The sequence below is a fragment of the Triticum urartu genome, chromosome 5A, assembly GCF_056163025.1.
Source record: "Triticum urartu cultivar PI428250 chromosome 5A, HENAU_Tu73, whole genome shotgun sequence".
Taxonomy (NCBI): Eukaryota; Viridiplantae; Streptophyta; class Magnoliopsida; order Poales; family Poaceae; genus Triticum; species Triticum urartu.
Window position 1 is genome coordinate 577,927,328 of NC_141877.1, and position 72,089 is coordinate 577,999,416.

At 46.7% G+C, this 72,089-nt stretch overlaps 3 protein-coding genes across 7 annotated transcripts; 2 read left to right on the plus strand and 1 right to left on the minus strand.

The window, feature by feature from the left end:
* The first annotated feature begins 5,031 nt into the window (after positions 1–5,031).
* On the plus strand, positions 5,032–6,636 carry LOC125510707 (Carbohydrate-binding protein). The gene has a single exon (XM_048675959.2). It carries the CDS (start codon positions 5,193–5,195, stop codon positions 6,321–6,323), a length of 1,131 nt encoding a protein of 376 aa, XP_048531916.1. The 5' UTR covers positions 5,032–5,192; the 3' UTR covers positions 6,324–6,636.
* A 3,144-nt stretch (positions 6,637–9,780) lies between these two features.
* LOC125507375 (putative E3 ubiquitin ligase SUD1) lies at positions 9,781–14,338 on the plus strand. 5 transcript variants are annotated; one of them, XR_015602723.1, is made up of 5 exons: positions 9,781–10,605; positions 11,288–11,800; positions 11,899–12,080; positions 12,170–12,406; positions 13,109–13,268. XR_015602723.1 is itself a non-coding variant. In XM_087521820.1 (4 exons), the coding sequence occupies exons 2-4, from the start codon at positions 13,170–13,172 to the stop codon at positions 14,065–14,067; spliced, it is 723 nt and encodes a 240-aa protein (XP_087377946.1). In that variant the 5' UTR covers positions 12,267–12,406; positions 13,109–13,169; the 3' UTR covers positions 14,068–14,338. The 5 variants fall into 5 exon arrangements, 2 of the variants coding, with proteins under 2 accessions (XP_087377946.1, XP_087377945.1); XR_015602724.1 differs by having other exon boundaries at positions 12,550–13,171; XR_015602725.1 differs by having other exon boundaries at positions 12,903–13,170.
* A 7,366-nt stretch (positions 14,339–21,704) lies between these two features.
* Positions 21,705–22,647, minus strand: LOC125506012 (uncharacterized). Its single transcript, XM_048670895.2, has one exon. It carries the CDS (start codon positions 22,525–22,527, stop codon positions 21,976–21,978), a length of 552 nt encoding a protein of 183 aa, XP_048526852.1. The 5' UTR covers positions 22,528–22,647; the 3' UTR covers positions 21,705–21,975.
* Positions 22,648–72,089: the final 49,442 nt, after the last annotated feature.

Genomic DNA, 72,089 nt, shown 5'->3' on the forward strand with positions numbered 1-72,089 from the left:
TGATAAAGACCTCATCCCAGCACTTCTACCTGCAACGGTCATCTGGCCTAATCCTCTCATATCTTTGTTTTTCATTGCTATTCCTGTCGGGTTTATGCTTCTTGAGGTTATATAATTTAGTTGGTAAATGGTGTCCATACACATGTTGGTTAGTCAAAGAAAATGTTTTTCTACTCCTTCTCTCATGACTATAACACTAGTTCGTTGGTTATATTTTTTGGTATAAATTCTGTTCTTAAATTAGGAATAGATAGATGCATTGCAATACAAATTTGCGGAAGGTAGATAGAAGCATTGCAAATTTCCAAAAGGTAGATAAAAGCATTCTAATGCAAAGTTGTTGCTACATATTTTAACCTTATGGGAGAATTATTTTAGCCTTGATAGAAACATCACTAAAACACTGAGTTCTTGGCAATTGTTCCATACACATGTGGTATTTGCAATTCTTTTTACAGGTCATAGTTCATTTCAAGAGAATGCGAGCGGTTTTGTGATGAAACTCTTGTTAAATATGCAATTCTTCTTGCCAGTTAGTTCATTTGATGGTCTTGTTACTAATTAGTTAGTGGAATTATCCATTAGCAAATAAAATATAAAATATGCTTGATTGTGTCTAACACATGATGCGCAACAGGGAAAGAAAGAAGACAATCAAGGTATTGATGAAACATTTCCTAAACCGGTGAAATACCAAGTTCGGAGGAAAAGGGAGGGGGAGGAGGGAGAGAGAGGGTACTTTAGACTTTTCATTACAATCTCCTTCGAGCCTTGATTGTTAGCCAAATACATTTTTATAGCTCCAGAGTGATGGGGTCGAGTTTGTGGTGAAGTGAAACTCTTGCAAACATACACTTGAATCCCATATTACACGAATAATTCACCCTCATACCGATTTTCAGATGGTTGTCTCCATCAGTAAAAGTTAGAGCTCATCTTGCATAGGCAAAATGATGAAAAAAAATCAAAGGAGAAGAAGAAAAGCTAATAGAAAATAGAACAAAATAAGAACACATAAAAATACTTGTTGAGAAATCACCGGATTGTTAACTCATTCAACTAGGTGACACCCCGCACGTTGTTGTGGGAATTTGTGGAGATATATTGTTGGAATATCAATGTTTTGATTAATAATATGATAATTGAATCTGGAAATAGATATTATTTCTTGTATTAATTACTGTACATTTTCTTTCAAAGATTGTTAGATTACAAGTTCTCTGGAAATGCAACTAAGATAAATCAACATCAATGGCATGGAAAGCTTGCAACAAGATAAAATGAGACAACTAGCAAACAATGCACACAATATGAAAGGTTTGAGAACAAGATAAGTACCGAGGTAGAGACGAAGATATGGATCCCTTGAATGCTTCTCATTAGATCAAAGTGCAAAGCCACATCATACCAAAACAATGACAATAGAGAATTTATGTCATTTGTGTTATGACATGCAATACATAACCCCATGAGAAAACATTCAAACACTGCACAATTAAAAATATTAGGAAAAATAACTACTCACAACCTTAGCATCACATGCAAGGCAAAAATTTGATGAATCGACTCTCGTTAGTTCATTGCGCATAATTAGGTGGTAGTGGTACCCCTACTGCCTGGTTATTGCAACAACACCTCTTGGATTTGCACAACTAAACCCGAGCATGGACAACCCGGCCTGATGACCTGACCCGAAAAAAGGGCTTCGGGCAGGGCTCAGGCCTCATTTTGCAGCCCGGAAGGTACTTCGGGCCGGGTTCAGGCTTCTTTTTCCAGAATTTCAAGCCGGTCTTACACGTGCGAACACTAGAAAATAACATTCCGGACGGGCTTGACTTTGGGCCGGGCTCGGGCTTGATAAAAGAGTGCATTTCGGGCTTCAGGCAGGGCTCGAGCTTGAGAAAAGAAGGTCGGGCTTTTACAAGCCTGACCCGGCCCGGCATATGCCTGGGTTTATGCACAACCTCTCATAAGATTGGCATACCTTCTCTTCCCCACCAAGTGCCCCCATGTATTTATTTCCATCCAATAATTACTATTGTTTTCATTCATTCCATCTCTGCCAAATAAGACATTGTGGTTGACCTTGCTTCCAACCTAGTCAATCTTTATCAGGTGGAGAACCCTTCATTTTCTTGACCTGTTATATGTGTATTTGTGTGTGTATAATTGTCTTCTTTCTTTGCGTCGCGGAAATATGTTTTTGTTAAATCCACCGATGCACCTGTCTACTAAATGGCATTTCCGGACTGATGTGCACTATATGGAGGATATCCCAATTTGCAAAGCATTTTTGGTGACACCAAGACAAGCAATTATTTTTGTCAGATTTGACGTGCTAAGGGTAAAAGAGGGTTTGATTTGTTGTCCCATTTGATGCGTAGGTTGAAGGGAATATTACTCTCAACTATGTCATTATGCTCTATGCAAGGCTCTGCTTTAGTTACATAATCCAAGTGTATACAAGGGTTTCGATCACTTTGAGTGGAGTATTAGCCATTAGATACAATGGATGTTTTTTTGGATTTACGGACATACTGTCTACTAGTAGAAGGGACGTGCTATGCACATGTTCTTCACTCATCTTGTATATGAAAAAATTGCTTATCCCACGTTGTTAGTTTTGTTGTATGCATGATTTTGAGTGTTAAATTCGATCAGAAGGATCGTCAAATTGCTGCGTTCGAAAGTTCGGTGGAAACAAATTTTCAGTGCTTTGATTTGTAAAGGTAGTTGTTTACCCGCTGTTTTTTCTTGAATCTTCCAGGGCTCCGGTTGTTAAGCATTGAACTTTTGGACCAACATGTGTGTGGGCCCATTTGGAGCCGAGAGGATTCCAGAAAGATAGTGGAGTCACTTTGGCGCCTCTCTGTACACAGCGAATCTAAGAAATGTCAACCGTTTGACTAGGTATTGATAAATGGTGGATATTCATCTCCTAGAGCAAATCGATGGCTCATAATTGCTCCTGAGTCTTGGCGGATAGGTAATCAAAATTCAAATTTTTATGTACTATAGTAGCAGAGATATAACATGACCCAACCTATGTAATATCCTTTTTATGTTTCGTTGATTGGTCAAATTCACATGCCTATGCTTATTATTTCACGTCACTGCTTTCATGGGAAAAATGCTATATCAAACCTATGAATCCCAACCGGATTTTTCCCATAAGAAAATCCTAAGATCTCAATTCCTTGCATTTATATTCTTGGTCATTATTAATTATAGAAATATGAAACATATCATTACTCATTAACACGTGATGCATGCAAAACAAAGAAAGAGAGAAGAAAATCAAATAATCAATAAAACGGTTCCTGAACCGATGCATTACCAGGTTCCGAGGAAAAAGGACAGAGGTGGAAGGGTACTTTAGAGTTTTCACTATAATCTACGTTGAAAACTTGAATTAATTTGGAGCTTGGTCGTTAGACAAATCTATTTTACAACTCTACAGTTTAGTGGTGGAGTGGAGTTTAAGGTGAAGTAAAACTCTTACAAACACACCCTTATAGCCCACCATATGTAGAAAAAATTGCACAACTCACCCTCGCGTTGATTTCTAGTGTGGATCTCCCACTATACAAGTTAGAGACCATCTTACTTAGTAAAAAAATTGATGTGAAAATTTAAAGCACAAGAAGGAAAATAAACAAAAACAGAAAAAATGAACATGAAAAACATTTTGGGAAATGAATGGCTATCTACTCATTCAACTAGATGATATCCCATGCATTATTGTAGGATTTTTTGCAATATATTTAAATGTGATTGGAGCATGATAATTTAATTAATAATACAAGAATTGAAATTAAATTAGATATGATATATGATATTATATTTTTTATGTAATAATTTTTTTTATTAATATGAGTAGTACAATAGTTTTTCATGCATGATTGCATATTGAGGTGGTTCTTTTCATGCATTGTGTTGACGGTTGAATTGTGTTTCTTTCAATGCATAACTGCATGTGGTGAGAAGTAGGTTAGCAAGGATCACCAATTTAGTTATATATACTCCCTCTTTTCAATAATTATGGTCATGGTTCTAGTCCAAATTTGAACTAAACTCTATGGAACGGAGGGAGAAGAAGTGAAGAACTTATTGGTGTGATGTTCCTTTTAGGGGGAAAATAGTAGTATGGGGTTGACGTTACAAAGCTGAATGCCATTTGCCGTAGAGGCAGATTCTTTTTTATCACATCAATGCCATAGAAGCTGATGCTGAACGAAGTTTTTTTAGGGGATGATTTATTTTATTTTATTTTTGCGGTAGGGAATGATGTTTTACAAAGCTTTTTTTTAGTCTAAACACACTTTATTATTCAAATAAGTTCATAGGGATACAATGAATGTCTGGTGGGTTTATAAGCCACAAATGGCGCCCAAGATCTAGACCGAAAGCGTGCTTAGCGAGACTATGCGCCTCAATATTGGTGGATCTACCTTCGAAGATGAAGGTACATTGATGAAAGTCTCTTGACGTTTCACTAATCTCTTTGACGATGCTAGCATACGTCCCTCCCGTACCATTCTTGATGTCGTCTGTTACTCCCTGGCAGTCAGTAGCCACAATGAAATCGGACAGGGCCAAGTCTGAAGCTAGTGCTAGCGCCTCCCGGCAAGCCAGTGCTTCGAGAGTTGCGGGCTCCGCGACCCCCTGTATTTTGATTGCTGATGCACCCAAAAACTGGCCATAGGAGTCTCTGCAGATTGCGCTGAACGAGAGAGTAGAGACAGAGTAATTTTTTTGAAGAGAAGCCACAGAGGCAATCGCCCGGCGTTATCTTTGGTTTTTTTTTTGGCCGAACAGAACTGCACGTCTCTTTTTCGGCCCAAAGTATGTATAGTCCATAATGCGGCTCACGAAGCCCAGGCCATTCCAGCCCCAAAATCCACAGGCTTCAGATAGATATTCCGTGTGATTCCACAGTGAGTGGAATTCGTCACGCTGGAAAAAGGAAAAAAAAAGGAGTTTCTAAACAAAAGAGTGGAATTCGTGAGGAGCACAAAGCTGGGAAGTAGTCGGCCGTGGGCCCACCGGAACCCATCATCTTTATCGGCGACTCCGCCGCGTAACAACCAACCCATCACGGCAGTCCTCCACGCTACGCTCATCCGCGCCACCGCCCCCGACGTGCCTCCCCCATCCGAACCCTAGCCCCGTTGACCAGCGCGGCGACCGCCATGGACGGCCTCGTCGCCTTCTCCCGCCGCCGCCGCCGCTGGCTCCTCCTCGCCGCGCTGGGGACGGCGTCGGCCTACGGCGCGTACAAGATCTACCACCTCCCGGCCGTCGCCGCCCGCCGCCGCCGCCTCGTCCGCCTCGCCGCGGCCCTCGCGGCCTTCCTCGACGCCGCCGCGTCCTCCGCCGACGCGGCCGCCCTCGTCTCCTCCGACCTCGCCGACTTCGTCCGCTCCGACTCCGACGAGCTCCCCCGCAGCGTCGCGCAGCTCGCCAAGCTCGCCGCCTCCCCCGAGGTCTCCGCCACCGTCTCCGCGCTCTCCCAGGCCGTCGCGGCCGGGGTGCTCCGCGGCGTCGGCTCCACCCCCGGGGCCGGCTCCGGCGGCAAGGTGGCCCTCACGGACCGCCTCGTCGACAAGCTCTTCTCCGACTCCGGGGAGCGCCTCGCGTCCGCTGTCGCCGGGAGCTTCGCGCGCCACCTCGTAATGGCCTTCTACTCCGCCCCGTCTCCTCCCGGGCAGACCTCCTCATCGCCCGATTGGGTCAACGTGGTTGCAACGGGAAAGGGGCACAAGGCGATTAGCAGCTGGGTTGAGGTCCTCGTCGGCACCGCCGTGGGGGTGTTCATTGACAAGACCATACACATCAATACCTACGAGCAGCTCTTCGAAGGGCTCACCAATCCAAGCCATGACGCCAAGGTCAAGGAATTGCTTGTTTCAGTATGCAACGGGGCAGTGGAGACTTTGGTGAAGACCTCTCACCAAGTTATCTCCAAGGCCAATAGTAAATTGGATAATAATGGCAATGGCAACAACAATGGAAGTGGCACTGGCAGTAGCAGAGCTGGGGAAGGGTGGGTGGAGACAGTCTCTAGCACATTGGCAGTGCCAAGCAACAGGAATTTTGTGCTTGATGTTACTGGGAGGGTGACATTTGAGACGGTGAGGTCATTTCTTGAGTTTGTGCTGTGGAAGCTGCACGATGGGGCGAGAAAGAGTGGGGACACCGCGTTCGACAGCGGACTGCGAGCCATGAGGTATATGAGTGATAAGTCTATGGTTGTCGCCACAATCTGCATAACACTGTGCCTGCATGTGTTAAATGGAACTCGATTCCTGGTTACCGCTTGAACATGCAGCCAACAGGGTGGGGGCTTTTGGCTTGTATAATTTGCACATTGTTTATGTACAAATTGTAGCTAAAATTGTACTGAAAAACTGTAAATTCAACTAAAAAAAGAGCTGAAATGGGGTAATTTGGTTGCAAGGCTTTATTGTGGCTTATGGTTGGGGTTGTTATTCATGGCTGTAATCGAAGTGATTGATTTGTTGTGCCCTTGAGAAAGTGTGTTTGAGGCATTATTTGGTATGGAGATGTGTTGTACGTTTGAAGGAATTTGTATCACTGACATCTTCATCATTATAACATTGCTGATATCATCAATATCGAAAGTTTTTCTGGTCGGTTTCCTAATTGTCTTGTTTTCTATCCATGTCGTTATCTATTATATGTTCGTAAATTGTTTTTCAACTATCTTTTGTTCTCTATGATGTCAAACATAGCTTAACCTCCTCATTTCACAATTGGATTTGTGAATGCTTTGTTTGGATTCGAAGTTTTAGTAAGCTCAATATTAATTCTATGTAGATTTGTGATGACGACTTATTATTCATCCTGTGTAGTGTACTAGAGGTTCCTAAGAATTCATATATGAAGCAGTAGGTATCACATATTGAATGGGATCTTACAAACATTACTCTAGTGATGTCGATGCATTGTCCGATGAAAGTTCCCCCCAAAGGTAAAATACTAACGGACTGGATTTCTGTTCCTCCGTCTTAGCTTACATGATACAGGTGCAGAAACAGTTTTTGACGTACTGGTGTTAGATTTGGTTGCTTGTTAATTGCATATTGTTTCTCTAACTTCTGTTTTAAACTGTTCCTTTTGGACATGGCTTCATGGTAATATGAAGAAAAGAAACTGCAGTATCCACAGTGTTTCACACACAAGAATTATAAACTTTACATCAGTATTTTGTTTGATTGTTTTACTAACTATGACACTTTGTATAGTTAGGGAAAGAGATATGGCGAATTGTGAGAGGCGTGGGGAAGTTAGTAGACAAGGATGTAGTTGCTTTGATAATCTCTTTGAGGAAAACATGTTTGTTTTAAGTTACCATAAATTTAACTGTCTTGTTGGCGTTTTCCACTGAATCTGGTCAATTTATAATTTTTAATGCTCGCTGGATGGCTTTCCCTTAAAAAATGTTAATGGAAGTGCGTTTAGTCTGATGGTAAACATGCAAATGCCCATTGTCATTTCAAAATATCCAGATTTACTCAAATTGGAGTTCTGCAGAGTATTTCTGTGATTGTGATCAATCATTGATGAGCCATGCGCTGTATGAAATTGATGCTATTTTCCTTTAATAATAGCCACAGTTGTATGTATTTTATATTGATTTGGAATTTTGAATAGAACTTCAGTTCATTTTACAAGTCAAAAATAACTTATGTACTAGCAGTCTCTTGTAGATTTGAAAAAGATGCTTGTTCATAGAAGGGATTCTAAGCTAGCAACCAAGGCAAACATTCATTTCTAGAGAAGTGCACTATCCTGGTGTCCTTCTTTCAGGCTTTGTTCGGTTGAGGTGGATTTGAAGGGGATTGGCAGGGATTGAGGGAGATTAAATCCCCTACAAGCCAAAATCACCTCCAATCACCTCCAATCCTTTTGAGAAGTAGATTAACCGAACAAGGCCTCAGGGAATCAGGATTTCATCACCTTTTCTTTACATATTTTCTATGTGCTCTGGACTACCTTTTTTGGTCTATTTGCGTTGCTCTGTTCTGTTCTGTTCAATCATATCTAGAATGAATTTGCTATATGGACTGAAATGGGTCGGGTTTTACCATTCTATCAGCCTAGAAAAAGTACTCAAGTGATTGTTTTTCCACTCTATAGCTGAAACATATTACACTATAGATGGCGATACTGTGTTTGCGTATGAAAATAGCACCTCATGGGGTCGATACTTGCGCCCCTGGCAACTAGTTGAGTTTCTGAAAAACTCAGCACTTCAACATTACAATTCTACTGGAATAGCTGCAGTGTTTTGTCAGTCAAGAGCTCGATGATGTTGTTTGCTCTATGGTTTCCTGTATGTAAACTTGCTGTATTTATTCTGTAAAAGGTGTAAAGTACGCACACCGAAAGAAATCTGAAGACAGACCAGGTAACCATGTCAAATTGCTACAGTAGTGGTTGTACTGACACAGAACATTGCTGCTAGCACTTGTTGCAGCGTTCATGTGTTTGCATGATAATGTTATGTGCATAGAGTGTGTTAGATTCCCAGTAATGTGCAGTCACGGCTTGCTGGCATCTACTTCCTCCATTCCTAAATATTCGTCTTTCTAGAGATTTCAAATGGTCACCACATACAGATGTATATAGACATATTTTAGAGTGTAGATTCACTCATTTTGCTTCATATGTAGTCACCATTTGAAACCTCTAAAAAGACAAATATTTAGGAACGGAGGGAATATGAGAATGAGGAACACACATATGTGAAGCCTGCGGCACCTCTCAAGAATGAAAACTGACTCCGGATTTTCGTTTCGGGGGTGCAGATTGGAGCCCGTGGAGCATGATAACTTTATGATGACCTTGTTGGGCACATGTGGCAGCTCCATGGGCAATGAACTTCATGCTTAATTTATATTATTTGATGCATTTTGTATTATGCTTGAATTTGAATTTTTGAATTTAAAATCTAAAATTTGTGGAGAAATGATGTTGAATTGTGTGTGGTTGAAACATAATGATCTGAATTAGTGACGAGAAAATAGACTTTGTGATAGTGCTTACATGCAAGTGTAGAGAGATATAGAATAGATTGAATTATTGGATTCTCAAAAGCACCTACTCCCTTCGTCCAGGTGTTCTGGATCAAAATCCTGAAAGTATTACTCCCTCCGTTTGAAATTACTTGTCGCAGAAATGGATGTATCTAGACATGTTTTAATTTTAAATACATTCATTTTCAAGACAAGTAATTCCGAACGGATGAAGTATTAAGCGTAGCAGCTCCAATATGGTAGAGTGATGGATTATCGGGGCTCTGTCGGAGATCTAATAATAACAGCTGAAATGTGGAAAAGCTTCAGCCAGCTTGACTGGCGTTGGATCTCCATCCAACGGTCGACACAAACCCTTCACGGCCCTGCACAAAAACCTCACCGCGCCACGGAAGTTGTGTGCCGAAGAGAAGCTTCCCGAAGGAAAGCCTGATGGCCGGGGCCGCGGCCGCCACCGCCGCCGCTCCGCCGGAGACGGCACTCCCAGCGGCGGATGGCCCCGGATACGACGGCGAAGACTAGAGGGGGAGGAGTGCCGCATATGCCGCCTCCCCGCCGAGGCGGACCGCCCTCTGCGTCGCCCCTGCGCCTGCCGCGGCAGCATCAGGTTCGTCCACGACGATTGCCAGCTCCGGTGGCTCGCCGCCCGCCAACAAAACCGCTGCGAGGTATCATCTCTTGCCCCCCCCCCCCCCCCCCCACCCCGCTAGGGTTTCCAGGCGCGTGCTTCTGCCCCTCCCCCCTGGGTCTCGGCATCATGTCCGCCATGATTGATCCCCTCATGTTGTTGGTCTGGTATGGGGCGCTTAGTTCTTATTCTATTTTTGATATCGTCTAGATTAATCTGGTTCAGTACCGACCTTCACCCCATTTACTATTAGAACTATGTCATGGTTGGCGTTGGTATGATTGCCAGGGGGAATATCCCCTTCTGCAGTGTAAGATTGTCAGGGAAAATATCCCCTTCCGCAATGTAAGATTGCCAGGGAAAATATCCCCTTCTGCAATGTAATACGTTGTTATTGTCATATTATTGCTGTGGTTATGTTGAACTCATTTTCAGTTCCATTTCAATGTGATACCAATGTTGAAGTGTCTGATCTTTTTCTTATCATTGCAGGTGTGCAACCGCGACATCTCCACCCGTCCTCTCTACGCCGCAGATGCCCCTGCGAGGCTGCATGTTTCTGAGCTCATGGCGGGTTTGCCCAGGAAACTCATGGGTCTGCTGCTCCCCCTATTCTTCGCCTTCTGTGTCGTTTGGGAGTTTGTCATTCCGCTCACCACCCTCTGGACATGGCGTCTTGCGCTCGCCACGACCTTTGCTCAAGTGCACCATCTACTCTCCCTACGCCTATCTGTGACCTGCATCCCTGCTTCAATTGCGCTCTGGGCTACATTTGTACGCTGGGTTGCACCATTTTCTGTAGCTCCATATGTGCGCTGGGTTCAACGCCTGGTTACTTGGAGTGAGAGCCAGGAGTTTTGGTTACTTGATGCCTTCCAGGTCCTAGCGATATTGGCTGTTGAAGTTTCCTTGGCGGTATGATCATTGCTTCTCAACTAATATCCTACGTGTGCTACTTATATTTGTTTATTACGATGCTACGGTATTCGTTGAACGATAATATCCTTCTCGTATCGTAGTAAAGCACCTGTTAATGCAGTTCTGTCCTGAACTGGAGCATTTAGCACATCTTGCCAAGGTTTTCCTGATTGTTTATTTACATTTCGTCACAGTGGCACAGCACAATATGGCGCTAGTTCGAAGTGTATTATCCTGGATGTGTACAGGTTATTGTAAGAAATGTAAGCAAGACTTGAATGATGGTCACATGGAAGAAACTGTTATAAGTTGTTCTATAAAATATGACGATGTTAAACTCTTTGCTTCTTTCACTACCTTGAAATTGTGCCTTCCATTGGCCGGGATGGATACACTAGTGGGAGGACTACTCCCAAATATAGATTTTGGACTTCTTCTGGTTATTATTTCAATTGCACCGCCAAAACTGTCTAAGCTTGTTCTTTTGGTGTTTTAGTTGCTATGCTAACGTAGTATGTTATTATTACCTTCTTAAGGTAATTCTACCCTTTTTTATCTACAAGGTTGTGGGTTTGTAGCTTACTTGCGTCCTCCTGGAGGATGAGAGCCTGAAATATCTCCTGCTTGCTTTTTTATTACTTATTTCTAGAAAGATCTAACAATATACTTGTCTAATCAGGTGGTAATAGTTGACATGGCCCTTGCTTGTATATTTTGTTTTGTCCCATTTTCATTGGGAAGGATAATTCTATGGTCAACATCATGTCTCAGCTTTGGCAATGTGGATGAAGTCAATTCTTACACTTCAACAACTTCTACCCTTCTAATTGGATATGAACTTATCTTTAAGGTGGGTGCAAGTTTTGCTGTGGTGCATACTTATCCGTACTTGAGGGGCGAGCGCCTTGTGGTCACAATTTTCTTTAGAAGATTGTATGGTATATTCTTCAGAGGGATCATAAAATTAACCAGAGTTGCCAATATTTCTCTTAATATCCTATACAACGTGATAATATACCCATTGTTCTTCGGCTGGTCGCTTGATATCTGCACTTCAAAAATGTTTGGTGCAACAATGTCCCAGAGGTTCAATTTTCTGATTGCTTCATCCTTTGCTTCTGCTGCCCTACATTGGCTTATTGGACGTTCCTTTTTGAAAATACGCCCCAGATTATTCAGACTTCTTCACAAGGTAAATACCATACTATTATATTTATGGTCTTATCATGTTAAATTGTTAATAGTGACGCAGAAAATAATTCATGAGCGTTGTATTTTGTTTTTGAGTAGATATTCGGGCCAGGAGTTGTCACTCCCTTTCTCCACTATAACTTCTCCGAACCATTCTACAAATTTTATTTAAAGAACCTTCTTGGTCTTTTTGTGGACACTTTCTTTGTTCCTCTGGTCATTCTTGTCCCTATCAAAATTGCTGACCTTTTGGCATCAGAGGTGTTCCCACTAGATATCACGTAAGTATTCAATTTCTGTTCTTTATCTGATGTTTCTGCCCATCTATGCTCACTCAAAACATTGATTTTACTATTTTTTTGAATCGTAGCTACTTTGATCATCCTGCTAAGGGCACATCAGTTTGGCAAGGGCCACTACTAAACTTTGCAGAGTTACTTTCTGCTGTTCATCACATGACGTATCTCATTGGCAAAACAGTCATCTACCTTGGGCGTGTAATGGAGAGGGTAGTGGGGTACTGATTTGTCACTACTGGTCAGGCTCTTGGGAACAATGTTGCACCAAAAGACCAGTATGGTACCAGCGATGATGCTAAGGACGAATGGTAAACACCCATACTGATTTTCACTCAGGGAGGAGCTGCACAGTCAGCCCTGATTTTAGTCTTTTTGGCCAGACTGAATCTACGTCCATTTTATAATTTTATCTATCTTTTACTTATTGTTTCACTGTTCACTGTTTAAATAGGGTACTTCCATTCTTGTAAAATGGCCAGTGATTTTGGCACGTGCTCTCCTGTTTACCTCTGTTCAAGGGGACAGTCCATCTCAGCATCTCTTGCGAAAATATTCGTCTTTCATAGGGAATTATCGTGTACTCTTGGATCTCTGCTCTGTCAATTTATTAAGCGATGACACCTTGGCATTCTGACAGTTTGGTGCTTATGCTAGTCCATCAACTGTTAATTATTTTAGTAAAATTCTACCATAGGGAAAACTTGCAATTTGGGTCTCTGCTCACTGTCAATTCATTAAGCGGTCACACTTGGCATGCTGACAATTTGGTACTTATGGTAGTCCATATTTTTCGATTTGTTTTAGTAAAATTTCAGGATAGGGATAACTTGCAATATGGTTCAAGTAGGCTTTAGGTTCCAGAACTAGAAGATTACATATTTGGATCCTCAAACCTATGTAAGCCAATCAAGTGAGGTACTGAATCCAAATAATGTTTTGCTGCCTGACATGGCTTTTATAAGGGCAATATGGATCATGTGATGCTTACTTACCCTTCTTGCACATTGCAGCAGGAGATATGCTGCTGTTCAAACAATTCTAGGCGTGGTCCTAGCATGGTTGACTGCTGTGATGTTCTATTCTGCTATGCTTTTGTTTCCAGTCTCAGTAGGTCGTGCATTGCTGATTGCCATCCCTCCGCTGCCAGTAGCAGGTGGATTGAAGTCCAATGGTAAATGACTGTTCAGAGATAATCATTGGACTTGCAATGGAAGTAAATTTTGATCTTGTCTGGGCTTACTTGTGCAAGTATTTTCTTGTAGATTTGTTTGCTATTTCTGTTGGATTTTGCGTCATATCAACTATCATTGCCGCCCTTAGAGATTTATCTGCATGCATGACTTCTGGGGGAACATGCCTTCTAGCTTTGAAGAGGGATCTGCTTTTCTTCATATGGGTGAGGAATTCAATCTAGGTGCCTTCATTTATATATTTTTCTAGTTTATCCTACAGCTGAGTAACTTGATTGTTTCTTTGCCAGACGGTCATCATTCCTCTCTTGATTGGTTTGCTGGCTGACTTATTACTGATATCACCCTTCGTTGGCACCGATGATGATTTTCCAGCTCTAAACTTTTTCCGCACTTGGCTCCTGGGCCGGTTCTTTAAGCTCTTATGGATTAACCACGTCGATGAAAGTTGGGAGGCGAAGCTTAAGCGGGCAAATGAAGATTTTGCTGCAGAGCTCAGACCAATGTGGTGGTTCTTTCAAGATGTGTGCATTCCTGTCGCCATGAAGCTACTCGTTGCTCTGGGTGTTCCTTATGTTCTTGCCAAGGGCGTCTTCCCAAGATTGGGCTACTCTGCCTCCCTGAACTCGACGGCCTACCGTTTCTCATGGTTGGGCAGCCTTGGCATTTGCGCCTTCTACTATCTTGGCAATGTGTTGTTCGTTCAGCTCCATGATTCTATCAGGCATGACCGCTATGCCATTGGGCGGAGGCTGGAAGACGTTGGAGGCAGAAGCTGAAGACTCTTTTCTGAGGACTTTCTTGTAGCAGTTAGTTCACTTCAGATAGGGATAGGGTGAGTAATATCAACACTTGGGTGTGCAGACGGAAAGGAATATATAGGTCGCGTTACTGACAGGATGGATGCAAATGAGATGGTTCCAAACAGACAAATTTCCCACGAAACTTGTACATATGGGCGTGGTTTTCTGTGTGGAGGGCATTTGCTGAATTCAGCATTTGTGGACATCTAAACTTGACAAGACAGTTTGTATACTTGTTTCTGCATCACAGCTGACTGATTTCAGGTACACTTAGCATGTTTGTTTTCATTACACGACTGGCTGAACCCAATGAGTTTTAAAATTGCACAATTGCTTGGTCCAAAGTTGCAGCATTGAAAGTGTGCAACTCTGGCAGTAATGTTTTTTGGATGAATGAACAATGGCAATTATGTACCTAAGTGGTTTGTAGTTTATGTTCGGCTGGGCTTGATTTTTGCTGGAGAGAAAGGAATAAGTTGGGCTTAAAGGTGTTCTTCTGAGATACCGATGACCTGCAATGGATCTAGCTAATCTCTCTAGAAAACCTAGGGAGTTTGTCTGCTATTCTCCCCTGCATTTTTCACTTAGAAGTGCCATTAGTAGTGATTAAAGTGATGACTCAGTCAACATATATAAAAGATATGTGCAGGTTCACAAGGGTTATACTTCATTTATCTTCGTATTATTCTAGGGGTCCCCCGCAATCTGCGTTTTATAGAAGTTGTTATGTGCGCTTTTTTGGTCTACGTGCGATGTTTTATTGTGTTCACGTCATATCTAGAATGGACTTGCTATACGGACTGATATGGGTGGGATATGACCGTTGTTTCAGCCTAGAACAGGCACTCCATGTTTGTGTTTCCCGTCTATAGCCGAAACATATATATACTAGAGACTGTGATATTGTGTTTGCATATGGAAACAGCACCTCATATTGGAGTTAGCTTCGCTCCCCTGTCAATGACTTTAAGTTCCCAATTTGTTTCTGAAAAACCCAGCACTTTTACATTGCAATTCTCGTGGAATGACTGCGGTATTTTGGAGGTCGAGAACCCGATAGTGTCGTTTGCTATATGATCTCCTGTAAAAAGTGCACAGTTTGCAGAACGAAGTGAGGCTGAAGCGAGACCAGACAACCCTGCCCATTTGCTGCAGTAGTACTGCGGTTATATTTGGGCTGGGACATTGCTGATAACACCTGTTGCGGAGTTCCTGTTTTTTGAATGAAAAGCTTATCCATTTGGAGTCCCAGCCGGTCCTACTAGTGTAATGCATCGCATAGTTAACTGCTTGCTGGCATCATCCTTATCCTGTTGACGTTTCCTGGTACTCTGTTGCGCAGTGGATCTTGCAGTTCTCAGCGCTCGAAAGTTGTCCGTCAGGAGCTCAACGGGTGAGGTATCGCCCACTGTTTTTCTTTTCATAAAATGTTATGGCTCTTGCTGCTCCACAACGGCAATTCTTATCCGCTCATAGCTCGTGCCACTCCTTCTGTCAGGCATCGAAGGAAGGAAATTTCAACAGGGGAGAGCTGGTCAATGGTCACGCTGTGGCCCAGCAGATCGCACCAGCCCTTTGCTTACCGGCCGGGGCTCGCCATGTAGACCAGAAATCAGCACGCGTCCGTCGCCGGCGAAGCGTGCACGCACTGCGCCGTGCCTGATTTCCTTCGTTCCAAAGGCTTGGTGATCGCACGTGGCACCGCTACCCGTCAAGACTGCAATGGAGCTCAAGTGTCAGTAGTACTCCACGTGCCATACGGGTCGAAATGTTTAATCGTAAAGGAGGGGTCGTAGCTGGTAGATCAAAGTGCTGGACATTATTGTTGGAAATATGAGCAAATTATTACGAGATTTAATCTGAATAAACAGAAGATAAATCGTGACCACAGCAGCAGAGATTAAACTAATCATACGAACTAGCATATCATATCTAGGGCACATACTAGAAGCATGAATTCTATCACGATCTCAAACAGGAAGGATAGAATCACATACGGTGCAGCGGGTGCAGCACCGCCGGCGTTGACGTTGTCGCCCATGTCGTCGAGGACGAGGTTGCCGAGGTCGGGGAAGAAGTCGTTGTTCGCGAAGTCATCGCTGCCAGCAGTCGCGCGAATGCGTTCCCCAAAAACCTGATCGCCCCTCTCCCGTACAGGATCACGAGAGGCGGGTCTGCCTGACTATATAGTGCGGGCCGGGTGGGTCGTGGGAGTAAACCCCACGTCTGAGTCGTCACAATATAGACAACGTGCATAGCTCTGTCCTTGGCTCGGCTCAATCCCGCAATCCGCGGCGCGGCGCGGCGCGTCGTGACGAGGCGTGGCGAGGCGAGCGAGGAGGAGGAGCGCGCGTGTAGGTCTCCTCTTCTCATGCTTATACAAATGGTAGAAGAGCTCACCTTATAAAGAGGTGCAACTCTCTCTCAACTTCCGGGATGAGACTAAACTTTAGTCTCACTCACTCCACTCACATGTATGCATGAATAGACCAAAAGAATTTCAAAATTTTAGTTGATCTTTGGATCAAAGGCCTACTAGCAAAATTCCAACAATTATGCTACGTACGTGGCGCCAGTTTGATCGTATCGGCCGGATAATGTCGGCACTCGGCACGGCGCTCCATAAATCGGGTCGTAGGTAGCGGCCGCTACACGACGGAGGGAACAGAAAGCTAATTTTATGAGATTGCCTTTGCCAAGCTAATTTAAGAATTGGGTCAGCTTCTACCAAAGCGCTCTTCTGCTCCTCGGCTCAAATGAGCTTGGGATAAACAGTAAGATACTAAAATTCGGAAAAATGAAAATCATTTGAAAATACGAAATATGTATATGATAACCGTGTGTCAGATTACAAAACTGCCACACGCCCTCCGATCTCCTTCCTTTTTCACACGTCCTTCCCGACCTCCCTTCCGATTTCTTTCCTTTCCTGCACGCCTCCCGATCTCCTTCCTTTCCCGCGGGCACACCCGCTCGTGACTTCCTAATTTTCGTAATCATCAATTATGGCCTCACGTGACTTCCTAATTTTCGGGCAAAAATAATGCTTGGACTAGGATTTGATTTCTGGTCTGGAGGTATGCAGCTAATCAACGAAGGGAACTAACCACCTCACCTATGACACTGATTGTTGAACAAGCTAAGGGGAATATTGTTTTTGACATGTTTTTGCCTTTAATATGTTAGCACTGAATTTTTTTTGTTTCAAGCATCGTGGTAACTTTGATCATTGGGAATAAATTTGTTGAACCCGTCCCCCGGTAATTTCTGTAAATGGCACGATAACATTCACGCTATAGACCTGATAATTTAGATACAAACATCGTGGTAATTTTAACCATTGGGGAAGATAAATGTGAAAAGATACCCGATAATTTATGTGTAAATAGATGGTAATATACACAGCGCACATCTGATAACTGAGGTAGAAACACCATGGTAACTTTGACCGTAGGGATTTTTTTTTGAAAAGATACTCCGATATCTTCTGTGTAAATAGCACGGTAGTATACCTCCCTCCCCTGGCATTTTTATGTGTAAATAGCATGAAAATATATGCACTGTGATAACTAAACACCATGATAAGTTTCTGACCCGTGGGGGAGAATTTGCTGAAACATACCCCTGATAAATTTTATGTAAATAACATGATATTTTAAGCACTACGGGCTTGATAAGTTACCTAGAATCACCATGATAACTTTTTCTCCCAGGAAAAAGTTGTTCAAAACATTCCCAATAATTTTCGTGTAAATAACATGATAATATAAGCACCGCATAACCGATAACTTGCAATATAAACATGATGGTAACTTTTTTTTACCAAAGGAAAAAAAGTTGTTAAAGACATACACTCGCCGCGCGTGGGCCTCTTGGATGAACACAACACATGGCGTGCCATGAGAAAGTGACATAATGTTTAGTGTCATGAGGGGCACACGTGCTATAGGCGTGATAAGTTACGCAAAAACATCGTGGTAATTTTTGACCTATGGAAAATGCTACTGAAACACACCCAGGTTTTTAGGTGCAAGTATCATGATAATATACGAACTGTAGACCCGATAACTCATGTACAATCCCCCATGGTAACTTTGACCAGGGGGAGGTTGATGTACATATACCCTGATAACTTATGTGTAAGTACCACGGTATTTTACACATCGAAAACCTTCTAACTTGTGTATAAAATACATTGGTGACTTTGAAGGGGTGTAGTTGTTGAAGCATAGTACCTCGTACGTTCTATGTAAATAGTATGGTAAGTTACGCAACACAGGCCTGATAACTTGCATACGAATATCATGGTAACTTTGTCCTGAGGAGAAATCATGTGGTAGACGTGAAGAAGTGACAGTTTTCTCGGGGGTGGGCGCGCGAGATGTGCGGGAGAAACATGTTTCTCGGGCGAGCCTCCGGGGTCATTTGGGAGGAGGCGAGGTCAAAGGACGAGGGATCGTGTGGTACTTTAAAATGAAAGAAGTAGAGGTGTGGCAGTTTTGCTTATATGGCACACGTGTGCCAAATATCACAGTCCTTAAAAATATGTAAAAAAAAATATGACAAACATTGATAAATGTTCCGAGTGCTTGTAAAATTTAATCATGAAATGACTTTCGTGGAAGTCGTGGCAAAAATAAATAAATCATCACTCCAAAATGCTTTTGGAAATAACATTTTTATAGCATTGATTTTTCTTTTTGCCATGACTTCTAAGAATGTGATTTCACGATGAGACTTTGCAAGCATTCAAAACATTGTTCAATGCTTGGCACAAAAAAATTCTTAATTTTTTATTGTTTTTCAAGTTTTTTCAATTGTACCGTTCTCCCAATTTTATATGAGCTCGAGCTGGCACCTAACTACTTACTAGCGTGGGTAAAGCATCTTGAGAACCATTGCTATGGTAGGTCCACGATGGCTGTGTAATTTGGTTCTCAATCATCTTGCCTGCTTATAAAGTTATGTCGGGTGAATTCAATTTTCTTCCACTGCTATTGTTCACATGTGGGGCCATTAACCTTGTAAAAGTCACAATCAAACAAATACATTTTTGCTCACAGGTGATGCTAGCTACCTTTCCAGAAGCATATATAAACAAATACACTTCTACTCGTATATAAAAACAACACAAATACATCGTTCACACCAACACTCTTATGAAAGAACAAATAACAAATACGGAAATGAAACATCAGCTCAAAACAACTCTTGTTGCTTTATATCATAGCATAAAAGAGCAAAGAAAATCTAATTTCAATACATCGATGGACTTCGTCCTCCTAACTGATCATTGACCTCGTGCATTCTCCTTTCTAATGCTAATCCTCCCACATTTCAAAACATAAAATGTTACCTCACTTCAAATCTTGCAAAGCCCCTATCATCGCCGCTTAAGTTTCTCCAACGGTCGTTGCATGTAGATCTCCCCTCGCCTTCTTGCTCCTTTTTAACCATGAACAGCGCAATAGTCGTGGGACACAAACGCCTTTCGGTGGTCTCATAAGCCGACTGCCTATCTCCACGACTTTGTTGTGCCTTCGTTGCAACGCACAGGCATTGTGCTAGTGGTAGTGACATTTAGTTAGAATGATATGTATACTGCCATGCTTTTAGGTAATTACTTTGCGTGTTGTTTTTAGGATCATGTTGCGATGCACAAAATTCAAAATGAATCAGTTTTGAAAATAGAAATAGACTAGGAAATACCACTTGTTGGAGTAGTTCAAGTTAATTAGACACGAGATCAATTTCCTACAAATTATATTTAACCAATTTCTAATTAAGGATACTCGGTGAAAGCAACCCCAGCAATAGCCCCCATTTTCATGCTCCCGTGCACCAAATGGAGGTTGCACCATTTCTTGAGCCCCCATAAATTGCCTCATCTAACTCCAACAATAACCCCCCCCCCCCCCCCCAGTTTTCACCTTTATTCTCTTATGACATGTGGGACCTGCAGTGCCTCAAGTTTCCTTTTTCTTTTTACCACCCATCCTTCCAATCGTTGTCGTGTCGATTAAAGCACTAGAACCAATTGAGGCCATGTAGGTGTTGGAATGTGTTTTGTAACTATATTCAAATTACTTGAAACTACTAATATTCGGAAATCCTCATTATGGAATTTTACATGTATTTATACATGGAATTGCTCTACATGTTTACCATGAAATTTTACTTGCTGGAACATATTCAAGCATTCAAAGCTTAAGGAAGGTGGCCGATTATCAATGAAAAACAATACTTTGTATTTATACTGAAAAGACTACCTGGATACATTGAGAATTGGAAGAAAAGGTCATGGATTAGGTTACGGCCCTAATCATCGCGCATTGCTCACAAGTGTGTGTTTCAGGGGCTCAACTGATAGATTCCGTTAACAGACAAACTATATCGTGGTTGATAGTTTGATCTGAACTCTACATGGAAACTAGTTTTAATAATTAGGAATCTTATCTGTATAAGAGTCAGACTCTTTGAAAAGATAGTATAAGAAGGTCCCTACCTCCAATCCTTAGATATGCGTGAGTGGCATCATGAATAAGCGTAGAGAAATAGAGAGTAGCCTACGAAAAATATTCCCAACACCAGGGAGGAAAGGTACAGTAGATTGGAGCACGAGAATGATGACCAAGGGGGGTCGATAGGGTGGGATGGCAGCCGAAGCAATGGCGGCATGACACAAGCTCGATGACAGCCATATCTAGGGTTATGGAAGGGCAAAGAGCGGCTACAAGGCATACGGAGATCGGATGGAGAGGAGAGAGAGCATAAGGGAGGTTCTGCGGTGCGAAAGAGGCCGTTGGCGGCTGGAAGCACCATCAGCGCCGTTGCAGCAAGGTTGTATCATTCTCCCTATTGTTGGGGCCGTAATTGGAAGACTTGTTAAATCTTGGCATCTTGCTTTTCCTTTCTTTCGCCCCCAACCTCTAAAAGCTGCTTAGAGGACTGGGGACTATGTGTTTAGGGGCCTGTTGAAGTTGCTCTAACCCTTTAGATCAACGGAATCTGGAAGCAACTGTTGAACTGCAACATCAAGTCTTCTAGCTAGCATATCTCTTGCCCCTCCCTTTTAAGCTCTTGCCTTTGCCCTACTTATTCGATTCAATGCTGCTGGCCAGTCGGCCACCTTTGCTTAGTAACTCAGTGATCTGTCCCTGTCAAATTCTATCACCACGGCCTATTCTTTGTTTTCACTAAAGCGGGGTGGCTCACGTTACGCCATGGCCCGCCAGGATATCCGATAGAAAAGAGGCCGGGCATCTTTTCCGTTTGGCCTAAAGGCTCCCACGATCGACAAGAGACGGCGTAGTGTCATGCACCGTTAAATAAGCGAAAAACAGTGAGACTGGTACGTCAACCTGCGCACATGCCGACGACCATTTTGGCCACACAGTGAATCTGCACGTACGCTGACGGTGAATCAGTGGATAGAAAATGAAGACGCGCATCTTTTCCGTTTAGCCTAAAGGCTCTCACGGCTGTCGACGTTAGATAGTCCAGAGTGAAAACAGAGAGACCGGTGCGTCAACCTACGCACTTGCCGACGAGCATTTTGGTCAGAGTGAGCGGTGAATCAGTCGGGCTCTTCACGTACGGTGCCAAAGCGGCAGTAGTTTTCCATTTAGTAGTAATTTACATCAGGTGACGGACGATCCATTCATTCATGTAGTAGTACTTAATTATATATATGCAGCCTACACGTCAACTAAAATAAGCACGGGTCCGTAGCATGGCATGCAGCTGCTTAAAGCAAGCACCAGTAGTGAGTGCTCCCGGTTCATTCACGCACGTAGTACTCTCGTCGCCATCCGTTCCAAAACTTTCACACGTGATGTGACCTCCGTCCGTGGCCATGGGTCGTGACCACCCGCGCGCGCCCTCCTAGTAGGTCATGAGGGAAGCCAGCCCCAGCGCTGCCGCCGGCGGGAAGGCGGCTCCTCCCGGCCCGCTGCCAGCGCCCGGCCCCGGACGACGCGACCGGAGCTGCTGCGTGAGCCGCTGCAGCGCGAGGAGGCGGTGGAGCCGGCGCTTGAGCGCGGCCTCCTCGGCGCGGAGCCGCGCGTTCTGGCGGCGCACGGCGAGTTCGTGCCGCGCCACGGCGTGCAGCTTGGCGGCCAGCTCGCGCTTCTCGGCGCGGAGGCGAGCCACCGTCCCGCGGAGCTCCTCCAGGCGCTGCTGCTTGCGCGCCCGCGACCGCTGCGCCGACAGCCGGTTCGACACCTTCCGGCGCTGCCGCCGCCGGCGCTCCTCCTCGTCCTCCACCAGCCCCGCCGCCTGGTCCACCGCGCCGCCGGACGAGCTGGGGGACGACGTGGACGACGCCGCCATGAGCTCGTCCAGGGTGGGGCACGTGTCGGGTGCCCACGGGGTGAACCCGAACCCGGACGTCATCGCGTCCATGTCAAGCCCGATCGCCTCCTGCAGAGACAGCATTTTCCTTCTTTCCCCTGACACTTAACGCCAACAGCCACAGCAAAATGAAGGACTAAACCGTAATTCCGGGAATCTAGGGGGGTTCGAGAGAGGGATCGGGGAAAAGGGAAGAAGCGATGAGGAAACTGGCGGTATTTATAGACCCGGCGCGGGCCGAGCCGGGCCGTCGAGCCTCCCTCGCCGCGGGGCCCGCAACCCACCCACGACGCGGGTCCTGCATTTACGTGAGGCTTCTTCTTCCTTCGCCCCGGTGGCTTTCTTTCTTGGCCGCCTTTTTCTTCTCGGCGGGTAAAGATTCTACGGCTGTGACAGTATATCCAATCACCAGGCGGGCCCGTATGTGCCTGCCCACGTGCTCCCGTCTTCGCGGCACGGACGGCGCCGATGAGCCCAGCGGCGGCAATGGACGGCGGATCGCGCATGCATGCCCGTGCGGGCCCACGTGGCGCCCCTCCTCCTTTTGCGTGGGTGCTCGGTTGGTGCAACGTGGGTCGCGGGCCCGCGTAGGTCGAGGTAGGGTGGGGGGGGGGGGGGGGGGGTTAGCTTAATCGCGAAGTAATGGCCGCGAGATGCCGCGCATCGATGGCTGGGGTGCAACTGCATCTGCATGCAGTGCCGTGCCCGCGCACTTGTGGGGGCGTCCCATTGGGCGCCGCGCCGTAGGCCACTGCTCGCCGGGGCCCGCCGGCGCCGGCGTGGCGACCCAGGATCTCGTTCGCGGCCGGGCGACCGCCACGTTAGCCCGACCAACAGCGGGAGGGACACGGGCTTGTCTTGACCGCTAGCTAGCTGACTACGTGTGGGTTTTGCGTTGCGTTGTGTTGTGCATGCTGCTGTCACGAGGCCACTTACACTTGCACAGTGGGCTACAATGCGCTAATGCGTCACGTGGTAAATAAGTACGTAAGTACGTACGTAGGCATGGATGGTTCTTTTTAAAGCATCCACTGCACAAGTATGTACACGTATGTACGCGTGGTACTAGGAGGCTATACGTGTGTGGTGATCGAAAAAGCTGGACGAAAGTTGCGATGGGCAATGGCCTCGGCGATGTGCGGCACTTCCGGGAGTGTCAGCTTCAGCCGCCTAATCATGCTTGATTAAAGATGGAGCTGTGTGTGGTATGACGAGACGCGATCGATCGGTACCTCAGTAACATCACACGTCGCCGGTCGAGCAAACGTACGTACCGTTCAGTGTGTTCGTCTAGCATGTGCGGGTGCAACGATTGGTTCTTTTCCGGATGCGTGGCGATCGAGTCGCGGCAACTGAATTAGGCGCTGGGTTTTCTCCACGTTTCCTTATGTCTACTTGCGTCCGATCCTTCACGTATTCGCCAAATGCACGTGGCAATGTCTATAAGTCCTGGTATATCTCGTTTCCTTGCACATATATGTGATCTTCTGTTGTGGTAGACCTTGAAGTTAGGGCTCTCAATGACAACATGTTGGCAACCTCAAGTACTAGCGAATTAGAAAGCATGTTGACAACCTCAAGTACTAGCAAGTTTGGGCTCTCAATGACAACATGTTGGCAACGTCAAGTTAGGGCTCTCGATGACAACATGTTGGCAACCTCAAGCACACACGTATAATTAGATAGATAGTATCTCAAGAAGTTTTACCTCGTCGACTCTCACTCTCGATCGTGACCCTCCCCAGTCGCCGCATGGATGTTGCGTAAGATCTGGTTGTCCGAGAATCTAAGCTATGTTGTATGCCGATAGGGGTGGAGTCGGCATGTTTTGATTGGGTTCAGAAGGTCTATACATATATCTGTATATTTGCATTTGTATTCGTTTTATCAGAAGGTCCATATATCTGTGACGTAAATTTTAAAATGAATTACTATCTTAAAAAAATCATAGCTTCTTTTAGACGAAAGGCACGACTAGGGGATGCTCCCTTTCAAGATTAATAAAGCCGGAAAAGACCGGAACCAAAGTCTTGCATGCCGTGAACATCACTCTAATATGGATGTTCCACATATCTCAACAGTAGATAGCAAAACATATGGATAAAATACATCTAGGTGGACTTGAAAAGCTCTTTATGGTGAAAAAAGTTCCATGAGACAAACCGAATCACAACCACAACCTAGTAACTCTCTCACACCCTAAACATGAAATGAGCTAGATGGTAGAAAAAGAAATTGCGTCTCTCGTCCTCACATTGGCTCATACTGCCTTTATGGAGGGAGTACTTCACAATGCCCATCCGATTGGACGTGAGAGTTCATAATTAGCCCATGCGATGAGATGTGCCATTTCGTAATTTGATTTCCGGAGGAAAGGTACTTTTGATCAGCTGCCCATGCAAAGCTTGATGGGCAAGGTTGCAACTTAACCATCCCTAAAATGGACTGAGGATTTCTCTTGGATGAGCTTCAATTACTATAAATAATTGGAAGTGAGCCGATGGAAACGTTGTCAACCACCTAACCAAGCTCCATTTCTCTGATCTCCACCGGCCAAAACACTACCGAAAAAGGTTGAATCCATCACCTCTGAACGCTTGGCTCACAGATATATGGGTTTTATAGTATATGTAAAAAATAAGCGGTTAGCGGTCTTTCAGCGGAATTGGACCGCACCACCAGTCTAACTAGAACCTGATTTGACGCCCATTAATTACCTTATGTTCAACACCCAATTTGAAGAAATGCTAGGTTGAGTGCACACTTGTCCAATAATGAGATCCTCCTTGCCTCGTCCACGAAAATATATTATTAACCTCCATATATAGCTAGAGCCGCCGGCTCCTTCTAAAGACCTAGCTTCTTGATCGGAAGCTATCCTATATGTTTTTAAGTTCAACATAGATGTTCACGATACTGGCAACAAACCAATTATAGCAAAGTCAGATGGATGGCGTTCATTGCTTCCAACACCTCAAAGAAAACAATCCAAAAGAAACTTAGTACCCGCTTGTTGGCAAGCAATTCTCTACACGGAAAGATCGAAAGAATATGTGGGTGAACTAAGCAAGTGTGTGGCCCCCAAAAAATGAGAGAGGAAATTAACCAGCTGAGTGCCATGCTGTCGACATACCATATGCAAATCCTCCATCATCGTATACTACAATGTTGAAACTTCCCTTACTTGTTAAGGATAAATGGTAGCACGATCAATAATTTTGTACTCACATAACACACATATACATATATTATGCTGCTACAACATCCACAATTGTGTACATCATCATGATATACATGACAAAGTCAGTTAGTGGATTGTGTTAGTGAAGTTGTAATTACATGGGTTAATAGTGTCAGGTATCTCCATCCCAAAAAAGAAAAGATACTCACTCAGCTAGTGTTGCAATTGCATATGAGATTAGAGGTAAGAAATAGCGACCTTCCCCATAGGCATAGTCGTGACTGGCTATGTAATATTACCTCTCTTTTTTGTGTGTCACGGTTGTGTGCCTCCTAACTATGTAGAAGTCAAGTGTAAATTCGTTATGCTTGTATCACTAGAAGGAAAAGGCAAGGGCTGTAATTGCATATCAGATTAGAAGTAAATTTTGTTACGTTGTTTCCAAGCTTTGTAATTGGAGAACCTTTTACAATTCACAATGTTTTTTACTCCCTTGACATGCCTAGTTAAGGTAAAGCAACCAATTGATCGATTCCTTTGAGCTTTCAAGACATGTGGCTTAACCTCATGCACTAATCAAAGCCTTTTTGCATATTAGTGGAGTAGGTGGATGCCAACAGGACATATCTGGGATCCAATTCGGAGGATTTGATAATTATAAGTACACGGGTTGGTATGGACTATGGAATACCAGAGGAAACAACCGGAAAGGCATTGATGATATATAGTGTGACATAAGGGATTGGGATACATAGCAAATGTTACTAGACAATGGTGTGGTGCTTGGTTCTGACTATTTGATGTGTTCCACTTTTTGTTTAGTCCAAGTAATGGTAGTTTTTTACTATTTGTGGGGGAAAGTATCCAATTAATGGTAGTTGTCAACCTGATTGGGTAACATTGGTTTTTCTCCAATGTTCCCTGGCTGCAGGAAAACGACGTACACATGCATAGCAAATATATATCTACACCAAAGGGGTGGTGCATAATTAGTGCAAAACTAATTGGGCTATATATATCCATCAAGTGTGATGGCGTAAGCAAAAAAGAAAGCATCAAACACGGGTAAAGTAAAACTAGAGGTGAAGTTGCACATAGCATTTCTACCGTTTCATTATTCAAATGATCACTAGACTAATAGCAATATTCTCCTAATGTTATGTACCTTTAGCTCTGCCCAGAACCAGAGGCATCCCGATAAAAGCACTATTCTTCAAATGATAATTATTTTACAAGTAAAACAACTCATGCGTCATATTTTCTTCTTTGAAGAAGTCAAATCAATCCCATATCTTCAAAACACCATATATGTGGGTTATAAAATTATTCAAATCGTTCACCGTTGGTTCTTTACGGCCCTGGTTTGTTTTGACCTCCACGCGTGATGAATCGACCCCTCTTCCCTCCCCAAAGGTCATATGTCTTCACGGTTTGAGGCTCTGGCGTTTCTTGTCAACTATGCTATCGGTGGGCGTGTGTTGGATCTATGATGGCTATGTGGCGATAGTCAGCCGGCCGCACATATGTCCAAGCTTATCAGGGCCGCCTAGGATGTGCAACGAACAACCTGAGTACATTCAAATCTACAAGTCCAATTTTAAAAAATCGAGATTAACTTGACATAAAGAAAAGAATGAGTTCACACACATCATCCGCCTTATCTACACACAATTAGTGTTTATTATGAAATGTATGTAGAAATAGCCTACCCTTGCGCGAGAAAGCACCTTACACGAGTGCCACTATTTTAACTTGTCGATACGTGATGCGGATAAGAAGACATAAGACCAAATTCCACACCCAACCACACTCTTTTTCCTAGAAATCCTCTTGAGCAACAAAAACCATCTAGCTGCCCCAGAGCCCCGCTTTGCAAAAGCACGGGATCACTTGGTATGGAGGCGCACACACATGGGGAGTGTAACCCCGGACAACGTGGGGTGAAGAAACTTAGTGCCCGCTTGTTGTCAAGCAATTTCCTACATGAAAGATCAAAAGAACATGTGAATGAACTAAACAAGTGAGTGAGCCAAAAAAGAAAAGAAAAATTAACCAAGTGAGTGACCATGTTGTCGGCATACCATATGCAAATCCTCCATCATCGTATACTACAATATTGCAACTTCACTTACTTGTTAAGGATAAACATTAGCACGATCAACAACTTCGTACTCACACAACACACATATACATATAATACACTGTGACAACATGCACAACTGCGTACATCACGATATACATGAGGACGAAACTAGTGGATAGTGTTAGTGAAATTAGAGTTACACGGATTAGCAATGCCAGCCAAAAACGAAAAGATACTGACTCGGCTAGTTATATAACGACATATGAGACCAGAAGTAAAAAAAAATAGCGACCTTTTCCATAGACATAGTCGTGAGTGGCTATATAATATTGCCTCTCTTTTTTGTGTGCGTCACGATTGTGTGTATCCCAACTACACAGAAGTCAAGGAACTAGTTATGCATGTATCACCTTAATGTGACGTTATAAGTCAATAAAGCGTCTTTTATGAGAAGGAAAAGGCTAGGGCTGTAATTGCATATCAGATAAGAAGTAAATTTCGTTACGTTGTTTGCAAGGTATCTAATTTGAGCACCTCTTGCCACTCGCAATATTTTTGTACTCGCTTGACGTGCCCCGCTAAGCAACTAAAGCAACCAATTGATCGATTCCTTTCAGCTTTCAGGATACGTGGCTTAACCTGGTGCACTAAGCATAGCTTTTTTGCATAATGGTTGTGTAGGTGAACGCCAACAGGACGCATCTGGGACCCAATTGGGAGGATTTGCTGCTTAAGTACACTGATTGGTATTGGTTATGGACTATGGAATACCAGAGGAAACAGATGGAAAGGACTTGATGATATAAAGTGTGGCATAAGGGATACATACCAAAAGTTATTGAGCAATGGTGCAATGCTTGGTTCTGACTATTTGATGTGTTCCACTTTTAGTTTAGTCCAAGTAATGGTAGTATTTTGTTGTCTGTGGGGGAAGTATCCAATCATGGGTAGTTGCCAGCTTGGTTGGCTATAAAGATGCATTGTTTTTTCTCTAATGTACCTTGGTGTAGAAAAATGACATATACAGGCGGTGTGGAATTTTGGGGACATGGGTCTATGCGCACTGGATTCAACATTTTTTGTATTTTTCTTACTGCCAACATAGTCTAGCATAACACTCACATTCAAAGTTTTGGGACAAAACGAGTTATGCCGTATTCTAAACGAAAAAAGAAAATTGCAGCCACAAAAACCATGGATAGTAGCTTTTATATAGTATTGATTTGGTTGTATTTTGTTCGGAATACATCATAACTCGTTTTGTCATGAAACTTTAATCATGAGCATTATGTTAGACCATGCATGTTGCCAAAAAAGTCTTACAGATATTTGGCTATCTGACTTATTTATTTTTTTCAATTCGTGTGCCGCGCATTAGGTCTGTATTTTCGCATATGCAGGATTATATATTCTCGTCAAAGGGATAGTGCGTAATAAGTGCAAAATAATTGAGGTATCTATATCCATCGAGAGTGATGGCGTAAGCATAAAGGAAAATCATCGATGGTAAAGTAAAACTAGAGGTGAAGCTGCACGTAGCACTATTCTCCAAATGATAAAGGTCAAATTAGCCCCGTTTCTCAATTTCTCCTAGGCACCCCCTGATCAATTTATCCTAGGTAAAGTAAAACTAGATGTTCACTGTAGGTCCTCGGCATCCCTGATCAATTTGTTTTTAGGAGCCATCCCTGATCAGTTTTGACATGTATGCACACCTAGTTGACAAACGCCACATATCCATTATTTTGGTGGCAAGCCCTTCTCCCCCAACCCAAATTATTTTCTTTTGCTAGTTTTGTTACCCCTCTCCGTTCCTCTACCCCTTCCACTGCCACTGCTTGAAGCCAATGCATGATTTAATACCTCGCCACCTTGCACGTATGTGCATGTATTACCGTAACGTGCTCTAGTTGATCGACGCTCGCAATGGCCAAAGAACAAGAATAGTGGTGGTGATCATGGTCATTGAGCTAACACGCGATCGCCGATGGCACAATCCACAAGAAAAAAAGGTAGAGCCTTCAACCGAGAAGAAACATAACAACTCAGGAGGGGAACGGGGTCAATCCTTCACCTGCCGGCGTGGGGATGCCGGCTCCCGCTTAACGCGAACTCGCGTCAGGGAGGGTGGCTCCTCCTTCACGCGCACTGGCGACGGTGGCGCTGGACCCATCTGACGGAACGAGCGCTCCGTCATGATCTTCATCTGACGGACGAATTCTTCGTCCGCGAGAGCCGCCTCCAAGAGTAGGCTTGGCCACTGCTGCGGCTGGTCCTCCTCGTCGCCGGAGGAGAGGACTATCTCCTTCTTGCCGGAGGAGCCTGCCGCCGTGGATGCGGATGGTTTAGTTGAGCGAGGGCAGCGATGCCACGATCCGCCTGACGACGAACTTCCACCGGTGGCGCCTACCGGCGTGGAGAACCAGGACTTCGGCATCTCCACTAGGCTCGGAGAGGGGGAGGAGGACGGTGCAGTGCTCGGGAAGGTGCGGATCTGGACGATGCCGGAGTGTGGCTTAAATTGCCGCGGCCAGGGCATGCGGAGGGGCGGTCAGCCCGCTTCAGTGCGGCGCAGCGGCGGGAGTTGGTTTCTTGGGACGCGGCATGCGCATTGAAGCAGCGGTGACGCCCGAGAGGTCGCTTCCGTCTGCGCCGCCTTCCCGTCCTTCAAATCGTGGAATCAATGCCGATCGTTGCATGCTCTGGGCGGCACAACAAGCGGCGCGAGGCGTGGGATGAAAATCGCGGGACGGGCGGATGGGGTTTTTTGGCGGGCCACCGCGGTCAGAGGCGGGCTTGGGATCGGTCCAGATTCCTGCAAATCTTTCCCACGTTTGTCGTCGGTTTGCGAAAGAAATCGCGTCCGGACCGCTCCGCGGACCGATACAGGTCGGCATTGGATGACTTCCGTCGTCTGGATAACACAGTCCGAACAGTTACGGGAGGTTTACGGGTTCACCTTAAAGATACCCTAACTTCATCTGTCGAAAAAAAGGGAATTAGGTTCAGACACGTCGACATTCGTCTTATCTACTCACAATTTCATGGCTTATCCTGCAATGCATGTACAAATAGTTGACCCTTGCGCGAGGAAGCACCTTGCACCAGTGCCACTATTTTAACTTAGTAGATGCGGATAAGAGGCCATGAGATCAAATTCCACAGCGAGTCCACACTCTTTTCTCCAGAGAAATCCTCTTGACCAACAAACCAACCAGCTGCCCCGCCCCAGAGCCGCTTTGCAAAAAAGCACGGGATCACGTAGTATGGAGGCGCAGGCGCACACACATGGGGCGTGTCCCCCCGGACAGCGCGCCGGCGAAGAAAAGCTCTGGACCATGCGCAAAAGCTACGCTGGTGGTTTTTTCATCCCTTTCACATGTAGCGTCCGGATTGGCAGGCAGAGGCCAGGCACGCCCGGGCCATCACGCGGTCCTCCGTCCAAAGGCAGCGGCGCAAAGATCCGGGACGGGATCTCCTCTGGCCAGCCAGCTTTCGGGTTTTAAGGTAGCGTTTGCCTTTTTTTCCTGGTTCTCGTCGTCGCCCCCATCAGATCAGCCTCAAGCTTTTGCTGGCTGCGTTGCCTGCTGCCTGCCCGCCTTTGTCCCCAGCCCCTCGACGGGCATATGCTTGCTCGTCGGGGTGATAAGATCGATCGCGAGGGGTGAGCTCGGGACGGAAAAAGACCGATCCATGGATTGGACAGGCGTATCATGGTGGTGGATCGTCGCGTTGGGTGGGCGTGACGTCCGCGCGCGCGAGGAAGAAGCGCGGATGCTCGCGCGCTGGAGCTAGGCGCGCGCCGGCCGGGCTCTTTCGCTCCGCGTGTCGCCGGCCGACGTGTGGCCGTCTACGCCGAACGCTTGTTCCAATGGAGGCCAGGCCAGCGTGCGTCGTGGAAGCATGAATGAGTGTTGAGCCGTTGGATTTATTGTGCAGCGGTCCGTTGGATTTATTGTACCTGGGCATTATCGGAAGCAGATATCATTGATCATATGACAGAAAACATTCAGCCAAGTGCTAAGAATTGGATGTTTGATCTATATGAGATCCTAAGTCATGATAGCTTCACAAGGATGGCTGTGACATTATGGGCAATATGGTATGCGAGGCGAAAAGCAATCCATGAGAATATTTTTCAGAGCCCGCAACACACAAATTCCTTTGTCAATTCTTTTCTTCAGGAGCTAAAAATGTTACCCAGGACAAAGAAGCAGTACAAGACCACTACGGTGCCTTCAGCAGCGCCAAAACGATGGTTGCCACCGGCTATAGGGATCGCGAAGATCAACGTGGATGGTGCAGTGCTTCGCTACGGGCGCGGAGGCGTGGCAGCAGCCATTTGCCACGACCACAGCGGCGCTTATTTAGGCTCTTCGGTGGTTGTTTTTCAAGGCATGACAGACCCAACGATTCTTGAAACATATGCTTGCAGGGAAGCGACGGCGTTGGCAGAGGACCTCAATCTTCAGGACCTATGTGTTGCAAGCGATTGCCAAGGGGTCGTGAAGGACATCCTCATGGGAACTAGTGGAGCACATGCAGCCATTGTACATAAAATAATAGAATGCAAGGGTAGTTTTCGTACTTGCAGTTTTGTTTTTGAACATAGGAACTTCAACTTTGAAGCCCACAATCTCGCCAAGTATGCTTGTAATTTATCTTTAGGTCGACATGTTTGGCTGGGCATGCCCCATGATCCAAACCTTGTACCGATGAACATTCTTCTGAATCAATAAAGTTTGGCGAGATTTCTCAAAAAAAAAGATCCGTGGAGACGAGATGTTAGCTTTTTTTTAAAGAACACCGCGATTTATATTTCATTCATTCAGGTTTATAGGGATACAAAGGTGACCCCGAAGACCATTAAACCACACAAGGCGACCAATACATAGTGTAGTGGACGATCTAGCTAGTCTTGTATGCCTCAAGATTGCTAGCGCGGGGCTCGTGAACAAACTCGTAACTCTGCAATCCCGTCTTTCTATCGTCAATCTCTTTTAAGGATCATGCGGTACTCAGTATTCACCAAGGTGTCCTTGCTCTTCAGGTCGTTAATAACTCTCAGACAATCAGATGCAATACGTGCTTTAGAGATGACTAAATCCTCCGCAAGAGCAAGTGTTGCTCTCCATGTGCATGCCTCGAAGGTAGCAGGCTCTGTCACACATTGGAAAACAACCCTGGACGCTCCCAAGAAAAGGCCACGATCTTTCGACCGAACACCCCAACGGCGCCAGTGTTTGATGATTTAGCAAACGCTGCATAAACATTCATTTTCACCTTCCCCAAGCTCGGCGGTAGCCATGCTGCGCCTCGCGGGCTTGGTGCCACACATGATGTGCGTCTGCCATGCCGCTTGGGTAGTTCCTGCAACTCCCGCAAGTACCACTCAATGAACAAGCGTGTCGACAATGGACTCTGGAACTCATGTTCGTGGATGGCCTTCCTTCTCGCCCACCAGATCGCCCATAATATAGCTAGAACTAAGACAAAATTATCCTTTACCAATGTGTTACACAGATTGAAAAGCCAAAGCTTAGGGTCTGTCTCGTCGCCATAGACTGGTAGCAGTGCATCGTCATCTCGGAAGGGAGCACACACTTTTGGCCATGTTACAATCGAGCAATGCATGCCTCCATGAGTCCAAGGCTGCCAAACAAATCGGACAAGTAGCATCCTCTGTCATGTGCCTCCTCACACGCTCTTGGCCTGTCGGGAGGGACACCCGAGCCTATCTCCAAGCAAAGACATGAAGTTTGGCAGGCACTTGCACCCCCCACAACTTCTTCCGACTCTTTTCTTGTTGTACTGTATCTGAGTTTTCAATCTGTCCACTTAACCAAGCTTCACATATGCGCTTCGTCTCTACCACCATCGTGTAGCAAGACCGAATAGAAAAAGGCCCGACTTCTCATACTCTGGTGCATAGAAGTCCGGTTGCATTTTGTAACTAATGGGAAATTTATGCCTATGGAACCGTTGTCTGGAATTTTATTGGGCCCTAATTTCTAGGGAACATCTAGTTCGAGCGAAAGAAATCATTCGCAAGGTGTAATCCCTCCAAGCGAATTCTTCCTACTTTTACGTATCTGAGCCTCAATTGGACCAAAATAGATTTTCAATCGGATATTTTGGCTGCATGGCTCATCAAAATAAAAAAAACTAAGTCTACAATTAGACTACTAAAAATTAATAAAATATGGAAAAATTGAACGATTAAATTACTGCCCATGAATATTTAACTCACTGGTTAATTTCTTATACATACCATTTTTTTGCCAAATAAGCCAAACATTGCATTTTCCCAAAAGTCTGATCTATTTGGGAGAATGATGCATAATTACTTTCAAACTTTTTTGCATGGTTCAAATGAAAAATCTTTCTCAACGATTCTTATTCTACCAATGGCCCAAAAAAGCCCATTCATATATATAACACACACAACTAACTAAGAAGATTTGTCTAAAAACAGATAACTAAAAACAAAAGAAATATATAAAAAATGCTAGTTGCCTTGTGAACAACAAACAATATTTAACAAAAAAATATCATAAAATCATACATGGAAAATTTGCATTTTAACTAAACAAATGCATACATAAAATTTACATGGTATGCTGAAAACATTTAAAACACAATAAAATATATTTAGTTACCATGGCAAACAAGTTTTTTTGTTTTCTATGAGAAATTATTCAAATTTGAAAATGTTAAAAACAAAAAGGAAATTGCCACGATTGAGACAATAAAATTTCCATGACAATAATAATAAAATGCAATGTTGTGTATTTTCTTTACCAAAACAAAAAATCACAGGAAGAAAAATGCCATGATTCAATAAGTAAAAATGCCATGCCATTAAAATGTATAGATAAAAGTTGTCATGCCCTTAGTTATCAAAATGCCATGCTGTTAATAATAAAATATGATTCAAAAATTAAAATTGCCATATTGTGTATTTTCTTTGTCAAAACTAAAATCCACACAAAAGAGATTCTCGTGATTCAAAATTAAAATTGTTATGCCATGAAAAATAAATTTATCATCCTACGATAAAAAAATGTCATGCTCTTAATAATAAAATTGGGGTACTATTAATAATAAAAATGTAAAGCTCTTAATAAAAAGTGTGGTGTTGTTGTTACAAAAATGCCATGACAATTTACAAAAAAAATTGCCATGGTTTTTAGAACACTTTCTCTTATTTTTGTCGTGGACTATAACTTACATTTGAAACATGACAAAACTTCAGCAAAAAACTATCTATAAATATGGAAAACAATATAAAAAGTCACCATCTTTTTAAAGAACATAATTTTTTTATGAATTTGCAGGAGGTTCAATAATCAAAAACTATTGCGAAACACAGATTTGTTATCTTGCTGCATCATACCAGGTTATGATAACAAACACACATTGCATCACACAGCATTTGCAAAATCTAGTGAAAAATGCCTCTAAGCATCAAAAAAATTGGGGGACTCTATGCATCAAATTAGTCATGGTAGTTAATGTAGTTGATTCAGACAAAAGGGGACAAATAGGTGTAAAAATTATGCACGGACAGGAGATTTGTAACATCCATGTAATTAAGCTACAACGATCTCTGTCTAATGATGCCACATCACCTCCTTTTGCTAAGCTTAATTGTCACTTAGTTGAAAACCAAGTCAAATTCAAATGCAAGTCAAATTATTAGATATTCAAATAGTAAAATAAAAATGTATGTTGGGTTGCAAATATTCACTAACTAATTGTCATGAATAAGCCAACATCTTTTGAATAATTAAATGCCCTTAAACTATTTAAAATTGGACCAGCAACATTTAATTGGTCCATTTCAATTTAAACAAATACCTAAACTATTCAAATTAAATTGAAACTTTGTGTGCTACTTCAAAACCCTGCCTAGTATTTATGGGCTAAGTTTTATATTCAACTAAATCTATTTAGTATAAAAATAAAATGCAAAGCGGAAAAGAAATAAAGAATACAAAAAATAAAAAAAGGCAAAAGAACAGGACACATTGTTGGACTGGGCTGTACATACGCACAGTGTGGCCCAACCCAATAGTGGCGCCCTTTCGTCAACTTCCCAACGCGCAGGAGGCCGACCGAAAGCACGCCCCCCCCCCCCCCCCCCCCCCCCCACCTGCGCCGCTACAGGTGATCGGGGATGGGTAATGGCATCTCCAATGCAAGGCGCTTGTGTAGATGCTTAGAACGGAAAAATAAATATGCTAAAATAAAAAATCAGCTTTAACCCAACGCCAGGCACTAACGATAGGCGCTAATCCAGCCGCAAACCAATATTGTTCCTATAGGTGCGGAGAAGGAAAAAAATGCTAAGCGGCCGCCTCCACATGTTGCGTCGATGTCGTGATAGACACCGAGATTAGCTAGCTTAACCGCTGATTAGGAAGGATATAAATCCTAGCGTCCACCTCTAGCGCCTTTGCATTGTAAATGCCCTAAGGGCGCGAGCATCGACCCCTTGGATAGGCCAAGATCTTTTCCACCCCTCCCTACACGCTACTGCTTCCTCCTCCACCATGGCTGCTATTACCGTCACCTCCGCTCACTCGCCTGCGTAGCCACAACGATCCCCATGCCTCGCCACCGTGTCTACTAGCCTCGCCGCCATCCGCCTCGTCTTCTGGTGCATCTCGTCGGAGTTTGGATCCCCTGCATCGACCGTAGCAACCTCGTCTTCCTCCTCGGCCACCACAGATTGCCGCCGCCAGTTCGTCGTCATGGAGCCTTCCCGTGTCCGCTTAGCCCATCTGCAAGATCCCTGTGAGCCCCTTTATTTCCCCTCACTCCACGCGCTCGATTGCGAGCTCTAGCACCTGATCCACCGTCGACCGAAATGCTCCGCTGCACGCGTTCGTCTCCGGCGATGCTCTGGTGGACCATTGGTCCTGTGTGTGTGCGTCCAGCCACATATTTAGCTCGCATAGGTGCCGCAGATGCCACACGCCAGTCGATTTTCTAGTTTCTATGCTGGTTCCGTCGTTATCCGATTCCGACGGCCACTGCAGCTCATTGCCGCCAATGATTCTGGCGCTTCTAGCTCGCGCCACTGCCACCGTTCAATGCACGACCCTACCCGTGTTCGAACATGCCTAGCCGTGCCCCGTACGAATTTTCCAACGACTGCTCGAGGCCCTCCGCCGCGAATTGGGGTCGCCTGCGTTTAAACGCCGGTGGTACAAGGTGGCACAGCTGCTGGGCCCTTCTTGGGTCGCTGACCCTAGGTCCCACTGCCCAGTTGACTGATCAACCGGTCAACGCTGACCCGCTGACTCAGCCCCCCTGGCCCACAAGTCAGCCTCTGCTGACTCGGTATGCCCACTGTCAATCTCACAACGCACTGCTGGGTGCACTTCACTTGGTGCACTTAGCATCTACATTTAATATAATTTTGAATTTAATTAAATCCAGTAAATCCATAAATTCAATTAAATTTGAAAAATCATATAAAAATCGTAAGTCAGATGCAAATAATTTATATATGAAAGATGATCAGAAAAATATAACGAATCCGAATAGGACATCCGCATACCTGCCATACCCCTCTTAGATAATGAACATTGACATTTTCCCCCTGGATCAATATATGGAAAAATACCTGGAGCTGGAAAAATATTACCAGATACTTTCCATCTTCTTTTAAAATGCTTAGTATTGCATTAGGTCACATCAACACCACATTTTGCCATGTCATTGTGTTGCATTTGTATGTCTGTTAATTGTATGTTTCCCCCTCTCCTCTATTCTTTTGGTAGACTCCGAGACCGTCGTTGCCCCCGAGTACGACTACATCGACGAAGACCGTATCATCTCGGCAGAGCTTCCAGGCAAGCAAAACACCCTTGATCATTCTGATATTGCCTATTCCCTCTCTCTATTGCTTGCATTGGAGTAGTGTTACTGTTACTGCTTTATCGGTAGATCCTATACTGTTGCATAACCTGTTTTTGTTAACTGCTGTTGATACCATCCTGTTATCCTATATGCTTAGTATAGGCTTGCTATCATCCCATTAGTGGCCGTACATCCTTGTCTGTGTCGCCATGCCATTGTATCTGGGTTATCCGAGATTGGATCATTGTAGCGAGACCCGAACACCCCTAAAGGCCCTTACAATTGTACGGCTTTGCAGAGCCATACCAAGTGTGATCTACCGAGGGTGATTCCATGTATTTCACTCTCGTTGGCTGACTCTATAGTGTAGCACACCTAGTGTGACCTACTGAGGGTGATTCCTCATATTTCACTCTCGATGATGTCTCTGTCGTGCAGTATATCACGTGTGAACCTATCGAGGGTGATTCCTCGGTTTCACCTTGATGGTATGGACCTAAGTTCCACAGCACCAAATGTTAAAGACAGGTCGGCCCCAAGGGTACCCGCGAGTGATTCTTTGTGGTGGAACGACATGACAGGTGGAGACCATCTAGGAGAAAGATGGGTCTGTTGGCAACTTTACTAAGTACAATCGACAGTCCGGTCCTTTAAACTCGAACAAATGGGGTAGTTCAAAGTAATATGGGGTTAATATTAGGCATCTCCAACGTCGACCCTCAAACCGCCCATATACATTCAGACCGCGCTGTCTGAACGCGAAAGCCATCCAACGTGGGTGGTGTATCGGTCCGTAGGGCGATCTGTACGTACTTACTCTTGTAAACCGGAGACAAATGTGTATGTGTGTGTGGGGGGGGGGGGGAGGCTTTGCGAGCGTCTGGACAGCACCCACACCCGCTTCTGACCAAAGTGGCCCACCCAAACCGCGCCGCGCGCGCACCTACCCCGCCGCTAGCTGCCCACATTCATGCTGTTGTAAAGCGCGCCGCTCCACATTGGAGACGGCTCAGGGCGAACGTGACCTCTCACCGCCTCCACCATTGAAGCAGTGTGTCGGTCGAGGGCGCCACCCGCGACGCGTCTCCGGTGTCCATGTATGTTCAATGCCGGAGACGCGTTACTGGACGGGACGAGACGGATATCTACCACACCCTTGAATGACCCATACGTCTGTATGCCGACGTTAAGCAGGTTCGCCAGCCAAGAAACCCACTCAGGCGCCGCGCATTGATGCACCCGGATGCATGGCCTCATCGGAATCCGCTATTTAAAGGCGGCCACACCCGACTAACTCCACGCCACAATACAAGCCGCTCCCCATCCTCCTTCCTTGCACTGCATCCGCCATGACTGCAGGCGGCGAAGCTCTGTGGGAGAGACTTTCCACAAAGATGAAGCACGAGGTGGCCGCCTTTGTCGTCGCCTGACAGAGCCACTGTCGGGGGTTGGGTGCGACATATGCCAATGGATGGCTTATCATGGTGGGGGCGAGTAGAACGTCGCCGGTGCCTGGAAACGGGATGAGGCGTAGACACGAACGCCGGCGTACTTTACCTAGGTTCGGGGCTCTCCTAGGAGATAACACCCCTAGTCCTGCTCTACGGGGTTTCCGCATGATCACTGAGGGAGTCCTGGATTAGGGGGTGTCCGAATGGCCGGACTATACCTTCAGCCGGACTCCTGGACTATGAAGATACAAGATTGAAGACTTCGTCCCGTGTCCGTAAGGGACTTTCCTTGGCGTGGAAGGCAAGCTTGGCGATATGGATATGTAGAGCTCCTACCATTGTAACCGACTTTGTGTAACCCTAACCCTCTCCGGTGTCTATATAAACCGGAGGGTTTTAGTCCGTAGGACAACATACAGAACAACAATCATACCATAGGCTAGCTTCTAGGGTTTAGCCTCTCCGATCTCGTGGTAGATCTACTCTTGTACTACCCATATCATCAATATTAATCAAGCAGGACGTAGGGTTTTACCTCCATCAAGAGGGCCCAAACCTGGGTAAAACTTCGTGTCCCTTGCCTCCTGTTATCATCCGGCCTAGACGCACAGTTCGGGACCCCCTACCCGAGATCCGCCGGTTTTGACACCGACATTGGTGCTTTCATTGAGAGTTCCTCTCTGTCGTCGCCGTTAGGCTTGATGGCTCCTACGATCATCAATAGCGATGCAGTCCAGGGTGAGACCTTCCTCCCCGGGCAGATCTTCGTCTTCGGCGGCTTCACACTGCAGGCTAATTCACTTGGCCATCTGGAGCAGATCAAAAGCTATGCCCCTGGCCGTTAGGTCAGATTTGGAAGTTTAAACTACACAGCTGACATCCGCGGGGACTTGATCTTCGACGGATTCGAGCCACTGCCGAGCGCGCCGCACTGTCACGACGAGCATGATCTAGCTCTGCCGCCGAACAGTGCCCTGGAGGCCGCACCCGCATCGGCTTCGACCCTTAATTCGGAGCCAACTGCGCCGATCGAGGATGGGTGGTTGGACACCGCCTCGGGGGCTGCGATCCCAACGGCGATCGAGCCGAACACCAGCCCCGCACTCCGCGAGACTCGTGACTCCAAGGAGCCGGACTCCTCTCCGGACTCCGAACCCTCCGCGCCCCTGCCGATCGAATCCGATTGGGCGCCGATCATGGAGTTTACTGCCGCGGACATCTTTCAGCACTCGCCTTTCGGCGATATCTTGAATACACTAAAGTCTCTCTCTTTATCAGGAGAGCCCTAGCCGGACTACGGTCAACAAGGTTGGGATACGGACGATGAAGAAATTCAAAGCCCACCCACCACCCACTTTGTAGCCACTGTCGACGATTTAACCGACATGCTCGACTTCGACTCTGAAGACATCGACGGTATGGACGCCGATGCAGGAGATGATGAAGAACCAGCGCCTATTGGGCCCTGGAAAGCCACCTCGTCATATGACATATACATGGTGGACACCCCAAAAGAAGGAGATGGTGATGGAACAGCGGAGGATGACCCCTCCAAGAAACAGCCTAAGCGCCGGCGTCAGCGGCGCCGCTCAAAATCCCGCCAAAGCAAATACGGTGATTCCAGCACGGGAGATAATAATACTCCGGAGAGTACCGAAGAAAACCCCCTCCAGCAAGATCCAGCACAGGAGGATGGAGAAGCCAGCCCTCATGAGAGAGCGGCAGACAGAGAGGTCGAGGACGATAATTATATGCCTCCCTCCGCAGACGAGGCAAGCCTCGACGACGACGAATTCGTCGTGCCAGAGGATCCCGTCGAGCAAGAGCGTTTTCAACGCAGGCTTATGGCCACGGCAAGAAGCCTCAAGAAAAAACAGTAACAGCTTAGAGCTGATCAAGATTTGCTAGTCGACAGATGGACTGAAGTCCTTGCGGCCGAAGAGCATAAACTCGAACGCCCCTCCAAGAGCTACCCAAAGCGCAGGTTGCTACCCCGATTAGAGGAGGAAGCACTTAAACCTACATCACCAGCACTTGATACGGCCGACCGGCCACCTCGTGGCCGTGACAGAGAGGCCTCTCGGCCCTCCACTCAAGCCGCACCCCGTACCAAGGCACGGGAAAATGCGCCAGACCTGCGAGATATGTTGGAGGACAAGGCAAGGCAAACAAGATCGATCTACGGATCGCATGGGCGCCCCACGACTCGAGATGGTAACCATCACGTCGGACACAAATCCGGTAGGGCCGAACACAGTAGACAAAGCTCATTAGAGCTACGTCGTGATATAGCCCAGTACAGAGGCGCCGCACACCCACTATGCTTCACAGACGAAGTAATGGATCATCAAATCCCCGAGGGTTTCAAACCCGTAAACATCGAATCATATGATGGCACAACAGATCCTGCGGTATGGATCGAGGATTATCTCCTTCATATCCACATGGCCCGCGGCGATGATCTCCACGCCATCAAATACCTCCCACTCAAGCTTAAAGGGCCAGCTCGGCATTGGCTTAACAGCTTGCCAGCAGGATCAATCAGTTGTTGGGAGGACCTGGAAGCCGCATTCCTCGACAATTTCCAGGGCACTTATGTGCGACCACCAGACGCCGATGACCTAAGCCACGTAATTCAGCAGCCAGAGGAATCGGCCAGGCAATTCTGGACACGGTTCCTAACAAAGAAAAATTAAATAGTCGACTGTCCGGACGCAGAGGCCCTAGCAGCCTTCAAGCACGGTATCCGTGACGAGTGGCTTGCCCGGCACCTTGGACAGGAAAAGCCGAAATCTATGGCAGCACTCACGACACTCATGACCCGCTTTTGCGCGGGAGAAGACAGCTGGCTTGCTCGTAGCAACAATATGACCAAGAACCCTGGTAATCCGGATACCAGGGACAGTAGTGGCAGGTCGCATCGCAACAAGCAGAAGCGCCGCATTAACGGCGACAATGCTGAGGATACGGCAGTTAATGCCGGATTCAGAGGCTATAAATCTGGTCAGCGGAAAAAGCCATTCAAAAGAAATCCTAGGGGCCCGTCCAGTTTGGACCGAATACTCGACCGCTTGTGCCAGATACATGGCACCCCCGAAAAGCCGGCCAATCACACCAACAGGGATTTTTGGGTGTTCAAGCAGGCAGGCAAGTTAAATGCCGAAAATACCGACAAGGGGCTGCATAGCAATGACGACGAAGAGCCCCGACCACCGAACAACAATGGACAGAAGGGTTTTCCCCCACAAGTGCGGACGGTGAACATGATATACGCAACCCACATCCCCAAGAGGGAGCGGAAGCGCGCGTTAAGGGACGTATACGCGGTAGAGCCAGTCGCCCCAAAGTTCAACCCATGGTCCTCCTGCCCGATCACCTTTGATCGAAGGGACCATCCCACTAGCACCCGTCATGGCAGATTCGCCATATTGGTTCTAGACCCAATTATTGACGGATTTCATCTCATTATGGACGGCGGCAGCAGCCTGAACCTGCTTTACCAGGATACAGTGCGGAAAATGGGCATAGATCCCTCGAGGATTAAGCCCACCAAAACGACCTTTAAAGGCGTAATACCAGGTGTAGAGGCCAACTGTACAGGCTCAGTCACACTTGAAGTGGTCTTCGGATCTCCGGATAATTTCTGAAGCGAGGAGTTAATCTTCGACATAGTCCCATTTCGCAGTGGCTATCACGCACTGCTCGGGCGAACCGCATTCGCCAAGTTCAACGCGGTCCCTCACTACGCATACCTTAAGCTCAAGATGCCAGGCCCTCGAGGAGTAATTACGGTCAATGGAAACACCGAACGCTCCCTCCGAACAGAGGAGCACACGTCGGCCCTTGCAGCGGAAGTACAAAGCAGCCTCTCGAGGCAGTTCTCTAGTCGGGCCATTAAACGTCCGGACACCGTCAAGCGCGCCCGGAGTAACCTACAACAAGACCGCCTGGCACGTTCCGAGCAGGCGTAGCAATGCGGCCCCAACCCCAGCCCTCGCAAAAATGTGACGCCAGTGCTTCGTGTACATAACTACGCTCTAGAAATACCATGGGTACAGGGGGAGGGGCACCATCACGGCACGCCCGAAACACGGCTTAAACCGCACCATGGGCTGCCAATTTTTTAATTTTCTCTTACTTTCAAGACTCCATTCTTTGAAAGGCCTGTTCGGTAGTTCAATTGCCGCACAAACGATGCAAGAACCAGGGAAGCAGACAAACCATGCCGCATTACGGAACTTCCAGGTGGTCTCTATCACGAGCAGTATACCTGTTTCGCATACCATTCCGTAGCCTGCCCCTGGAACGGACATGTTAAATAGTCCAACCTTTTGCTTATCGCATTATTTGTATCGTTCTGCTTTGATCGCGGCCCTTTTTAATAAACAATGCATAGCTTTTGTCTATTTTTGCATTACTCTCTTTTTTACAAATATATGTTCCTTAACGACATGTTGCACCCGTACACTTTGGTACGGCCAAAATATGCCAGGGGCTTTAGTACCCCTCAATATGGTGTGAGAAGTCCGAACACTTTAACAAGTGCGGCACTCCGAACTTATAGCATTATATGCATCGGCTCCGAGTCATGTCTTGGGTCAATAATTGGGTTTGCCCGGCTCCTATGTTTTGGTGCCTTACGTTCCGCTATGTCGGCTAAGGTAGCACTAGGAGAACTACTGCAATTGTGCCCCAGTTGAGCTGGGTCGAGCACCTCAGTAGAGAAAGCTAAAACTGACTGTCATGATGAAGCGAGAGCTGGTCGCTGTTCGAGAGGTTCTTCGAGTCCCTAAAGACTTATGCCGCTTAGAGTGAGGAGTCAGCTCTGTCCGGCCAAGGCGTGGATAGCGCCCCGAACTCGGTCTTCCGAATACTAGGGGCTTCGCCGAAATTTAAAATTATAGAATTCTATGGCTAAGTGAGAGTGTTCACGCATTATAGTCCGATTGCCTTGTTCTTTGTGCTGAGCGCCTCCCTCGAAGGACCCAAACATGGGAAAAAGAGCGCTCAGTTTATCCCCGAACAACCCAGCACTAGCGGCACGGGGGCAGAAGCCAGCGACTCGCCATCTCTCAGAATTGATAAACAGCCGCACAAAAGGTAATATTTTAAATTCCAACAGCATTGCTTAGCGCATATGAACAAGTTTTCAGCGCACAGGACAAAACGAGCGAGTTTTACTCAAAAATTACATCCCTGGAACATTCATCCGCCATAAGGCAGGCACCCTTCAGAACATCCTTATAATAATTCTCGGGCTTGCGATGCTCTTTCCCCGGCGGTGGCCCATCCTTCACAAGCTTCTCAGCATCCAGGTTGCCCCAGTGCACCTTAGCACGGGCAAGGGCCCTACGGGCACCTTCAATGCAGACGGAGTGCTTGATGACTTCGAGCCTTGGACAGGCCCCCACCAGCCGCCGCACCAGCCCGAAATAGCTCCCAGGCAGAGCCTCTCCAGGCCACAGCCGAACTATGAGGCCTTTCATGGCCTGTTCGGCCGCCTTGTGGAGCTCGACCAGTTGCTTCAGCTGGTCGCTCAGGGGCACGGGGTGTCCGGCCTCAGCATACTAAGACCAGAACACCTTCTCTGTCGAGCTGCCCTCCTTGGCTCGATAGAATGCGGCAGCATCGGACACGCTACGGGGAAGATCTGCGAATGCCCCTGGAGAGCTCCGGATTCGGGTAAGTAACAAGTAACTCACGTTTATGTGTTTGCTTTGCATAAAGAATGCCTTACCCGCCGCTATCTTTTTCACCGCATCCAACTCCTGGAGGGTCTTCTGGGATTCGGCCTTGGCAGACTTGGCATTTTTAATAGCCACCGCGAGCTCGGACGCTCGCGTCTTCGAGTCAAGCTCCAAACTCTCATGTTTTTTCATGAGAGCCCGGAGCTCTTGCCGCACCTTGCCAACCTGGGCCTCATACTTATCCCGCTCGGTGCGCTCCGTGGCCGCCCTCTTCTCGGCCTCGAGCAGCGCTTGCTTAAGGGTCGCCACCTCAGACGTGGCCCCTACAATAGCCACGATAATCCTATCATTTTTTGCAATTGCACCTTTTTTATATATATTTAAACAAGGTATTTCTTACCTTCCTTGTCCTCGAGCTGCTTCTTGGCACGCCCGAGCTCTTGCTCGGACTGCTTTAGCATGTCCACTTTCGCAGTCAGTGCGGCGGACGCCAACAGAGAAGCCTGCATACGCATATTGACTCCTTTTTTAGACTCCTGCGAATTTTATTTGATCCTCCATTCGGCTTTTCTTCCCGAACGCCAAACAGAGCATCAGGGGCTACTGTCTATGCGGTAATATTATTTACACATTCTTTACTTACCTCAAAGCCTGTTAAAAGGCTAGCACAAGCTTCAGTCAGTCCACTCTTGGCGGACTGAACCTTCTGGACCACCGCACTCATAATGGTGCGGTGCTTCTCGTCGATGGAGGCACCTTTGAGCACCTCCAACAGATTGTCCGGCGCCTCCGGTTGGACGGGGGTCACCGGCACGGTGGGCTTGCTCCTCTTGGAAGGAGGTCGCCCGCCGGACTCTGGAACCTTTGAAGGTTCCGGAGCGGTGTCCGGCCTAGAGCCGGACTTGGAGCCCTGGGGGGTTTTTGTCCCCTTTACTCCTGGAGTCCGGGAGGTCGCCTTGCGGCGCCTCCAGGACCACCTCCTCCTGGCTTGGAACCTGTTGGGACAACACTTCGACGTCGTCTGTAGGGCGGGGGGAGGTAGCCGTCGGAAGCGAATTCACATCCGACGAGTCCAGTGAACTGCTCGACGACGCGTCGAGCCGGTCTTTGGGTGGGATGCATAATCATATTCGACATAAGGGAAAGCTGTGCAATAAAGGAATACTATGAATTACTCTGGTATCCAGATACTTATGATTTCGCCAGGGGCTTGGCCCTGAGTGGCCACTCCTCTCCGACGTCGTCGGCGTTGGTGGAGTAGTCCGGAGGAAGGGTTTTCCCCTTCTTGGACCCTTCGGCCTCCCCAGTGAGGGCGGCCTTCCTTTTCTTCTCTCCCCCCGCTGGAGGGGGAGAAGTCTCTTCTTCCTCCTCCTCGTCTTCACGGGAGGAATGCGCCTTGGAGCCGTCGGATGATGAACCCGACACCTCCTGGCGCCGGGCACTTTTTCGAGTCCCCATGGCCTTCTTCGTGGCCTTCTTCTCCGGCACCACATGGGGTGCCGGAACCAGCAGCTTAGCCAAGCGGGCATCGGCTGGGTCTTCGGGCAAAGGAGCTGGACAGTCGATCTATCCGGACTTCGCCTGCCAAACCTGTCGAAGGTAAGGGAGCTTAGATCCCGCATAGAGTTAAACTATGAAAAACTAATACCCTATAAAAGGTACAAACAACTTACTGCGCTAGCGTGACGCTGCGCGCTGAATCCGCGATCCTTGGTAGCGGATGCGGGAGCCTCGGTGCCCTTGAAAAGCACTTTCCAGGCATCTTCGTATGTTGTGTCAAAGAGCCTGCTCAGAGTTCGGTGCTGCGCCGGGTTGAACTCCCACAGATTGAAGGCCCGTTGTTGACACAGGAGGATCCGGCGGATGAGCATAACCTCGACGACATTGACAAGCTTGAGCTGCTTGTCCACCAGGGTTTGGATGCATGTTTGCAGTCCAGTCACCTCTCCTTTGCTGCCCCACGACAGGCCCGTCTCTTTCTAGGACGTGAGCCGCGTTGGGGGTCCGGACCGAAACTCGGGGGCTGCGACCCACTCAGGGTCGCGCGGCTCGGTGATGTAAAACCACCCCGATTGCCACCCCTTCAGGATCTCCACAAAGGAGCCCTCGAGCCATAAGACGTTGGGCATCTTGCCCACCATGGCGCCTCCGCACTCCGCCTGGTTGCCGCGCACCACCTTCGGCTTGACATTGAAAGTCTTGAGCCATAGGCCGAAATGGGGGCGGATGCAGAGGAAAGCCTCGCACACGACGATAAATGCCGAGATGTTGAAGATGAAGTTCGGGGCCAGATCATGGAAATCCAGGCCGTAGTAGAACATGAGCCCCTAGACGAATGGGTGGATAGGAAAGCCCAGTTCGCGGAGGAAGTGGGGAAGGAACACTACCCTCTCATGGGGCCTTGGGGTGGGGAGGAGCTGCCCCTCTTCGGGAAGCCGGTACGCGATGTCGTTAGACAAGTATCCGGCCTTCCTCAGTTTTTTGATGTGTCCCTCCATGACGGAGGAGACCATCCACTTGCCTCCCGCTCCGGACATGGCTGGAGAATGTTGAGGTGGGGAGTGCGAACTTGGGCGCTGGAGCTCGAGTGCGCGAAAATGGATAGGCAAAGGAGGAAGAAGGCGTAGGTGAAAAGGTGGATCCTTATCCTCTTATATGGGTGGACGCAACTACGTGTCTCCACCAGCCTGGTAAAACTCGCTTATCTCCAAGCACCGTAATCAATGGCGCGGTTGGGTTACCCACGCCCGTATTGATGAGAATCCCGGAATAAGGGGACACGATCTCTGCTTTAACAAGATGTGCCAAGGAAACCGCCTCGCATGACGCGCTGAGGTGGGATAATAAAACGATTCGAATAAAGGCTTGGCCGTGGTGCGTCACACTACGGAATACGTCAGCAGATTAGATTTGTGTAAATATTATTCTCTCTATGGCAATATGTGGAAACTTATTTTGCAGAGACGGACACTATCTTTGTGTTCAAAATCTTCTATGAAGTACTTGGAGGAGGAACCCGCCTTGTAATGCCAAAGACAATCTGCGCGCTGGACTCGTCGTCATTGAAGCCTGGTTCAGGGGCTACTGAGGGAGTCCTGGATTAGGGGGTGTCCGGATGGCCGGACTATACCTTCAGCCGGACTCCTGGACTATGAAGATACAAGATTGAAGACTTCGTCCCATGTCCGGAAGGGACTTTCCTTGGCGTGGAAGGCAAGCTTGGCGATATGGATATGTAGATCTCCTACCATTGTAACCGACTTTGTGTAACCCTAACCCTCTCCGGTGTCTATATAAACCGGAGGGTTTTAGTCCGTAGGACAACATACAGAACAACAATCATACCATAGGCTAGCTTCTAGGGTTTAGCCTCTCCGATCTCGTGGTAGATCTACTCTTGTACTACCCATATCATCAATATTAATCAAGCAGGACGTAGGGTTTTACCTCCATCAAGAGGGCCCGAACCTGGGTAAAACTTCGTGTCCCTTGCCTCCTGTTACCATCCGGCCTAGACTCACAGTTCGGGACCCCCTACCCGAGATCCGCCGGTTTTGACACCGACAATCACTAAGGCAAAGTGAATACAAGGGCGCTCCTCGAGCTGTATGCTGAAGGTAGGAGAAGGCAGGGTCAGCTCTCCCCCCCCCTCTGTGATCTGGTCTAGTTCTAATGGATCGAAACCCTTTGCATGGGTGCCCTGGGGGTTTATATAGGCCTACCGCCCAGGGGTACAATGGTAAACTGTCTGGGCGCAGGGCCCAGCCGTCGGTCTCTTCGCCTGCCAGCCCTTCTGCCGACTGCTGGGGCCCGCCGATTGGTGGGCCCCGCCGACTAGTCTGGTACGGAGCCGACAAGCCGTACCCGCCGCTTGCGGGTCTTGCCGGCTGCTGATTACTGTAGTCGTGCCTCTAATGACGCAGGCTTGGTCATGGGGTCGTGGCTACAGCCCCGCCGTCTGGCGGGTGATCACTGTAGCCACTCCCTGTCTCGTCCGGTTGATGGCGTGGGGAACCCGTGGGAGGGGCAGGCCGACTCCCGGGGGCCGGCTCCCTACGGGTCCGACTGGTGGCGCCCTTGCCGTCTTCCAGACTCTCGCTGACTGGTAGGGCCCGTCATCCGTGGACCATACCGTCAGGCCGTCGTGGGCACAGGACTCCGCCCACTGTTGCTGATGTCAGGGATGGCATGGCAACAGTGTCTCGCCAGACGGAGATCTCCGTTGGTACAGCGCACTGTGGTATAGCCATCTCCTGGATAAGGGGAGGGAGTGGGCTTTACTGTTGCCACTCCCTGTCCCATCCCCCCTGATGAGGGCATGGGCTTTGTTGGTGCCGTGGGCTGACTCCCCGTGGCCGGCTTCTCCGGAAGCCGCCAGGCAGGGTCGGCCGGTCTTGACCTCGCCTCTAGGACTCGGACGCATGCGGGCAGCCGACTGTTCCTTCTGCCGTCCTCCAGAAGGCGGCTCTTCATCTGTCATCTCGAGGGGCGCAGTCAGCCCTGATGTCTTGAAAGGTTTTGGGCCTCGGGTTATGTCGTAGAATTGTCACAGCAGATGTCCTTAGTGTGAGGACTTAGTTGCGAGGCCAATGCATCTATGTGGTAGCTTGAGAGGGGTTGAGCGGAATCGAGAGACGCAACACAAGACAAGGTTTAGACAGCTTCCGGCCCCGGGAAACATCATCCGGTAATAACCCTGTTGGGGAACATAGCAGAATTTTAAAATTTTCTACGCATCACCAAGATCAATCTATGGAGTCATCGAGAAACGAGGGAGAGAGGAGTGCATCTACATACCCTTGTAGATCACGTGCAGAAGCGTTCAAGAGAACGGGGTTGATGGAGTCGTACTCGACGTGATTCAAATCACCGATGACCTAGTGCCGAACGGACGACACCTCCGCGTTCAACACACGTACGGTTAGGAAGACGTCTCCTCCTTCTTGATCCAGCAAGGGGAAAGGAGAGGTTGATGAAGATCCAGCAGCACGACGGCGTGGTGGTGGATGCAGTAGGATCCCGGCAGGGCTTCGCTAAGCGCAAGCGGGGAGGAGAGGTGTTACGGAGGGAGAGGGAGGCGCCAAGAGCAAGGGGGTCCGGCTGCCCTCCCTCCCCCTCTTTATATAGGGGCCTTGGGGGGGCCCTAGGGAGATGGATCTCCAAGGGGGCGGCGGCCAAGGGTGGCTTCCCCCCCAAGCCAAGTGGGGGCGCCCCCACCCCTAGGGTTTCCCAACCCTAGGCGTAGGGCAGGCCCAAGGGGGGGCGCACCAGCCCACTAGGGGCTGGTTCCCCACCCAATTCAGCCCATGGGGCCCTCCGGGATAGGTGGCCCCACCCAGTGGACCCTCGGGACCCTTCCGGTGGTCCCGGTACAATACCGGTAACCCCCGAAACCTTCCCGATGGCCAAAACTTGACTTCCCATATATAAATCTTTACCTCCGGACCATTCCGGAACTCCTCGTGACGTCCGTGATCTCATCCAGGACTCCGAACAACTTTCGGGTTACTGCATACTAATATCTCTACAACCCTAGCGTCACCGAACCTTAAGTGTGTAGACCCTACGGGTTCGGGAGACATGCAAACATGACCGAGACGCCTCTTCGGTCAATAACCAACAGCGGGATCTGGATACCCATGTTGGCTCCCACATGCTCCACGATGATCTCATCGGATGAACCACGATGTCGAGGATTCAATCAATCCGTATACAATTCCCTTTGTCAATCGGTACGTTACTTGCCCAAGACTCGATCATCGGTATCCCAATACCTCGTTCAATCTCGTTACCGGCAAGTCACTTTACTCGTGTCGTAATGCATGATCCCGTGATCAACCACTTGGTCACATTGAGCTCATTATGATGATGCATTACCGAGTGGGCCCAGAGATACCTCTCCGTCATACGGAGTGACAAATCCCAGTCTCGATTCGTGCCAACCCAACAGATACTTTCGGAGATACCTATAATGTACCTTTATAGTCACCCAGTTACGTTGTGACGTTTGGCACACCCAAGGCACTCCTACGGTATCCGGGAGTTGCACAATCTCATGGTCTAAGGAAATGATACTTGACATTCGGAAAATCTACAGCAAACGAACTACACGATCTTTGAGCTATGCTTAGGATTGGGTCTTGTCCGTCACATCATTCTCCTAATGATGTGATCCCGTTATCAATGACATCCAATGTCCATAGTCAGGAAACCATGACTATCGTTTGATCAACGAGCTAGTCAACTAGAGGCTCACTAGGGACGTGTTGTGGTCTGTGTATTCACACATGTATTACGATTTCCGGATAACACAATTATAGCATGAACAATAGACAATTATCATGAACAAAGAAATATAATAATAACCATTTTATTATTGCCTCTAGGGCATATTTCCAACAGTCTCCCACTTGCACTAGAGTCAATATTCTAGTTACATTGTGATGGATCGAACACCCAAGCAGTTCTGGTGTTGATCATGTTTTGCTCTAGGGAGAGGTTTAGTCAATGGATCTGCCACATTCAGGTCCGTATGTGCTTTACAAATCTCTATGTCTCCATTTTGAACACTTTCACGAATGGAGTTGAAGCGACGCTTGATATGCCTCGTCTTCCTGTGAAACCTGGGCTCCTTGGCAAGGGCAATAGCTCCAGTGTTGTCATAGAAGAGAGTCATCGGGCCCAACGCATTGGGTATGACTCCTAGGTCGGTAATGAACTCCTTCAACCAGACTGCTTCTTGTGCTGCCTCCGAGGCTGCCATGTACTCCGCTTCACATGTAGATCCCGCCACAACGCTTTGCTTGCAACTGCACCAGCTTACTGCCCCACCATTCAAAATATACACGTATCCGGTTTGTGACTTAGAGTCATCCAGATCTGTGTCAAAGCTAGCATTAACGTAACCCTTTACGACGAGCTCTTCGTCACCTCCATACACGAGAAACATGTCCTTAGTCCTTTTCAGGTACTTCAGGATATTCTTGACCGCTGTCTAGTGTTCCATGCCGGGATTACTTTGGTACCTTCCTACCAAACTTACGGCAAGGTTTACATCAGGTCTGGTACACAACATAGCATACATGATAGACCCTATGGCCGAGGCATAGGGGACGACACTCATCTTTTCTCTATCTTCTGCCATCGTTGGGCATTGAGCCGTGCTCAATCTCGTACCTTGCAATACAGGCAAGAACCCCTTCTTTGACTGATCCATTTTGAACTTCTTCAATATCTTGTCAAGGTACGTACTCTGTGAAAGACCAATGAGGCGTCTCGATCTATCTCTATAGATCTTGATGCCTAATATATAAGCAGCTTCTCCAAGGTCCTTCATTGAAAAACACTTGTTCAAGTAGGCCTGTATGCTTTCCAAGAATTCTATATCATTTCCCATCAACGGTATGTCATCCACATACAATATGAGAAATGCTACAGAGCTCCCACTCACTTTCTCATAAATGCAGGCTTCTCCATAAGTCTGCGTAAACCCAAACGCTTTGATCATCTCATCAAAACGAATGTTCCAACTCCAAGATGCTTGCACCAGCCCATAAATCGAGCGTTGGAGCTTGCACACCTTGTCAGCATTCTTAGGATCGACAAAACCTTCCGGCTGCATCAGATACATTCTTCCTTAAGGAAACCATTAAGGAATGCCGTTTTCATAGAATGCGGCAATTGCTAACATGATTCGGACGGACTTCAGCTTCGCTACGGGTGAGAAAGTCTCATCGTAGTCAACCCCTTGAACTTGTCGATAACCCTTAGCGACAAGCCGAGCTTTATAAATGGTCACATTACCATCCGCTTCTGTCTTCTTCTTAAAGATCCATTTATTTTCTATGGCTCGCCGATCATCGGGCAAGTCTGTCAAAGTCCATACTTCGTTTTCATACATGGATCCTATCTCGGATTTCATGGCTTCCAGCCATTTGTCGGAATCCGGGAACGCCATCGCTTTTTCATAGTTCGAAGGTTCACCATTGTCTAACAACATGATTTCCAAGACAAGGTTGCCGTACCACTCTGGTGCGGAACGTGTCCTCGTGGACCTACGAAGTTCAGTAGTAACTTGATCTGAAGTTTCATGATCATCATCATTAACTTCCTCTCTAGTCGGTGCAGGCACCTCAGGAACATTTTCTTGAGCTGCGCCACTTACCGGTTCAAGAGGTAATACTTCATCAAGTTCTACTTTCCTCCCACTTATTTCTTTCGAGAGAAACTCTTTCTCTAGCAAGGACCCATTCTTGGCAACAAAGATCTTGCCTTCGGATCTGAGGTAGAAGGTATACCCAACAGTTTCTTTAGGGTATCCTATGAAGATGCATTTTTTCGACTTGGGTTCGAGCTTTTCAGGTTGAAGTTTCTTGACATAAGCATCGCATCCCCAAACTTTTAGAAACGACAGCTTAGGTTTCTTCCCAAACCATAATTCATACGGTGTCGTCTCAACGGATTTCGACAGAGCCCTATTTAAAGTGAATGCGGCAGTCTCTAAAGCATAGCCCCAAAATGACAGCGGTAAATCGGTAAGAGACATCATAGATCGCACCATATCCAACAGAGTGCGATTACGACGTTCGGACACACCATTACGCTGAGGTGTTCCAGGAGGCGTGAGTTGTGAAACTACTCCACATTTTCTTAAGTGTGTGCCAAATTCGTGACTCAAGTATTCTCCCCCATGATCTGATCGCAAGAACTTGATTTTCTTGTCACGTTGATTCTCAACCTCACTCTGAAATTCCTTGAACTTTTCAAAGGTGTCAGACTTGTGTTTCATTAAGTAGACATACCCATATCTACTCAAGTCATCAGTGAGGGTGAGAACATAACGATAGCCATCGCGAGCCTCAACACTCATTGGACCGCACACATCAGTATGTATGATTTCCAATAAGTTGGTTGCTCGCTCCATTGTTCCTGAGAACGGAGTCTTGGTCATTTTACCCATGAGGCATGGTTCGCACGTGTCAAATGATTCGTAATCAAGAGACTCTAAAAGTCCATCTGCATGGAGCTTCTTCATGCGTTTGACACCTATGTGACCAAGGCGGCAGTGCCACAAGTATGTGGGACTATCATTATCAACCTTACATCTTTTGGTATTCACACTATGAATATGTGTAGCATTACGCTCGAGATTCATTAAGAATAAACCATTCACCATCGGAGCATGACCATAAAACATATCTCTCATATAAATAGAACAACTATTATTCTCGGATTTAAATGAGTAGCCATCTCGAATTAAACAAGATCCTGATACAATGTTCATGCTCAAAGCTGGCACTAAATAACAATTATTGAGGTTTAAAACTAATCACGTAGGTAAATGTAGAGGCAGCGTGCCGACGGCAATCACATCGACCTTGGAACCATTCCCGACGTGCATCGTCACCTCATCCTTCGCCAGTCTCCGCTTATTCCGCAGCTCCTGCTTTGAGTTACAAATGTGAGCAACCGCACCGGTATCAAATACCCAGGAGCTACTACGAGTACTGGTAAGGTACACATCAATTACATGTATATCACATATACCTTTAGTGTTGCCGACCTTCTTGTCCGCTAAGTATTTGGGGCAGTTCCGCTTCCAGTGACCACTTCCCTTGCAATAAAAACACTCAGTCTCGGGCTTGGGTCCATTATTTGGCTTCTTCCCGGCAGCTTGCTTACCGGGCGCGGAAACTCCCTTGCCGTCCTTCTTGAAGTTCTTCTTACCCTTGCCTTTCTTGAACTTAGTGATTTTATTCACCATCAACACTTGATGTTCCTTTTTGATTTCCACCTCTGTTGATTTCAGCATTGAATACACCTCAGGAATGGTCTTTTCCATCCCCTGCATATTGAAGTTCATCACAAAGCTCTTGTAGCTCGGTGGAAGCGACTGAAGGATTCTGTCAATGACCGCGTTATCCGGGAGATTAACTCCCAGCTGAGTCAAGCGGTTATGCAACCCAGACATTCTGAGTATGTGCTCACTGACAGAACTATTTTCCTCCATCTTACAGCTAAAGTACTTGTCGGAGACTTCATATCTCTCGACCCGGGCATGAGCTTGAAAAACCATTTTCAGCTCTTCGAACATCTCATATGCTCTGTGTCTCTCAAAACGCTTTTGGAGCCCTGGTTCTAAGCTGTAAAGAATGCCGCACTGAACGAGGGAGTAATCATCAGCACGTGACTGCCAAGCGTTCATAACGTCTTGGTTCTCTGGGACAGGTGCGTCACCTAGCGGTGCTTCTAGGACATAATCTTTCTTGGCAGCTATGAGGATGGTCCTCAGGTTCTGGACCCAGTCCGTATAGTTGCTGCCATCGTCTTTCAGCTTGGTTTTCTCTAGGAACGCGTTGAAGTTGAGGACAACGTGGGCCATTTGATCTACAAGACATATTGTAAAGATTTTAGACTAAGTTCATGATAATTAAGTTCATCTAATCAAATTACTCAATGAACTCCCACTCAGATAGACATCCCTCCAGTCATCTAAGTGTAACATGATCCGAGTTAACTAGGCCGTGTCTGATCATCACGTGAGATGGACTAGCCAACATCGGTGAACATCTTCATGTTGATCGTATCTTCTATACGACTCATGCTCGACCTTTCGGTCTTCCGTGTTCCGAGGCCATGTCTGTACATGCTAGGCTCGTCAAGTCAACCTAAGTGTATTGCGTGTGTAAATCTGGCTTACACCCATTGTATTCGTATGTTAGAATCTATCACACCCGATCATCACGTGGTGCTTTGAAACAACGAACCTTCGCAACAGTGCACAGTTAGGGGGAACACTTTCTTGAAATTATTACGAGGGATCATCTTATTAAGCTACCGTCGTTCTAAGCAAATAAGATGTAAAACATGATAAACATCACATGCAATCAAATAGTGACATGATATGGCCCATATCATTTGCTCCTTTTGATCTCCATTTTCGGGGCTCCATGATCATCGTTGTCACCGGCATGACACCATGATCTCCATCATCATGTCTTCTTGAAGTTGTCTCGTCATCTATTACTTCTACTACTATGGCTAATGCTTTAGCAATAAAGTAAAGTAATTACATGACGTTTATGTTGACACACATGTCATAAATAAATAAAGAAAACTCCTATGGCTCCTGCCGGTTGTCATACTCATCGACATGCAAGTCGTGATTCCTATTACAAGAACATGATCATACACCACATATATCATTCATCACATCCTTTGGCCATATCACATCACAAAACACTTGCTGCAAAAACAAGTTAGACGTCCTCTAATTGTTGTTGCAAGTTTTTACGTGGCTGCTATAGGTTTCTAGCAAGAACGTTTCTTACCTACGCCAAAACCACAACGTGAATTGCCAATTTCTATTTACCCTTCAAAAGGACCCTGTTCATCGAATCCGATCTGACTAAAGTGGGAGAGACAGACACCCGCCAGCCACCTTATGCAACTAGTGCATGTCAGTCGGTGGAACCAGTCTCACGTAAGCGTATGTGTAAGGTCGGTCTGGGCTGCTTCATCCCACGATGCCGCCGAATCAAGATAAGACTAGTAACGGCAAGCAAATTGACAATATCGACACCCACAACTGCTTTGTGTTCTACTCGTGCATAGTAACTACGCATAGACCTAGCTCATGATGCCACTATTGGGGAATGTAGCAGAATTTTAAAATTTTCTACGCATCACCAAGATCAATCTATGGAGTCATCTAGCAATGAGGGAGAGAGGAGTGCATCTACATACCCTTGTAGATCGCGTGCGGAAGCGTTCAAGAGAACAGGGTTGATGGAGTTGTACTCGACGTGATTCAAATCACCGATGACCTAGTGCCGAACGGACGGCACCTCCACGTTCAACACACATACGGTTAGGAAGATGTATCCTCCTTCTTGATCCAACAAGGGGAAAGGAGAGGTTGATGAAGATCCAGCAGCAAAACGGCGTGGTGGTGGATGCAGCAGGATCCCGGCAGGGCTTCGCCAAGCGCAAGCGGGGAGGAGAGGTGTTACGGAGGGAGAGGGAGGCGCCAAGAGCAAGGGGGTCGGCTGCCCTCCCTCCCCCTCTTTATATAGGGGCCTTGGGGGGCGCCGGCCCTAGGGAGATGGATCTCCAAGGGGGCGGCAGCCAAGGGTGGCTTCCCCCCCAAGCCAAGTGGGGGGCACCCCCAGCCCTAGGGTTTCCCAACCCTAGGCATAGGGCAGGTCCAAGGGGGGGGGGGCGCACCAGCCCACTAGGGGCTGGTTCCCCACAAAATTCAGCCCAGGGGGCCCTCCAGGATAGGTGGCCCCACCCGGTGGACCCCCGGGACCCTTCCGGTGGTCCCGGTACAATACCGGTAACCCCCGAAACCTTCCCGATGGCCAAAACTTGACTTCCCATATATAAATCTTTACCTCCGAACCATTCCGGAACTCCTTGTGACGTCCGTGATCTCATCCAAGACTCCGAACAACTTTCGGGTTACTGCATACTAATATCTCTACAACCCTAGCGTCACCGAACCTTAAGTGTGTAGACCCTACGGGTTCAGGAGACATGCAGACATGACCAAGATGCCTCTCCGGTCAATAACCAACAGCGGGATCTGGATACCCATGTTGGCTCCCACATGTTCCACGATGATCTCATCAGATGAACCACGATGTCGAGGATTCAATCAATCCGTATACAATTCCCTTTGTCAATCGGTACGTTACTTGCCCGAGACTCGATCGTCGGTATCCCAATACCTCGTTCAATCTCGTTACCGGCAAGTCACTTTACTCGTGCCGTAATGCATGATCCCGTGATCAACCACTTGGTCACATTGAGCTCATTATGATGATGCATTATCGAGTGGGCCCAGAGATACCTCTCCGTCATACAGAGTGACAAATCCCAGTCTCGATTCGTGCCAACCCAACAGATACTTTCGGAGATACCTGTAATGTACCTTTATAGTCACCCAGTTACGTTGTGACATTTGGCACACCCAAGGCACTCCTACGGTATCCGGGAGTTGCACACTCTCATGGTCTAAGGAAATGATACTTGACATTCGGAAAAGCTACAGCAAACGAACTACACGATCTTTGAGCTATGCTTAGGATTGGGTCTTGTCCATCACATCATTCTCCTAATGATGTGATCCCGTTATCAATGACATCCAATGTCCATAGTCCGGAAACCATGACTATCTTTTGATCAACGAGCTAGTCAACTAGAGGCTCACTAGGGACGTGTTGTGGTCTATGTATTCACACATGTATTACGATTTCCGGATAACACAATTATAGCATGAACAATAGACAATTATCATGAACAAAGAAATATAATAATAATCATTTTATTATTGCCTCTAGGGCATATTTCCAACAAACTCTACATGTTGTTTGTGGCTAGGTCTCATTATGATCATGAGGGAGTCGCCGGTAAGCCGGCTCTTTGTGTCTAGCCCTAGAGATTATTTTATGTCCCTCTTTGGGGAGCCCTGCCCCTCCTTATATATGTTGAAGGGGCGGGTTACATGTGGAGTCCTAGTAGGACTAGTCTATCCTTTGTCACAAGTTGAATACAAGTCCGGGTCTTGCTTCCTCGTAAAGAAAATATTCGTCATCCCCTTCCTCTTAAGTTGGCCCACCAGAATATAAGCCGACCCGCTCGGCCTTGGGCCTTGTTGTCCGTCTGTCCGCCCACCGAGTCTCCAGTTAGTCACAATGTCCTGGCGGGTTACATGTAAACTGCCATGTCCGGGCGGATCGTCAGTGAGTCGCCAAGCTCCGGCCAGGTCTCTGGTGAGTTGCCAAGCCCGACCGGGTCATGATTCCGGCCGGGTCATACCGCGGGGTATATCCCCGACAGGTTAGCCTACCCATGGCCCATTACTCCGACAGTAGTCCCCGAAGCTGATGAGGCGCCGCGGGCAACCAGCCGAGGAGCCTCCGTAGTTTCTTTCTCCGAGTATTTGAGGTGGAAACCTCGTTCGATTCTGCTGGGCCGACTGGTAGGAGTCGGATTCGCCTAATTTGACTCGTCCAAAACTTTCAAATGCCCCGGCGGGAACCCTGTGGCGTACCAGCTAAGCTTCCTGGCCGCCACCCGTTTCGGGCCCGCCATGTGGCAACCGGCGGCCGGGCCAGCTCGCCTACCCATACACGCGACGGGACATGCCTACAGGTGGGGCCCGCCACCACCGCGCCTCGGCACGTGAGCGGATCCGCTGCGACCGGGGGGGCGGTTAAGGTTCCCACGGAGTTACTGCGCGCAGTAACTTTACGCGATAAACATGGGGGCGTGGGGTAGTGGGCGCAGTAGATCCCACAACTGCCCCCTCGGCTTTGCAGCTGATGAGGCTATAAGTAGGGGGAGGAGGGGGAGCGGCGGGGCACGCGCGTCCCTCCTCCTCATTGCTTCTTCTTCTTCTTCTCTGTCTCTCCACACCTCAAGCTACGTCAAGCGCTGCGGCGGTCCGCTCACAATGAGCTCTTCCTCCGCCGTCACGCCCCCTACGGCGCACTCCGGCACCTGGGACGGTTCGGAGGTCCACGAAGATCACGTCGATTTCCTCCGCAAGACGCATCGGTTGCCTGGCGAGGACCTCGTGCGGGTCCGCCTCGCGCGGAGGGGGAAATTTCGCCGGCGTCACAGGAGGGCGAGCGGGTCATCTTCCGCTCGCACTGCCTATGCGGCCTGGGCCTATCGGCAAGCGGCTTCTTCCGCTCTTTCCTTGAGTTCTACGGACTCCAGCCGCACCACCTTACCCCCAATACGGTGGTGCTACTGTCCGCCTTTGTCACCTTGTGCGAAGGCTTCCTCGGCGTTCTCCCCACTATCGAGCTCTGGGGGGAGTTCTTCTACTCCAAGCTCGGCACCCAAGCCGCACGCGTGCCAGCTCAATGCGGCGCGTTCATCGCCGTGCGGAGGTCGGGGGCCGACAACCCGTTTCCCTCCATCAAGCTGATAAAGTCGGTGAAGATGTGGCAGCGGTCGTACTTCTACATGAAGAACATCTCCGCGGAGGGTGATTGGGTCAATCTGCCGGCCTACGTAGCCGGCCCGCCAGCGGGGAGGCAGCCCAACTGGTCGCATCGGGCCAGGACGCTGACGCCCGTAGGAGCTGGTGTCGTTGCACGACTCCGAGTGCTGACGCAGTCGGAGGGCCTGACTGGGCCGGATTTGCTGGCCGCCTTCGTGGCGCGCCGAGTGCTCCCACTCCAAAGTCGCCCCCACATGATCTGCCAGATGAGCGGGCACCGGGACCCGAGTCGGATGTGCACCAAGGAAATGCCTCACGAGGAGGTAGCCTATATGGTGAATTATCTTGCGAGCTGCGACCTCAAAGAAGAGTGGCAGTTCGGCAAGGAGCCGTATTCATGTGCCGCCCCTCCGCCTCTGGTGAGTCATTTTCCTTTCCTCTTTTTCTTTGACTCTCGTGACTTCTTTGCTGTCGAGTCCGTCTTGTCCGATCTGACCAGTCGGCTTTGGTCAGAACCCCCTCCACCAGCCAGCAGCCGGCACCATGGGGCCGGACCGCTAATTCCTCCCCGACCGAGCGGAGAGCGACTTTGACGACCCCGACTTGGGGGCGGCGGCCCTGGAGGACGACGCCAAGGGAGGAAGCGGCGCAACGGGTGGCCCGAGACTTGGGGCCAGTCTCGAGGATTGGCCCGATGATGAGGAGGAGGTCGCCCCGCGCCACCAGCCAGGAGCCGGCCAGCCGGGCGCGATCTCGTCCGCCGCGCCGGACGCTCAAGGCGGGGCCAAGAAGCGTAGGGCCAGGACGAGCCTGTTCGGCAGCCGGCCAAAGAAGCCCAAGGGCTCAGCTGCGGCGACCAAGCGGGAAGAAGCGGCCGCAAAGGCCAACCGCTTTCTCAAGGTGGTGAAGACGCCGCAGCTGATTTCGGCGTAAGTACTACCTCCCTTTGCACCTTCACATTTCTTCGTTGACTCTGTCTGAAATTCCTTTGCTTTATTTTTCTCGACTTTAGGGCCCCACTCTCTCTTGAGAAGTCGGCCACCGGCTCCGTCGTAAAGTCGGCGGAGACCTCCTCCACCACCCGGCGGATTGATCCGGCCGCCGACCTCTGGGAGGCGACAAAGCGACGCGCGGGAGGCGCGCGAGGAGCGGGAAGCCACCCGCCTGAAGAAGGCGGAAGCCGACAAGGCGGAGGCCGCCGCCCTGAAGAAGCTGGTGGAAGCCGAGGCCGCCGACGCGGAGAAGAAGCGCGCTGAAGAAGCCGCACGCCGCCAGTCGACGGTGTTTGTCGTCCCCTTGAACTATGCGCCGCCACCACCGGAGTTCATGGCGTAGACTGGGGAAGTCGGCGATGAGAACCCGGTCATGGAGAGGGACGCTGACGACACCGCCACGCCGGACATAATTGTGCTGCCACCGCCGCCCTCTGGAAGCGCGCCAGGCGGGCAGCCGGCGGACCCGCTGGTGCCGCCAACTGAAGGCGTGGTGGCAACGGGCCTGGCTCTCGAGGTCGGCACGCCGACGCGCCGCCGTCTCGCGAAGGCGGCCTCGGCGCCGCGCCCTCTGGAGACCGGCGCCATGTGATACGTCTCCGTCGTATCTACTTTTCCAAACACTTTTGCCCTTGTTTTGGACTCTAACTTGTATGATTTGAATGGAACTAACCCGGACTGACGCTGTTTTCAGCAGAATTGCCATGGTGTTGTTTTATGTGCAGAAAACAAATATTCTCGGAACGACCTGAAACTCCACGGAACATCTTAGAAAAAACAATAAAAAATCCTCGCCAAAGATGAAGACCAGGGGCCCACACCCTTCTCACGAGGATGGCCCCCCTAGGGCGCGCCCCCCTACCTCGTGGGCCCCTGGAAACCCTCCGACGCCAACTCCAACTCTATATATTTGCTTTCGGAGAGAAAAAAATAAGAGAGAAGAAATCATCGCGTTTTACGATACGAAGCCGCCGCCAAGCCCTAAAACCTCTCGGGAGGGCTAATCTGGAGTCCGTTCGGGGCTCCAGAGAGGGGGATTCGTCGCCGTCGTCATCATCAACCATCCTCCATCACTAATTTCATGATGCTCACCACCGTGCGTGAGTAATTCCATCGTAGGCTTGCTGGACGGTGATGGGTTGGATGAGATTTATCATGTAATCGAGTTAGTTTTGTTAGGGTTTGATCCCTAGTATCCATTATGTTCTGAGATTGATGTTGCTATGACTTTGCTATGCTTAATGCTTGTCACTAGGGCCCGAGTGCCATGATTTCAGATCTGAACCTATTATGTTTTCATGAATATATGTGAGTTCTTGATCCTATCTTGCAAGTCTATAGTCACCTACTATGTGTTATGATCCAGCAACCCCGAAGTGACAATAATCGGGACCACTCCCGGTGATGACCATAGTTTGAGGAGTGCATGTATTCACTATGTGCTAATGCTTTGTTTCGGTTCTCTATTAAAAGGAGGCCTTAATATCCCTTAGTTTCCAATAGGACCCCGCTGCCACGGGAGGGTAGGACAAAAGATGTCATGCAAGTTCTTTTCCATAAGCACATATGACTATATACGGAATACATGCCTACATTACATTGATGAATTGGAGCTAGTTCTGTGTCACCCTATGTTATGTCTGTTACATGATGAACCGCATCCGGCATAATTATCCATCATTGATCCGGTGCCTACGAGTTTTCCATATACTGGTTTACGTTTATTTACTTTCCCGCTGCTACTGTTACAATTACTACAAAATACCAAAAACACTACTTTTGCTGTCTTTACTTTTCTTGTCGCTACCGCCACTATCATATTACTTTGCTACTAAACACTTTACTGCAGATACTAAGTTTCCAGGTGTGGTTGAATTGACAACTCAGCTGCTAATACTTGAGAATATTCTTTGGCTCCCCTTGTGTCAAATCAATAAATTTGGGTTGAATACTCTACCCTTGAAAGCTGTTGCGACCCCCTATACTTGTGGGTTATCAAGACTAATTTTTGGCGCCGTTGCCGGGGAGCATAGCTCTATTCTTTGAGTCAGTTGGGATTTATATCTGCTGGACACTATGAAGAACTTGAGAGATCCAAAAACCAAGATCTATCCCTCAACTACGAGGGGAGGTAAGGAACTGCCATCTAGCTCTGCACTTGATTCACCTTCTGTTATGAGTAAGCTAGCGACACCTACACTTGCTTCTGCTATTTGTTCTGATATGTCGCATGTTATTGATGATGCCACTCCTGCTATGCATGATACTTATGATGAAACCGCTTCTATGCCTGATACTACTGTGCCCCTTGGTGAATTTCTTGATGAACAAATTGCTAGGGCTAGAGAAAAAGAAATTATTGAATCTAAATACGATGATGATGGTGATGATGAAAATATGCCTGTTATTCCCGAGGGCTATCTTTTTGATATGGAATCTTCTGCCGCTATTTTAGCTTGCAAGGATAGATATGAGCTTAAGAGGCTATTAGTTAAATGGAACAAAGAATCACTTAGAGATAAAATGAGGCCCGACCCTGCTTTTGCTACTTCACCTATATGTGTTCCTGATAAGGATTATGAATTCTTTGTTGATCCTGATATAATTACTTTGGTTGAATCTGATCTGTTTTATGGCTATGAATCTGAAACTGTCGTGGCACATCTTACTAAGTTAAATGATATAGCTGCCCTGTTCACTAATGATTAGAGATCGCGTTACTTTTATATACTCAAAGTATTTCCGTTCTCATTAAAGGGTGATGCTAAGACATGGTTTAATTCTCTTGATCCTGGTTGTGTGCGTAGTCCCCAGGATATGATTTATTACTTCTCTGCTAAATATTTCCCTGCTCATAAGAAACAAGCTGCTTTGAGGGAAATATACATCTTCGTGCAAATTAAAGAAGAGAGTCTCCCACAAGCTTGGGGGAGGCTTCTCAAGTTACTTAATGCTTTGCCTGATCATCCTCTTAAGAAACCTGAAATACTTGATATCTTTTATAATGGACTAACCGATGCTTCCAGAGATTACCTGGATAGTTGTGCTGGTTCTCTTTTCATGGAAAGAACACCGGATGAAGCTGAAATTCTATTGAATAATATGTTGACAAATGAAAATAATTGGGCACCTCCTGAGCCAGCTCCTGAGCCATCTCCTGCTCCAATTACTGAGCCTATTCCTAAACCAACTCCGAAGAAGAGAGGTGTTCTATTTCTCAGTCCCGAAGATATGCAAGAGGCAAAGAAATCTATGAAAGAAAAAGGTATTAAAGCTGAAGACGTTAAGAATTTACCTCCTATTGAAGAAATACATGGTCTTAATATACCGCCTGTTGAAGAAACATATGATCTCAATTCTTTATTTACTGAAGAACCTCCTGATCCCGATATCCCGGCACAGGTAGTAAAGGTAAATTCTCTCTATAGATATGATAAAACTGAAGTTCCTCCTACTAAAATTGCTAGTCAGTGCTTGGATGAGTTTGATAACTTTATGTTTAAGCAAGACGACTTCAATGCTTATTTTGGTAGAGAATTAAAAGAAAATGCTTATATGATTAGACGCTTGGGTGATTATATGGCTAATATTAAAGGTGAACTTAAACTTGTTAGCAAACATGCTTCTATGGTTACCACTCAAGTAGAACAAGTACTTAAGGATCAAAAAGAAGTGCTTGATGAAATGAAAAGTAAGAAAAATGATTATGCTGTTAGAGTGGCTACTAGAACTGGTAGAATGACTCAGGAACCTTTGTATCCTGAAGGCCACCCTAAGAGAATCGAGCAAGATTCTCAAAGAAATAATATTCATGTTCCTAGTTCTTCTAAAAAGAAGAAGAAGAAAAATGATAGAACTGTGCAAACTTCTAGTGAACCTATTGCTGAACCACCTGATAATCCAAATGATATTTCTATGTCTGATGCTGAAACACAATCTGGTAATGAACATGAACCTAGTAAAAATATTAATGATGATGTTCATGATGATGCTCAACCTAGTAATGATAAAGATGTAGAAATTGAACCTGCTGTTGATCTTGATAACCCACAATCAAAGAATCAACTTTATGATAAAAGAGACTTTGTTGCTAGGAAACATGGTAAAGAAAGGGAACCTTGGGTTCAGAAACCCATGCCTTTTCCTCCGAAACCATCCAAGAAAAAGGATGATGAGGATTTTGAGCGCTTTGCTGAAATGATTAGGCTTATCTTCTTGTGTATGCGATTAACTGATGTGCTCAAAACAAATCCTTATGCTAAATATATGAAGGATATCAGTACTAATAAAAGAAAGATACCGGAAGCTGAAATTTCCACCATGCTTGCTAATTATACTTTTAAGGGTGGAATACCAAAGAAACTTGGAGACCCCGGAGTACCTACTATACCTTGCTCCATTAAAAGAAATTATATTAAAACTGCTTTATGTGATCTTGGAGCCGGTGTTAGTGTTATGCCTCTCTCTTTATATCGTAGACTTGACTTAAATAAGCTGACACCTACTGAAATATCTTTGCAAATGGCTGATAAATCAACTGCTATACCTGTCGGTATTTGTGAGGATGTGCCTGTTGTGGTTGCAAACGTTACTATTTTAACGGACTTTGTTATACTTGATATTCCCGAGGATGATAGTATGTCTATTATTCTTGGAAGACCTTTTCTTAATACTGCAGGGGCTGTTATTGATTGCAACAAAGGCAATGTCACTTTTCATGTTAACGGTAATGAGCATACAGTACACTTTCCGAGGAAACAACCTCAAGTTCATAGTATCAACTCTATTGGAAAAAATCCATCGATTATATTTGGAGGTTTTGAATTTCCTCTTCCTACTGTCAAGAAGAAATATGATATTCTTATTATTGGGGATGTGCATATCCCCGTTGAGGTAACTTAGTGTTATTCGAAATTTCTCCGGTTTCATGATTATCGGAATGAGTTTGTTAACAAGACTTGATCAACCTTGTTAGTGGATTCTTTTTGATGAGCATGAGATGGATGAGACTAGAAGCACAACCTTCTGTACCCCACTTTTACTTTCTGTTATTTATATTAAATAAATAAAAATAGTATTTTCAGTCTGTTTCCTGACTTATCCGTGCAATATAAAAATATCCCGAAAATAAAAGTCCTCAGAATGCCATGCCAATTTAATATGATTTTTTCGGGAATATTTGAGGATTTACTGTGCAAAAATTACCGCGGGAGGAGCTGCCACCTGGCCACGAGGGTGGTGGGCGCGCCCCCTGCCTCGTGGGCCCATGGTGGCCCTCCTCCACTTATCCCAGCACAAACCCGAAAAACCAACTCAAGCACGAGTTCCAGCCACTTTTGCTGCGATTTTCGATCTCCTTGCTCAAAGCACCTCTCGCAAAACTGCTTGGGGAGATTGTTCCTTGGTATGTGACTCCTCCTTTGGTCCAATTAGTTTTTGTTCTAGTGCTTTATTCTTTGCAAATTTGTGCTGCATAGGTAACCATGTTCTTGAGCTTGCATGTCAAATTTATATGGTTCTAAGTAGTTCTAATGCTTGATATAGGCTCTAGGCACTTGTAGGAGTAGTTGCTATCAATATTATTGAAGTTGGTTCATTTTTGTTTGAAGTTACTAAAAATTTCAGATTGTTTCAGAAAAATAATGAGGAGATTTTTGAGGGGCTCGTCGAGCCAAAGCTCGAAGGAAAAGGCACCGAAGCCTAAGTATAATTTGCTGCGCACCACGGAGATTCGGGCGTGTGGATGGCCTTCTGAAGATTTCTTGAGAGCAGCCGGTATCTATGAAGATTTTCATGAATTGGCTCACAATGCAGGCCTCACCGCTTTCCTCCACGACCAATGCGATCAGTATCTCTTACTCACAAATACTTTTGTGCAAAACTTTCATTTTCATTCTAGGAACTCGCCACCTACGGTGGAGTTTCATTTATACGATGAGCATAAGGAGATGTCACTTTATGATTTCTGTCGGATTTGCTTAATCCCTTTTGAGGGCAAGACAGAAGAACCACATCATGATGATGTGGCTGGGTTTATTGATACTATCAGTGTAGGAGAAACTAGAAAGGTTTTCGATGCACGAATCACTAGCATACATTTTCCTGTTTTACGTTACTTTGCATTATTTGCTAGTCGTTGTTTAATTGGACGCGGAAACAGTGGAAACCTTAGTATCCCTGATATAATTATTCTGCACCACGGTTTATACAGTGATAACACTTTTAGTATGGGCGGTATTATTGCTAGACGGTTAAGTATGAACCGTACTAAGGGTCCCATCTTTGGAGGCGTCTATGCCACACGCCTAGCTGCACATTTTAACATACCTATTAGGCATGCTGAGAAGGAAGAAAAGGTGCTACCCCGTGTTTATCTAGATCATAAAAGTATGGTGGCACATGATTTATTGTTAAGAATAGGGCAGGAGAGCTTAAATATCAATTGTTCTTTAACAAACATCATCCTGAGACTATTATCCTGCCTGCTCCTTCTTTGTCTAATTTTGTAGGACCCTACCTCGTTACGTGGGCTGCCATCCAAGCTTACAAGAATCCTGCACCAGCCCCGGAACAGGAACCACAAGATGAGCCTCCACGACAATCTGTTTATTCTTGGGATCCAGAGATGATTGTCAGCCAGTGGCAGTCAGAGTCTTCTTCCTCATCACAGTACGACCCCAACAACTATTATTATGGATATCCGCCAGGCCAGCTGTGGCCATAGACCAACTTAGGCCAAAAGCCTAAGCTTGGGGGAGTACGTATTTCTCACCGACATTACATTTATGTTCACACACACTCACTGCTAGATGTCGGTGCTCATACTTTTTCACTGTAATATCCATGCTAGTCTATTTTCTTATTCCTGCTTTCTTCTTGTATCTTTGTTAAACCTTAAGAAAAACAAAAAAAAATAGAAGTAGTTTATTTTTCTGCTGTAGTAGTGACAATTAAAAAGAAAACCCAAAAATATTTCCCGTTCTTCTTTTGCTTGTTGGGAGCTTTCCTGTGTAAATAGTTTTATTTCTTTTCTTTTCTTTGGGGGTCAGTAGGAGAAGACCATAATTAAATTGTTGAAGTGGCTCTTATATGCATTATTGTTGATTTAACCAAGAGCCCATATTGCCTTGTCTTCTCCTGTTTATTGAATGCTCACAGATTCCAGCTTAGTCCAATGCACGTGCACTCTTATTATTATTCACACCGTGCGGTCGTGCAAGTGAAAGGCAATTATGATGATATATGATGGACTGACTGAGATGAGAAAAGCTGGTTTGAACTCGACCTCTTTTGTTTTTGTAAATATGATGAGTCCCTCATTCTTGATTCAGCTTATTACGAATGAACATGTTTGCAATGACAATTAGAGATCATAGTTGCTCGTGCCATGCTTGATTAGCTATGAGTTATAATGATTTACCTTGTATGCCAACATGCTATTGAGATGATTATGATGTGGTATGATGGGGTGGTATCCTCTTTTGAATGATTTAAGTGACTTGACTTGGCACATGTTCACGCATGTAGTTGAAACAAAATCAACATAGCCTTCACGATATTTATGTTCATGGTGGATTATATCCTACTCATGCTTGCATCCAATGTTTATTAATTTTAATGCATGTACATGGTTGTTGTCGCTCTCTAGTTGGTCGCTTCCCAGTCTTTTGCTAGCCTTCACTTGTACTAAGCGGGAATACTGCTTGTGCATCCAATCCCTTAAACCCCAAAGTTATTCCAGATGAGTCCACCATACCTTCCTATATGCGGTATCTACCTGCCGTTCCAAGTAAATTTGTATGTGCCAAACTCTAAACCTTCAAATAAACATTCTGTTTTGTATGCTCGAATAGCTCATGTATCAACAAAGGCTGTCCTTATCTTCCGTGTTAGGCGGGTTATTCTCAAGAGGAGTGGACTCCGCTCCTCACTCACGAGAAAATGGCTGGTCACCGGGATGCCTAGTCCCATGCTTTATGCAAACTAAATCAAAATTAATTGCAAACAAAACTCCCCCTGGGACCTGATGTATGTTGGAGGCACTCGTTGTTTCAAGCAAGCCATGGATTGATGCTTGTTGGTGGAGGGGGAGTATAAACTTTACCATTCTGTTTGGGAACCGCCTATAATGTGTTTAGCATGGAAGATATCACCATCTCTTAGTTGTTACGTTGACAATGAAAGTATACCGCTCAAAATACAATTTATCTCTATTTCAAAACCGAGCTCTGGCACCTCTACAAATCCCTGCTTCCCTCTGCGAAGGGCCTATCCATTTACTTTTATGTTGAGTCATCACCCTCTTATTAAAAAGCACTAGCTGGAGAGCACAACCGTCATTTGCATTCATCACTATTAATTTATATTGGGTATGACTATGATTGGATCTCTTTTACCATGAATTACAATGTCTAGTCAGTCCTTGATCTTTAAAGGTGCTCTGCATTTATGTTTTGCGGTCTCAGAAAGGGCTAGCGAGATACCATCTTGTTATATCATATTATGATTGTTTTGAGAAAGTGTTGTCATCCGAGATTTATTATTATGAGTTGCTAGTTGATTATGCTATTGATATGAGTAATTGTGAGACCTGAGAATTATTGCAAATGTGGCTAGTTATGATCTATGCTGAAAACTTGAATGCTGGCTTGACATAGTTACAACAACAAGAGCAAACAGAGTTTGTAAAAGTTTTTCTTTCTTTCTTTCAGTTTGTCAACTGAATTGCTTGAGGACAAGCAAGGGTTTAAGCTTGGGGTAGTTGATACGTCTCCGTCGTATCTACTTTTCCAAACACTTTTGCCCTTGTTTTGGACTCTAACTTGTATGATTTGAATGGAACTAACCCGGACTGATGCAGTTTTCAGCAGAATTGCCATGGTGTTGTTTTATGTGCAGAAAACAAATATTCTCGGAATGACCTGAAACTCCACGGAACATCTTAGAAAAAACAATAAAAAATCCTCGCCAAAGATGAATACCAGGGGGCCACACCCTTCTCACGAGGGTGCCCCCCCCTAGGGCGTGCCCCCCTACCTCGTGGGCCCCCCCTGGAAACCCTCCGACGCCAACTCCAACTCTATATATTTGCTTTCGGAGAGAAAAAATAAGAGAGAAGAAATCATCGCGTTTTACGATACGAAGCCGCCGCCAAGCCCTAAAACCTCTCGGGAAGGCTGATCTGGAGTCCGTTTGGGGCTCCGGGGAGGGGGATTTGTCGCCGTCGTCATCATCAACCATCCTCCATCACCAATTTAATGATGCTCACCGCCGTGCGTGAGTAATTCCATCGTAGGCTTGCTGGACGGTGATGGGTTGGATGAGATTTATCATGTAATCGAGTTAGTTTTGTTAGGGTTTGATCCCTAGTATCCATTATGTTCTGAGATTGATGTTGCTATGACTTTGCTATGCTTAATGCTTGTCACTAGGGCCTGAGTGCCATGATTTCAGATCTGAACCTATTATGTTTTCATGAATATATGTGAGTTCTTGATCCTATCTTGCAAGTCTATAGTCACCTACTATGTGTTATGATCCGGCATCCCCGAAGTGACAATAATCGGGACCACTCCCGGTGATGACCATAGTTTGAGGAGTTCATGTATTCACTATGTGCTAATGCTTTGTTCCGGTTCTCTATTAAAAGGAGGCCTTAATATCCCTTAGTTTCCAATAGGACCCCGCTGCCACAGGAGGGTAGGACAAAAGATGTCATGCAAGTTCTTTTCCATAAGCATGCATGACTATATACGGAATACATGCCTACATTACATTGATGAATTGGAGCTAGTTCTGTGTCACCAGATGTTATGACTGTTACATGATGAACCGCATCCGGCATAATTATCCATCACTGATCCGGTGCCTATGAGTTTTCCATATACTGGTTTATGTTTATTTACTTTCCCGCTGCTACTGTTACAATTACTACAAAATACCAAAAACACTACTTTTGCTATCTTTACTTTTGTTGCTGCTACCGCCACTATCATATTACTTTGCTACTAAACACTTTGCTGCAGATACTAAGTTTCCAGGTGTGGTTGAATTGACAACTCAGCTGTTAATACTTGAGAATATTCTTTGGCTCCCCTTGTGTCGAATCAATAAATTTGGTTTGAATACTCTACCCTCGAAAGCTGTTGCGATCCCCTATACTTGTGGGTTATCACCATGAGCTCCACGATCCCGGACACCGAGGTGACGAGCTCCGCGCCCACTGGGTGGGTGCGGGGAGGCGGGACGGGCCCGTTGAACTGGGCGCTCTTGGACGTCCAAGCCAAGCTCCGAGCCGAGGGCGACGCCATCAAGGAATGCACCAAGGCGTATCTGGCGTCGCGAACAGCCATCCGAGTATGCGTCCTTCCTTTTTGTTTTTGTTTCTTGTTTTTCTTTGTGGGGGCGCGCCAGCGCACCCACTGGGTGTAGTCCCCGAGTTTTGGGCCGGCTGCTGAGCAGGCGGCTCGGAACTCTAATCGGTGAGTTCCAAGTACCAACACTTCGTCTGAAATTTTGATGCAGGATTACCACAATCTTCGCGTGACCACCTTCAACGCCAATGTTGAGGAGCTGGCCAAGCTGACTGCCGACTTGTCGGAAAACCGGGGTGAGTCCTCTTGCTTCTCTGCGGGGCGCGCTGGCGCACCCGCGGGCTGTAGTCCCCGAGATTCGGGGCGACTGCTGAGCAGTCGGGCCGGATCTCCCCGGCGACCTTTTTTCTTTGGTTGATGATTCTTTTCTTCGCGGGGGCAGGCTGGCGCACCTGCGGGCTGTAGTCCCCGAGATCCGTGCCGACTTTCTTCCTTGTTGACGACTGACACCCCTCCTTCTTCTTCTTTAGAGGCCAACGCCGCCCTGCAGCAGCAGCTGGGCGAGGCCAACGCCGCGTTGCGTGTCAAGGAGGAGGAGTGCGGTCGGCTGGCGGAGGAGCGCGACCGGCTAGCTACGCAGCTGGAGGAGCAGAAGGAGCTGCTCCAGAAGGCCCAGAATGAGGCGGAGGACAAGGAGACCGCCCTCCTTGCCGAATTCGCGTCCGAGCGCTCCTCCTGGACCGACACGGAGACGACGCTGGTCTCTGGCTTCCACGCGATCGAAGATCTCGTCGACGGTGAGCTTCCCCTCATTTTCCTTTTCTAAGTTGCCGACTGCTAGTTGAGTCGGCCTCTAATATTTAACCTTGTTCTTCTTCCTTGGCAGACTTCTTCCCCGGCCATTCGGACGCCGCCAATCAAGCCATCGAGGCTGATCGTGAAGCACGGAGGGCGGATGATACGTCTCCGTCGTATCTATAATCTTTGATTGTTCCATGCCAATATTATTCAACTTTCATATACTTTTTTGCAACTTTTTATATTATTTTTGGGACTAACATATTGATCCAGTGCCCAGTGCCAGTTCCTGTCTGTTGCATGTTTTTGGTTTCG

Coding starts and splice junctions, on each gene's coding strand:
- LOC125506012 (XM_048670895.2), bottom strand. CDS start 22,527: ATGCTGTCTCTGCAGGAGGCGATCGGGCTTGACATGGACGCGATGACG.
- LOC125510707 (XM_048675959.2), top strand. CDS start 5,193: ATGGACGGCCTCGTCGCCTTCTCCCGCCGCCGCCGCCGCTGGCTCCTC.
- LOC125507375 (XM_087521820.1), top strand. CDS start 13,170: ATGTTCTATTCTGCTATGCTTTTGTTTCCAGTCTCAGTAGGTCGTGCA. Junction 13,270..13,360: donor AGGTGGATTGAAGTCCAATG/GTAAATGACTGT, acceptor ATTTTCTTGTAG/ATTTGTTTGCTATTTCTGTT. Junction 13,495..13,578: donor ATCTGCTTTTCTTCATATGG/GTGAGGAATTCA, acceptor TTTCTTTGCCAG/ACGGTCATCATTCCTCTCTT.